General features: G+C 32.7%; 4 protein-coding genes across 6 annotated transcripts in view; 2 read left to right on the top strand and 2 right to left on the bottom strand.

Moving 5' to 3' along the window:
- Positions 1 to 5,018: 5,018 nt before the first annotated feature.
- On the bottom strand, positions 5,019 to 23,166 carry LOC105322044 (transcription factor CP2). The gene is made up of 16 exons (XM_011420566.4): positions 23,038 to 23,166; positions 21,972 to 22,153; positions 20,344 to 20,394; positions 19,951 to 20,027; positions 18,533 to 18,600; positions 14,824 to 14,929; positions 14,202 to 14,455; positions 13,916 to 13,984; positions 13,727 to 13,768; positions 13,245 to 13,357; positions 12,624 to 12,759; positions 12,182 to 12,278; positions 11,666 to 11,756; positions 11,307 to 11,356; positions 10,163 to 10,357; positions 5,019 to 5,633 (listed from the first exon to the last, which is right to left on the bottom strand). Exons 2-16 carry the CDS (start codon positions 22,145 to 22,147, stop codon positions 5,587 to 5,589), a joined length of 1,572 nt encoding a protein of 523 aa, XP_011418868.2. The 5' UTR covers positions 22,148 to 22,153; positions 23,038 to 23,166; the 3' UTR covers positions 5,019 to 5,586.
- Positions 23,167 to 23,310: 144 nt separating this feature from the next.
- On the top strand, positions 23,311 to 40,365 carry LOC105322035 (sorting nexin-10). Its single transcript, XM_011420559.4, has 6 exons — positions 23,311 to 23,447; positions 34,641 to 34,721; positions 35,757 to 35,857; positions 36,829 to 36,927; positions 39,249 to 39,407; positions 40,023 to 40,365. The coding sequence occupies exons 1-6, from the start codon at positions 23,418 to 23,420 to the stop codon at positions 40,345 to 40,347; spliced, it is 795 nt and encodes a 264-aa protein (XP_011418861.3). The 5' UTR covers positions 23,311 to 23,417; the 3' UTR covers positions 40,348 to 40,365.
- Positions 40,366 to 52,054: 11,689 nt separating this feature from the next.
- On the top strand, positions 52,055 to 59,096 carry LOC105322022 (quinone reductase). The gene is made up of 3 exons (XM_011420540.4): positions 52,055 to 52,284; positions 57,805 to 58,044; positions 58,686 to 59,096. The coding sequence occupies exons 1-3, from the start codon at positions 52,122 to 52,124 to the stop codon at positions 58,916 to 58,918; spliced, it is 636 nt and encodes a 211-aa protein (XP_011418842.2). The 5' UTR covers positions 52,055 to 52,121; the 3' UTR covers positions 58,919 to 59,096.
- Positions 59,097 to 61,076: 1,980 nt separating this feature from the next.
- Positions 61,077 to 63,778, bottom strand: part of LOC105322006 (protein unc-45 homolog B) — a 20,523-nt gene continuing 17,821 nt past the window's right edge. For all 3 annotated transcript variants that reach the window (XM_011420522.4, XM_066085307.1, XM_034479008.2), the window contains 3 exons: positions 62,589 to 62,706; positions 62,148 to 62,294; positions 61,077 to 61,965 (listed from right to left, as the gene is read on the bottom strand). In XM_011420522.4, coding sequence (XP_011418824.3) covers positions 61,708 to 61,965; positions 62,148 to 62,294; positions 62,589 to 62,706 — 523 coding nt within the window. In that variant the 3' untranslated portion in view covers positions 61,077 to 61,707. The remainder of the gene's footprint in view (positions 61,966 to 62,147; positions 62,295 to 62,588; positions 62,707 to 63,778) is intronic.

Genomic DNA, 63,778 nt, shown 5'->3' with positions numbered 1-63,778 from the left:
TGATTTCTCCTCGTGGGGAAAATGTAAATACATTTGGATCATTGCTAAAACTTTTCATAAAATTACAAACAAGAGGCTCATGGGCCACATTACTTAACTTGGAAACAATAGCTTTAATAAAATCAGCTTTATGGAGTCATAGAAACAATATACAAAATATCTGGGCAATGTAGTAGAATTGTTTCTGTATAAAATTATTTTTTTCTCCAGACATTCTTATGTTTCGCACTGAGTCCCTTTTGTAACAGAATAATTTCATATCTATATTACATATTAAGCATCGCAGTTCTCAAGAATATATAAAAACTTACAGACTTTTAACCCAAAAGTTGTCCAGGTGGCCACACTTTAAGGTCTTACACAAGGAATTAATTTCACAATATGTTACTATATAGCTTTAATCAAATAATCAAATTGATTCACTGTGCTCTCAGCTTATTATTTATTAATTGCTTCAAGAAAAATTTGAGATAAAAAAAAATAACGCAAATATGCGGCTTCTAAGAGAGATAATTGATAGTAAAAATACCTACCCCAATATACACATGGGTTTTACATGTTGACAAACAAACTCAACACCATTCAGGAAGTTGTATCATGCGTATCTAAATAATAGTTCAATTCAATTGAGTGTGACAATTCCACTACAGTAATAATTTTCCTAGCAAATGAGTCCAAAATCAATACTGTGTGCCATAAAAAAAAGAAAGAAAAGAAATTGTCTCTATATATATTGAACTACACTAAGTTCGGTTTGATTGGCTTTTTCCTTGCGCAAGACCTTTAACATTTGAGAATAAACAATATGTCAAGAAACTTGCATATACATGTAAGTAATACGATATATTATTACAGTTTAGTTTTTTTTTCAGAATAACTTTATTTTTTCTCCTATGTAAAATTGACACCCTGCATTGTAGTCCCACCCTACCCCCGGGGACCATGATTTGAACAAACTTTAATTTACAATATTTGAGGATGCTTACACACAAGTCAGAACCATTTTAACAAGGCCTTGAACTTTCAGTAGGACGTAACTATCTATTTCTTGTCAAAACAAGTTGAAAATGACGCTGATTTCAAGTGAAATATACACCGAGTGTGTAGTTTTAGTTCAGAAGCCAGACAAATCTTGTTGATTTCAAAGAGCAATGGCTGAGTGGCAAGCAATGAAATAGACAGGCCTACGTCACATTGCTATTTGACAAAACTACCCAAAGTCCAAGCTCTTGTTAAAATGGTTCTAAAGCTTTTCGAGAGGACGATTTTTAAAGATTTTTCTCTATATATTACTATGAAAAAATTCAACCCCCTATATATATTCTGGCCCCACTCTAACCCCGCGGATCATGACAACTTGAATCTGCTCTATCTGGGGATGCTTCCACACAAGTTACAGCTTTTCTGGCCAATTGGTATTTTAGAAGATTTTTGAAGAAAAACAACATATTTTCAATAAATCTTCATTATATCCATTCAAAAGAGGGCGTGATCCTTTATTTTAACTAACTTAAATTCCCTTCACCTAATCATGCTTTGAGCCAATATTGTTTGAAATTGGTCCAGTGGTTCTAGAGCAGTCGAATAATTAAAAAGTTTACAAACGGACAGACAGACGGACGCCATATAAGCTTTCAGCTCAGGTGAGCTATACATTAAAGCGTGTTAATGAATTCTAAAATAATACTGTTTACTAGTGTACGGTGACATGTTAAGGAATACATGTACACTGTACGTTACACACCCTGCTTTAAATTTTCTTCAGAGGTATTGCTTGTAATTAATTCTATAGCTGCTCTCTCCTCTCTCTCTCTCTCTCTCTCTCTCTCTCTCTCTCTCTCTCTCTCTCTCTCTCTCATTGATACTAAGGGCGTTAACTCCATATTAAAGTTGCACTATATAAATCACCAACTTACTGAATCATTTTCCTTTGGTTTGAAAAAACGATAAAAACAATTTTGTTTTTTGTTTCATACTTGTATTTTACATCAAAATCTTAACAGATGTGACATCAACAATATAAAAGAAATTGTTACTATTGCTTTCCTCTTTAAGGTTTACTAGCTTCTTCACAACAGAAAAACAAAATAGACCCAGCCGAATGGATGATGTGGAGAAAGGCTTCTGAATACGCTTGTCATCAAAACCGATGTACATTGATTTAATAAAAACACAGACATAATGCTATAGTTTTCAGAGGTGGTTATTACAAGCATTGCTCAAAAAAGGTGTTAATTTCATAAACAAAAAATAATAACTGTCATCCCATCAATGATATTAAGTACAATTAGTTAATTGAAGTGTCTTCTATTGTCTACTGGATAGGAATCACTTAGAAAAACAACAAACCAACCCAATTCAGTCGCGCATATCAAGCAACAAAATATTTCATGACTTGGCCAACTTGAATCCAAAAAAAATTACTTTAAATTATCAAACCATAATGATAAAGTAAAAGTTATGCAAGCTCTAGTATCAGCGATTGTTAATAAGCAGATTTTTCCTTCAGATAACTCTCATTCTAACATTTTTTTTAAATTTTCAAGAAGCACTAGGCTTGCAACTTGTCTCTTGAAAATGAAAAAAAATATCAAGGAACTGGAACTTCATGAAAAATATATCTACAATTGTTTCAGATTTTTAATTTTTAGCAAAATGCCCGAGTAGGCTAACTGAGGTCTATAGCTGTGTCTTATCTTTATCAACTCGACTACATCATTTTATCCCCTGTGTTGATAACTCTCCAGCTTTTCCCCAAGTTTTGAGAAGAAAAGAATTGTTTTGGTTTGGTTCGTTTATCAGGTGCTTGTAATCAGTGGGGAATCTAACGGTATGAAAGTACACATTTCACACAGAAAATTGGAAAAAGGAAATGTAAAATAAGTAAAAAATATATCTGTATAACAGATTTTGGTAATTGTAGAAACCCAGACAGACAAATATAGGGTGTTGATAGACGTGCTGTTTCAAATAAGAATGGACGTCTGTAAATATGTACATATTCTGAGTTCGAACAACAAAAATTGATTCATGTGATAATTTTTAACAGTTACAAAAATTGTTATTATGCACACCCATCCAACTAAACCTTTAATCCATTTCAAAGAAAAACAACTTGTTCTACAACTTTTAAATGTAAAATCAATTCAAAAAATAGAACAGATATTATGATCTAAGCAGTCATGTTTTGTTTGTGGGGCAATCAATATAAAAAAAAGACTAATATTAAGGTGGATCACTACACCTTGAAATAATTTCTCAAATCAGCAGAAAATTGCTTACTTCATTGTGATAGATAGCATGATGGATAAGAAGCAAAGAAGTCAAATAGGTGGAAAAATTATCTTTTCAAAAATTAATTCAGTATATAGGAACAAAAGCCCCAAGCGGATTCAAATTCATGATCTGCAAGTCACAAGCCTGATACTTTAACCACTGAGCGATGACAATTTTCAACCAAATTGACTGATATAAAGAATTCAATGAAACATCTTAATTGCCATCTTAAGACATAGTGTCTTGAAAAGTGTAAGTCTAAGTGTAGTGAGGTACCTTTGTTAATGTAAGCTTAGTATCCTATACAAAGTTCTGTCATTGACCTTTATCATAATAAAGATGTTTTCTAATACTGAAAAAAAATTCCAAAATTTTAAAATATTTTTATAATGGCTTTTTATACTTATCCCTTTCTTTTTTTTTTTACTTATTTCTAAACAAAACAATCAATCACTTCTTGCCAAAGTCCATATACCCTGAAATGGATGCATACATGTACATAGAAATTCCAAACAAATCAAGGAAAGAAGATTGGGGATGACAAAATCTACACATATATATATATATATGTATTTATCAATCAAAAAAAACAAACTATTATTTATAATATAATTTCTGACACTTTAAATGTGATGATGAATATGAAGTTGTAAAACTTTCTAAACAAGTTCTACGTGTATATTATGAACACAAAAACATTAATATATCCTATGTATTCCTATTTTATGATGTCAAAAAATGTCCTTGCGAGATTTCATGCAAGAGAGCAATATAACATTTCATAATTAAACTCTTTCACATCTGTTTACAATTACCGGTATATATTTTTAGAAGTGTCACTTACATATATATGTAAGCCAAAAATAATCTATCCATAGTTCTTTGTTACAGTTTTCAATGCAATTTAATATTCAATTTCAGGTGTAACCTTTGGATTTTTAAAAATTAAAAAAAATAATCAAATAAAAGCAGCTACCACAAGACAATACTAATATTTACAAATACATATACAAAAACATGATTGAAGAATAAAACCCCAATTTAAACTTCACATCAAAGTGCTGTAAACCAACTTTTATTTGTGACAACTTTATTTTACAGATTACGTTGCGACTTATTTTTGCGTTCAAGATGTGGCATACTCGAAAATAAAATTCCAGAGATATTTGAGGGCTGGTTTGCTGTGAGAAAATTCACAACAACTATGCTCCTGCAAACCTCACAAAAATTTCTCTTACTTGAATAAATGTTGGCTAACAGTATAACATACAATTTGATTGATATCAAATATTAAAATTTCATATTCATTGCATCACAAGTCACAAAAGAATAAAATGCTACAATAAATTGATCCAAGAAGCATGTATTAATGTTTTTGTATTTGTTTTAAAACAAACCTTTTTGATTTGAAACAAAAAAAAAATCAATTTAAAATAAAGCAGTTTGAATTTCATTTTTTTTTGCAACTGGCATGTACATGAAGTCACGATGACTCAATTTTAACCTTAGTTTATATATTTTTCCTAATACATGTAAAAAAACCACATTGAAACTGAATATTTACTGAAACACACTACATCCAATAAATATTCAATCTGTATGGAAATTTATAAAAAGGATATATGAATGACAACATGGAAAAAGTCATATTGTTAACGATGGGGCTTTTGTGTGATTTTGAATACATGTACATATATCTTTATCTAAAATGGTCCAAATGAAACAAGCCCCTGCTTTATACATGAGGTAAAATATTACATGAAACAGGGACCTATGTTATTTAACATCTAAACAAGATTATAAAGTCTATGCTAAAAATAGACACTACCTTTAACTATCAGAAATATTGAACAATTTAGTGATAATTTGGAGGCGTAAACAGGAGCATATTTTTGTCAAACAAATTTTGGAAAAGTCGAAAAAATGTTCTCCCTTTTTTTGAAAGAGTTTTAATAAAAATGTTTGGCAGTGTGCTTTGTGATCAAAAGATGTTCAAACCATAAATAAAAACTGATGTCTTGGTGATAAGAAACCAATTACGGTATGTCTATTGTTTCACACAAAGAAAGAGGGGTTGCTGGGTTTCTACAGTACAATAAACCACAACAATCAGCAACCCTATCAAACGTTCTAGGAAAACAATCCAGACTTTGGGCAACCAATGTGAGCTGTGTTAAAAAGAGGATATCTGCAAGGTGGCGGTGTGTATATATATACAAGAACATGAAACCCGCTTAATTTCAGAAGATGATTTCCTGCTTCTATATTGTCCCAGCAATGCTGTGAGATCATCGTCTAGTTGTGGCGAGGTCAGGATATAGACTTCAGTAACACTTTGTATTGGTCAGATGTTTCCGCTGAAAGCAAAAGTAGGTCACATGTAGTTCGGGTTCATCCCATTCATAAAATCGTTTCTCCTGTTTTATTTACAAACAAAATTCAAAGCAAGTTGTAATTATTATAACATTACCCCAATAGCATGCCATGCAAAATATCAATTGATATAAGTTTTGCTTCTCAGTACTTCTCTACTATAAAAATGAAACACCTTGCAATATCTCAGACATAGACATAACTCCAGATCAAAAACACACTGTAGGCATATTACATTTGGCTGTATATTCTTTTCTTTTTAGCACTTTTTGGTAGAGAGCATTTTCCGCTGAATAAAGTACATTGCTTCTAACCACGTATATATGTTCAGCAGTACAGGGTATCAGCTACTTAATATGTATATATGTCAGGGCTCCCACTGGACCAAAAATCCTCTTTTCGCCACTTTAGCGCGGCACGAAGAACGACTTATGTTTTACAATTATTTCTATCATATCACATATACATCTACATGTTTATGTAGGCCTATATGTTTTAGTTATTAATATTTTGAACTTTTTAAATATGCATGTATTGACTAATTTTTGGGTATGTATATATGCACTCTCCTCATTGACATGTCTCCATTTGCATCACAAAATGATTTCCAAAACGTATGGTATCAAAGCTTTTGAAAAGTTAAGATACTAACTTAAAATAAAAACCAAAACACTTTTATGGATTCATACACATACTAGATAAGAAGATGGAGTGAAAGCCACAAAGACATTATTTCTTCTGTTCAAGACTAATTTAGAATTAACAAGCTACAAGTTTACAATCCCTCATTTTGACAATCCAGATGTAAAAATAAAATATTCTGCTCGGTTTTATTTCAATAAGTTGCATACAATCTCTTACTACATAGCTTCAATAAAAAGTGGGTTTTTTTTATCAATGCGTATATTACAATAAATAAAATCCTTTCAAGAACTGCCCATATTTATCCCACTTTGATGTGACTTTAAGAATAAATAAATATTTTTGGGAGGCAAATATGTCGCTGTCTGTAAGTTAAGTGAATTGTGTTCCAAGGTCCTTAACAGAAATAAGAAAACTGTCATCACTTGCAGTACTCTGATTATTTCTATGGCAATCAGCTGCATTGCATAAAGTATTTCACAACTTCTAAACTTGGGAACAAATATTTTTTACGATTTTTGGCTTAAAATTTTAAACTTGTTATATATATTTTATTCTGTTCATAACTAAAGAAGTTTAGCAAGTTCAACAGTTTAATTAATTAGGCCCATTCTCAGATTACAATCTCACACCTTTAATGTGAAAATGATTAACTTCCAGTAAGACACTTACTGTTTAACAATTGACCACTGCAGTGAGAGCACCCTTCCAAGTGATACATAACAATTGATAGTCTGAAGCCATAAATAACCTGAGGCTAATCTATGGTCAGAGCTGTGTGCACTGAAGCAATACGAGATTTCCTGTTGCACGTGGTGATTGAATACATGGTTCGATTGTAAATTAAAATCACTGTATAAAGAGTATATTGTTGCATTACGTAAATTCAATTCTTGTAAAAGGGTTGTTAATCATCAAGTATTGATATGCAAAAAGCGCACATATAAGCTTTGTGAAGCTAAATGCAAAAGACAGTATTTATTGCATGAAGGTCAAAGACTAGAAATTCTTAAGAAAAATAATCCTAAGCAATTTTTTGCAAAATTCAAACGAAAATCTAATTTTAAATCTAATGTGCAACTAAGTGAGTTTTTTGACCATTTTAAATTAACTTCACAAAGCAATGTTACTATTGATAATGATATCTCCAATGATGCTGAAGATTGTATTTTTGAAGAACTAGATAAGGATATTGATGTTGAAGAAATTAAAGTAGTTATTAAGAAATTAAAAAAAGGTAAATCACATGGTGACGACTGTTTACTTAATGAATATTTCATTGAATTTGAAGAATATTTGTTGCCTATCCTACATAGACTTTTTAATTGTATACTTCAAACAGGTTTCTTTCCTGAATCATGGTCTTCTTCTATTATTGTGCCTATTTTTAAAAAGGGAGATAAATCTGATCCTAATAATTATAGAGAAATCAGCCTTGTTAGCAACATGTGTAAACTTTTTACTTCCGTATTGAACAACAGACTTATAACATGGTCAGATGAAAATGATGTCATTACTGATGCACAATTTGGTTTTAAATCTAAATGTGGTACAAGTGATGCAATCTTTGCTCTACATACTTTAATTACTTCATCGTTGGCTAGTAATAATAAAAAACTTTACTGTGCCTTTATTGATTTCAAAAAAGCATTTGACTCTGTTGATAGGTCTAAACTTTGGATGAAATTGTCAAAAATTGGTATCCAAGGAAAACTTCTACGTGTTATAAAAGGGTTGTATAAAAATGTTAAAGCATGTGTGACTTCTGATGGACACTTGAGTGATTTCTTTAACAGCAATCTTGGTTTAATGCAAGGTGAAGTACTTTTACCCATTTTATTTAATCTGTAAGTAAATGATTTTGAAATCAATTTTTTAAATTCTGAATGTGTACCATTTGAAATTTCATCACTGAATCTTTTCCTTCTTATGTATGCTGATGACATGGTGATTTTTTCAGAAACAATTGCTGGTCTTCAATCACTTTTGGATGAATTAACATATTATTGTAGCACATGGAAATTACACATTAATGTTGATAAGTCAAAGATTGTTGTTTTTAGAAAAGGTGGAAGGGTAAAAGAAAACGAAAAATGGTATATTTATGGTAAACCACTTGACATTGTAGATCAGTTTGCTTATCTTGGCATTATTTTTTACTACAATAATAAATTTTCTAAAGCTGAGAAACAACTTGCTGAGCAAGGCAGGAAGGCATTATTTGTATTGAAAAAAAATATTAGAAACATGTTTTTTAACCATAATACTTTGCTATCATTGTTTGATTGCTTTGTTGGCAGTGTCATTAACTATGCTTCTGAGGTATGGGGTTCACTCAAAGCACCTAATATTGAGAAACTTCATCTTGATTTTTGTAAACATATCTTGGGAGTTAAAAGGTCAACTTGTAATGTAGCAGTTTATTCTGAATTAGGACGCTGTCCTCTGATGTACCAAAGAATGTTCAGCATAGTTAAGTTCTGGAAAAAAATACTGTACCATAATAATTGTATTATTCAACATTGCTATTATACACTATATGACTGTGTCGAAAAACATAATGCAAAAAACTGGTTGTATCATGTTAAAGATTTTTTATGCAATCTGGGTATGTTTGAATTGTGGGAAAAACAAAAAATAACAGCTGCAGATCTCATTGTTGTTAAGCAACGTATTTTTGACCAAGCTACACAGTATATTTTTTCTCAACTAGATATTTCTAGTAAATGCTCTTTTTTCAAATACCTAATTGCAACCCATAATTTACAATTTTATTTAAGGAAGCCTATTCCAAACAAATATCAAAAGTGTATTTCCAGATTCAGGTTGTCTTCACATCAATTGTCGATAGAAACAGGTCGATTTTATAATATTGAAAGACACAATAGAAATTGTTTTTTATGTTCAAATTCTATTGAAGATGAATTTCATTTTATTTTAAAATGTCCCATATACGAAGGCTATCGCAAAAAATACATTAAGCCTTATTACTGGAAAAAACCTTCAATGTGTAAACTTCTGCAACTTTTTAATGTTGAAAATGTAAAGGAACTATGTAATCTGGGTAAATTTATTCACTTTGGTTTGAAATTAAGAAAAGATTTACTTAATGCAAATTAGATGTTGATATCATATGTACACTTCTGCCACATTCTCCTGTTAACCTACCTGTACGTGTATATTGTTTATATTTATTGTACTGATGAGCTGTATAGCTTAAAGTTAATAAAGAACTTGAACTTGAACTTGTATCATTAACACAGACTGACCGAGTAAACAAACAGGTGGGAAAAGGAAACAGATTAAACTTAAAGAGTCACCAAAAATTAATTTTTGCCACTTTTGTATTTCTTTTCGCCACTTTTGAAAAAAAATTCGCCATTCAGCTCGAACCCTGATATATGTATAAGCTACCTAATTACCATGTTTATACATGTATGTATAAGAAAAGGTGCATTCATACACTCATTCAAATCTACGCCAATTTTTCTGAAAACAATTTTCACTAAATCTTGTTCATGCCAAATACATGTACATGATTAATATGTTATCAGCATACTCAAAGACTTAATAATCTACAGCCCATATTAAAAGTAGGCTGAAATCTTGAGGTTCGACTCTTTTATTCCATGAAAAAGTCCGATATTTATATAAAGCCTCAATAATCTACAGCCTACAGTAAAATCTTGAGGTTTATTCTTCTCTTGTATTCAAAGTTCAAGAAAAAATTAAAGAGAAACCTAAAAAATCTATCACCTACAGTGCTATGTTGCCCCTTGCTACTGCCCCAATATTTCATATCCATGCTAATTTTAAGAGATATACACCCATCCTTAATAGAATCTTCATTCTACACTAAGTCTGCTCTTACATTTCATTGCCTCCACACAGAATCTGGATTGTTCTGACATGTTCTGTAGAACCTCGTCGTTGAGGAGGACGTATATTCCTGAGGGACCCTGACAGTACAGCTCGCCGATCTGCTCACCGCTCACATTGTACAGCTTGGCCAGCTTCTCTAGCAGCTCCTGGCTGGTTAGGTGTTCAAGGTAAAGGGCATGGTAGACTGAAACAATCAGAACAGGTGTTAACAGATTTGTCAGGTGTTCAAGGTATAGGGAGGGGTAAGCTGAGACAATCAGAACAGGTGTAAGAGACTTGTCAGGTGTTCAATGTATAGGAAGGGGTAGAAACTTAATATGTGAACATACTTCATCTTTAACATAAGTTGGTCCAACAATGCCAACTCATCCATATTTTCTAGAGCTATACAGTATCCTTTTTCTAAACTTGATTTTATAAATGAAAGCTGATATAAGCCCTTAAAAGTTTTAGGCAATATAGGATTGAACCATAATTTTTTGAAAGATACAGTCTCATAACTGCAGAAGTGTGTGCAAATTTCATAACGTGCATTACTCAATTTGTATGCACACACCGCTGCAGTTATGAGACTGTATCTTTAAAAAAATCAGGATTTAATGCTTTTAAACTTCTTGCCTTGTCTGCAAATATGATTTATACCTTAAAATTTCTATCTTATCTTAAGGGTAAGTTCATATTAATGGAAGAGCCATTGTAACAGCCACAAGTGTGAACTTTGATTCTTGCTTATGAAGTTGCAGTTTACAGTGCTCAACATTTGTGACGTCATAATAAAACTCGATCATCATTTTAACCTTTGAGTACCGGTAGGTACCCTGTGTGTATTAGTGTTATAACAGCCGTAGCTTTCAACACACTTTACAAGCAAAAAATATCTGAAACATAAATAAAATATTTTAAAATTTCAGTTTCTCAGTCTGAGAATTTCAAAATATAATGTATAAAGGCTTTAAAATAGTCCCTTTTTTATTACAAGATTTAAATGACTCAATTATCTATCTTTTTTTTAATCAAAAAATTTAGTTAATCTGTCACATTCATCAATACAAAAGAGCATGAGAAACAAACATTTTTTTTTATTCAAAGACAGAACTTGATTGTGGTTGCAAATTTCAATATCCAGTACCTACCTGAATCACTTTCCTGACACACGTAAATTATCAATCTTGGTCTAATTGCTCTGTTAATCAAAAATAAAAGTAATAATATTCACATCCTCTGCATTTCTCCTCCAAATTGATAGACATGACTTAAATCTAACCCATTTGAACAGAAAACGAGATAATATATCTGAATACATATCATAGATGTAAACAAAAAATAAGAAGTTGACTAACTATTGAACAAAAATTCACAAAATATTCATACCATACATATCAAAAAAATATAATTTACAGCTCTTCTTTTTGATTACTAATTGTCTTTTACTGTCAAAGCTCTCTCCTTCAGTTTTGCAAAATCAAAAGACAAATCAATAGCTCCTGCTTACTTGGACTGTAGAGCATTGTTCAGACGTATTCCATCTGCTAATCCGCAGATCTGGATGAGATCATCCCGAGTGAGACGGAGCAAATCTGCACCTACAAACACACAATATCTGTTAGTCAGGTCTCTGTTGATACTTTACTTCAAAAAGTCACATTTAGGACTCAACACACACAACTGTTTTCGGTCAGGTCTCAGTTGATATTTTATTCCAATTAGTCATACCTAGGACTCAACACACATAATAATTGTCAGTCTGTTCCCTGTTGTTACTTTACCACAATTACTCAATTTATGACTCATTCTTGTTACTAATTTATAATATTGTTCTATTATCCAATACAAATCCAACTAATTATTGACATTACAGTAGGATGTTTAGCTTGAAATAAAGTAAATGCTGTGCTGAAACATCAAGGTTCTGCACAGTAAGATATTGTGCTCTGTGCAAAGTAGATTTTGTGAAGAGTGAAAGCATATTGTTTCCTGTTTGACAGTAAACATTAAAATTGTCATATACCTGAAAAGTTTTGGAATATTTGTTTGTAGCTGCTAAATCTGTTCGCTTGTAACCAGGCTGTTACCTCTTGGGCACAGGCATCACAAGTCAAAGCTTTCTGTGTCAAAGAACAGTAAAAAAAGACTCATCAGAAACCGGCAATTAACATGGCTGCATTTCTTTGGCTATTAATTTCGTTATATATGGAAATTAACCTTATCTCACACATTCATGTTTAACTTGACTCAATGAAAAGAAACAAGAAGTACAAATGGTTTCAGAGAAAAGTTGAATGATAGTAAGATCTTGTTAAACAAAATTTGCTCAAGTTTTCAATATCTCATGAACTCATGTTAACATATTGAATAGAAAAATAAAATTTACAAATGATTAATTAGAAAAGTTGTAGGCAAGTAAAATCTTGTTGTTAAAGAAGAATTCACTCGAATTCCGGAAAACAAACCCCTTTCAAACTGACTGCAGTGTTCAAGTCATCACTTGATGAGGAGGACTTGAGTTTCTTGCTAGAACCTGACCCGCCATTACAGCTTGAAGAGTCGTCATCTTCATCTGCTTGAGGTTTCTTCTGGATGGGGGATCTGTTAATTAAAAAATCAATGAAATGTTAGGGATCTGTAACAAAGGGTCCCATGAGACACACTACACTGCCTGAGTAATGGCATTTAGCTCAGTTAAATGAAATATGTGGAATTACTACACAAGGGAGAGATAATTTCAATGCATAAAGTAATTATCTCATCATTTAACAATGAGAGAGATTAACTTCTGAAATCAAAGTGCATCCAGTATAAATCAACAACCTAAAGAAGAATACTGTAAAACAACTTTATTGACTACTTCATTTGAAATCGCAGATTTCTCAGTAGATTATGATCCATAATGAAGGCTTCTTTACATCAATATGTATTTTTTGTGCATTTAAATTGAATTTTTATGCATTTATATTTAAATGCTGTAGCAGTGAGTTTTAGCAACCAAGTGGTTAATATCAAAAATAACAACTACTTTCCAGACCTCAGTTTAAGTTGGTGTACAGTACTTCTGAAAATATATATGAAATTACCCAGCATGCATGTCACTGAAGCTCTGTGTAAGATTGGCAAAAGAGTTGTTTGGAGATTTAACACTAACACTAACACTAGGTGTGGCAATGTTAGCAACTTGATCCAAGGGAACCTATCAAAACACATGAAAAAAGTGTTCATACTTAACAATGAAACAAAAAAAAATAATTGAGTGATGAAATGGATTTAAATATACATGTATATTAATGAAATAGGAGTGGTGAAAATATTTCATTTTTATTTGTTGGACACCAATTTGTGTGGATTTCAATGTTGAAGCAGTCCAATAAATCAAAAAATTTAAAGTAAATCAAAATAAGAAACCCTTTTAACATGCATAACCAATTTATGAATTCAATACTCAAAACTGTATATTTTGTTCTGAATCCACAAAAAACTGATGCCAAAGAATATATATGAAACAACAGATACAGTATTCAAAATTTTTAACCACACAGAAAAATAGAGAAGTCAAGATCACCTCTGTCAAAACTGTACATTCATATGATGGCTGGTATTTTTCCTAATAAAAGAGAAAGTATTGAAAAATGCATTTGAATGACACATTTTACATTTATTGATCCAGACTATAAAAAAAATCTGACCCTATGATATTTACATATCATTTGATAATATCAATCAGTTTTGGTTTTGTTACGAAGCAATTTACTTTTTCAGCCTCTGTTCTCTTGTCCATTTTCTCCCTGTCTGTTTTATGCTTTCTATCAGCTCCTTTCGGCTGAAAACAACATAAAAAGGTTTGAAGAATTTTGCACAATAAAACAAAAAACTTGAAACTCAAGAGCAAATCAAGACAGCCTTTGAAAGCACAACAAAAAACCAAAAACTCAAGGGCAAAACAAGTAAATGTTTGAAGAACTTTACACAACACAATTAAATAGCTTAAACTCAAAGGCACACCAGACACAATTTTTGCTTCCTTTTTGTTTACGTACTTTAAAGACTTTAATCTGACATGAGCCACAGTGAATCAGCTTGTTATCCCTATCCTCGTACGTGTACGACTCCACCTGTAAACGGAACGGCACTCCCTTCTCTCCACCGTGTTTCTTGGCTGTGAACTCGGTACTGATACAGTTAACCCTGACGTATACACCCGTCTCCTTCGTCGGATCCCAAATAAACTCTGTTCCGTTCAAACAATCTCTGTCAATGTTGACATCAACTAATCCATACGACAATGGAACATCTAGAGGAAAGAATGAAAAAACATCCAGATCATTCAAAATTTACAACATTTATATCCCAGTATTACCAATTCAGATTAAAATTTGAGAATTCACCTTACAATGATTTTTTTTTTTTTAATGAATCAACATTCATCAACTAACTTGATTAATGAACAAGGATATGATAAGCAAAGAAAGAAATAGGTGAAAATCAACTAGTTAAATGTCTCCACTGATCTCAAGAATTAAAGTTTTGACTCTCAAATTTGCAGGTATCCATGTTTCTGCAGAAAAGTCACTTTCCTAAACAAAGCATATTCATGTCATAATTAAAGAGGATGTTTTCATCTTCCATTTTTAATAAACATCAAATATAGCTGATTTTTACCAATATCCAAGATTCTCTCCCCTGGTCTAGTATTGCGCCAGCTGTCAATCTGCTCCCTTTCCATGTACTGAAGCCGCCGTTCATGGAAACAAATCTTGACAATGCTCTGAAACACATATTCAGGATTTGCTTACCCATCATGCTTTCATAAGTAGCGTCATTTCCTCTTATATTTCTTCGATAAATCTCATTTTTTCACACATTTTGTACAAATGTTTGATTCTAAAAAATTCTTTAGACATTTTACAAAACAACATCAGTTAACTTGCTTCTGATATTATTTTAAACACTATCACCAACCCAGAAAAGTTAAGTGGTGCAGTTTGTTAAGATGTGAAAATGGCCAGTCTTTAAGTCAACATGAATTTAGTGTACATCATTTTCCAAAGTCAGATAGTGTGCTTGGGAGAAAGTCTGAGGCAAGTGAAGAGACAATATCAGTCACTTGTATACTACCGTAAAAATTTAATGGTACTTTTCTTTTCTACATAATTTGTGTGGAAATGTGATCAATCAGTAGCAAAAGTAGCACAATTTTTTGTGTGCTGTAAATTGCAGCTTTTTTCTATAAGAGGCAATGTACCGCCCATGTCATTCATCTGAATTTTTTCTGACTAGGAGCTACAGACTTGCAGCTAGGAAATTCACAAGGTGAAACTGATATCATGACAGTTTGGACTCTTATCTGATCTAACAGGTACCCAGTATCTAGAGGCATATGTTGAAAAATAACAATAGGACATTTGATGGAGTAATCATTTTCTATTTGAAAAATGCTGTCTGCAGTTTTTATATACGTAAAAACATGAATAAAACTAGAGCAAAGCTCGTTGCATATCAACGAGTTGGTCTTCTGTTAATGTCGAAAGTAAAGCTAGAAGTTCCTATATGAAGCAGAGTTTTTAAACCAATAAACATAAGTAACTAAAACAAAAAGAAAAAAAATCAAATTATTCTTGGTACGAGTTAACAAAATCCAAATGATACTATAAAGTACAAATTAACAAACACTTCATCGATTTCAATAATGACTTAGCAAATACAAATCCAAATGTGTTTAAGAAGAAGTTTAACAATTATTGAATTAGTTCAGGTACGAGTTATTTTTTTTTTTGGATAGCATATTGTTGAGAACGTTATTCTAAGCATTTTTTGTTCTATAATGCTTTTCAAAATATTTCTCCTTTTCTAGATAATAATGATGAAAGATTTGGACTGCTGGCCTCTTGAAAACCCTAATTACATAACATATAACTTAGGTATGGTACTGTATAGACAGCTGTACATGAATGAACATTTTTGCTTCTATCATTGATAATTTTTACAAGGGCATACACTGAACACTAAACAGATCATTATGATCTTTTGGATATAAATTAAGGGAATGTTTTATTTATTACATAGTGCTGCTTTTTCAATGAAATCTATAGAAAGATTTAATAAACATGTAAAATATTAAGCAAAGATCATATAAATTCCAACCGGAGCTCATTTCTTTGATATAAATTCTAATGTAAAATGAACTCTATATAAAGAGGCAGTATTTTTCAGAATCTACCAGAAAATAGAATTTAATTATTATTTAAATTTTTGTTTCAAATAAGGGTATGCCCTGTAATATTAGAATTTGTTTATGACCTCAATTCGGGAGAATTATCAACACGTCATGTGATTTTTAATTCAGGGGAACACAATACGTTTCATACAAAGTAGCATTTAGTATACTGTTTCATTTAATATCACATTTATATCATGATAAAATAACTTGACATAAATATTTTGTAATAATATATGCATCATTTTATGAATGTTTAAATCCGTTAATGTTTTCATAGTAAGCCTTAACAGTGCTGCGTGGGAGTACATGTACAAACACTTATCTACAATCCCAGAAAATTTCAAGCTTCTATCTTGATTAGTTTCGGAGTAGATGCGTGGACAAAATGTCCCTTAAAAATTTACAAAATGGTAATATCTGAAACCGAAAGTGACGTCATCATTTGAAAATTTAATAATATGTAGTGCCGATAATGCTCTTTTAGTTCTGAAAATTTCTTGCAAATCGGTTGAATAGTTTTAGAGAAATAATGCTAAAAAATTACAGGGAAAAAAATACCTGGTAACTAGATAGATCTCTTTACGAGTAACGAGTAGGTCTTCCGTGCAATTTCTGTTTTAAATGATACCATCAAAAATTGATACAATTACAGAAATACCCCCCCCCCCCACTTTCAGATAATGTATAAAAATTCCTTATTTCGTAATAAATGGGTGTGGCAATGAGTTTTTCAAACAGATATTGTTACAATCAACAACTTTGCTTCTATAATGCATAAAAAAATCTTGATCATTTTTAAGTTATTTGTAACAGACTTTATGAAGATTTTGGCCCCTACTTAAAGGGGCCAGCCCCTTTTATGGTATCAAATGAAACGTCTTTTTAATCTAAACACATTTTGTTTATTAAGTGTTTGAAGCTTGTTACCGTTCTTGAGATGTGGGCAAGATTGTTTTAGGGGCCGACCCTTCATCTCCTTATAGGGGCCATTTAACAAAACTTTGGTAGTTAAATATTATTACGAACATTATTCTGAGCATCTTCTCTTCTATAATGCTTTTCAAAATAAATCTCCTTTTTAAGATATTAATGATGAAAATATTGGAATTCTAGCCCCTTAAAATCCCTAATTATATAAAACAACAGAAATCTTTTATAATTATGCATAGATAAATAACTTAAAGGTGGGTAAACATTTTTTCTTCTACAATGCATTACAAAATATTTCTAATTAAAGAGACGTGGATAAAAGACTTTAGACCCTCCTGGGTCCCTATTATGAGGGGTCAGCCCCTTTTGATTGGTGTCAGTCGAAAGTTCTTATACATATAAACTTTGCATGTTCTACATATGTTAACAAAATATTTACAAGAAGAAAGATATTCATGATAAAATCTCAAATTTCGGTACTTTTCAAAATAAAACTGATTTAAGACCATTACACAATATTTCAGTCTTTTGTCTACAACCCCTGAACATTTCAAGATCATATCTTGAATGGTAAAAGAGGAGTTTTTCCGACAAAATACCCCCATAAAATCGATAAATCCAGGATATATCCCAAAACAGGAAGTGACGTCATCAACAAAAAAAATTTCAAACAAAGTTCAAATCAACCTATTAGATCTGAAAATTTGACGTAAATCGGTTGAGTCATTTCTGAGAAATCGCGTGCACAAAATCAGTAAGAAAAAGAATAATAAACCTAAGAAAACAAAAAGGTCTTCCGGTGGAAACGGACACTTAATTATAATATAGAAGAATGAAAAACAGTACAAAAACAGTAAGGTCTTCCTCTGAAAGATCTTAATAAAGAAAAAGAAACAGTAGAATAACAATATATGAATATTTTCATATCAATGTAAATGCAAATATGAATTCGTACAGTACTGTACATTTTATTACTCACGATGTCATTACAAAATTTATCAACAGGACAACTATCAAACAATAGTTCAAACAGATGAAAAAAAACCAACCCTCATAATAAACTGCTACAACAGTACAATGGATAAAAACAGTGGATTTTATATTTTACTGTTTAATTTTTTCAACTTTGAGTCTACGATTAGCCGATCCCGGGGATAGGCCGGGGCTCGCTCATCGGAGAAAAAAACTACCGGCCTATGCCCCAAAAAATACGGTACTCACTCTGAGATATTTTCCTTGAAAATCAGACAGATCGCCCAGTTTCTTCAGTTTGATCTCATAAGATTGTCCTGTAGGAAAAAAGAACAGTTTTTAACTGTTTATAAATGAGAAAACATCTTTTCATTATGAAAGCTATTTGTTGAAGGCAATAAATATTTGTCTTCATATTTGTATTCCTGGTTTGACGAAAATATGAAAATTTATATCATTTAAGGTTCTCCGATCCTCAGCCTCAAAGTATTTTTTCATCATAAAAATGTTATTCATCCTTAAAACTTTATCAATGAAATAAAAAAAAAGAAATTTTTGATGGTATCCATGCATTTTAAGAAGTTATTGAAATTTTGGACCAGATGGATACAATGAAATATATATACAAGTTGATATCAAATAAGAAAAAAACCGCTTGTACAGCTGCATTGGTAGCTCGAACCCCTTGACCTTTATATAGTAGGTCTCCAGGAACCCACAGAGCCAAGCAGTTTGTTGAATAGCTGTGTGTAATATTTACACTACTACATAACTGATAAAATTTGTCTATAAAAAAGGCAGATTTATGGTATGAATAAAAAATTCCGGATAACTAAGATTTATTGAAGATTGCTGAGGATTGAAGATAGTTAACAGCTGTATGGTCTAACATATACAAGGTATAAATTCACACTATGTTGATTTTGTAAGATGCAAATAACAAGGTTAAAAAGCTTAAAAACTCAAGCAATTTTTTAATCCCCAACTTATTTTTCATACTTCAAACACTGAAGGAGGGGGGGGGGGGGGGTTGAGGGTGAACAGTTTGAAAAATATTAAATCTACACTTCATAAGTATCTCAGGATGCTTGCATATTTCTATGGCAAGTTATATGTAAAGTTGTGACATTGTAGATTTGAGGACTTTTTTAAACATACAATCATCATTTCCTCTTTTTGGAATTTGTTATCTTTGAGAAATTCTTAAATTCAGAACTTTCATTACTTCCAATACTGAAATACATATCCTGAAAGTATACATCTCAATTTAAGGTGGAATAACACACCATCACAAAATGACTGACCTCTGATCATAATAACATTTCGTTTTATTAAAAGGATTATATCAATGACAATATGTAACTAACTCTATAGCAAAGTGGATAAAGTGTCAGGCTTCTTCCTGAGTTCAAATCCCAAAGGGGCTTTTGATGTTACTTACTGAATTGAATTTTAAGATATTCACTTTTTATCCCTAAACTGCAAATTTTTCACTTATTTGACATATGTACAGCTTATTTAACATTATATTTTTTATAATCAAATAATTTACTGTTAATTTGAGTTACTTTTTCCAGGTGTGTTATTCCACCTTAAAAAGTGCAGAATAGTTTACATGTACATGCATTTCTTATATGTATCTTTATTCATTTGGATTTAATACTGACCTTGATTTAAGTATGTCAAGGTCTCCTCATTTAACTTGACTGCAGGAGAGGTAGCTGCCCCAAGAATGTACTGAAAGCTAACAAAAAGTTTCAAGATAAAAAGTATTCAAGAAGAAAAGCAAGACAGCCTGCCATGGTCAACACCAAAATTGCCGAGTTATATATTTCCCCTTTTATCTGTATTAATTTCTCCTGAACCATTGAACCATTGCACTGCTTGAAAACAAAAACTTTTCTGTAAGATGGTACCTTTGATTAGAGATTACATAATATTATACAATAATAATAGCATACTATGTGACTGTAAATGTCTTGCTGTTTTTGTTTTTACTTACAGAAAAAGGTACCTTTATGAATGATATAGTTTACCTTTTCTTTAAGAACACATCTTACCCATTGTCCAAATTTTCTGATTTGAAAACAGGTAATGCCAGCAAAGCTTCACTGAAGGACAAAATATACTTGCAAATTTACATAGATTTAACACTTAAATTCTGTGTATGTTTCATAGAAGCATGAAATGATTCTTTCATTTTAACACAGCATAACATTCAGTATTTCTGAATAATTCATTTAATTTCTGTTTGAAAATTTTTATTGACAAAATAGTTTATGTTTTTGGAACAGAGGTACAATAAATATTCACAAAAATCTCAACAGACCTATAGCCTAAAATACTTATATAGTTCTTCTTTTCTGTAGGTGCACATTTTTGCAACTTGATTCAAAATAACAACAACAAAATGTTTGCTTTTAAATTTTTGAGTTCTGAGTTGATGACCAAAAGAGTTTGAATATAAACAAATCTTTCTGCATAATATTTTTTCATTAATCCCACAAAATTTAGCCATAAAAATCATCCCACAGAAAAAGTTATATGAAACTGTAGATTCCTAATTAAAAGCGAGGAATTCATATCTGAGTAAAATCGTGATAAGCAAGTCTTGAAAATTTTTGAAATCTCTCTTTAATTTTTTATACATGAACTTAAAATAAAAAATTAGCATTTATGATATCTTTGCAATACGATGCAAAACAGTTGAATCGCAGGGTTATGTAAAATAAGGAATCTACAGTACATGTAAGTCCAGAATGTAAATGGAATGGCAATCTAATATCTGAATATCTGTCTATCTTTTACATGCAACTGATATGCTACAAGAGAGTAACAAATAACTAAATAATTAACATTCCCTTTCATCAATAGCTAGCCATTTGCTTTCTTGAAAACCTTTTGCTTTAAAAATTTCATGTATAATCTGACAAACAATGTTCATAACTTCCATTGATACTAGATATCAATGGAGTATACCAAACATTATCTGTTTGCATATGATGCTGTAATTAAAGTTTGATTGTTAATCAATATAGTGTGGCATCATCATTGTTCGTGGGGGACCAATGTCCGTTGCTTTTGTGGGTAACTCTTGCCCACTAATTTTTATCCCAAGTATATATGTGCAAGCTTATGATTAAAATCTATTTATGAAATAGAACTTGCTACACACAAAATTACATCCCAACGAACCAAGAAAATATTGGCTACCCACGAATATTGACCCCCATGAATAAAAATGATTCCACAGTACATATTGGTTTTTGACTTGCTATTTTCTACAATTAACACCCTGCTATTCCAATTATTTTGAAGAATTTGATAAAAATACATGCGCACAATGAAACAAAAAGTACATGCTAGGTGGTCAAAGATATTCACTTTGAGACCTTGAGTTTTAATATTGGTTTGAATCGAATGAAGTTGGCACTAATTGTGCTAGCACAAAGGAATTCATACACATTTTTTGACCAGTAAAGCATAATATCCAAATTATCTATCAAATAAAATGATTTAAACAACCAACACCACTTCAGCTTGTATCACTTTAAATAACAATAAGTAGCTGATGTTCTACACATACCATATTTCATAACTAATTCTATCAAAATTTCAAAATCAAAACAAACTGACAAATAAGTAATACATGTACTGTAACGCTTGAAACAAAATGCCCTATACTTACCTCATGTTGTAGCTTGTTGTTCCGAGTTCAGAACCCAGCCCAGAGAGAGATCCATCGAAGTCTGCAGCTAGAGAATCATTGATGTCCCAGCTGGTTATGGTGGGTACATGATGAGACATTTTGGAGCGCTTATTTCCCTGGGTGACAACATCATTCAAAGACCACCCAAATGACATTGGTAGCTTCAATTTAAAAAAAAAACCATAAAAATTAATGGGAAAATTAATTATAGAGAAAAAAATTGCCAACTTGCATATATTTTATTACATACTTTCATGTAAATAAATATAAATTTTCAAAAATATTTCAATTTAGCATTTTTTGGCGGAGTGCTTTATTTAAACATAACTTTAAAACATTGAAGAAGAATGATCATTTTACGGATGTAAACAAATGCATGGTAGCCTTGACCTACTTTCAGGACATGAGTTAAAAGGTCAATGACCTCATGCAATGTAAAAGTGGTTGTTCATATGAAATTTGTTTGAGTAACATTTTTCCGATTATTTACTCTTAGAATTATTTACTCTTAGAATTAAGACATAATTTTATTCAAAGTAAGTAAATTAAGTCCCATATCAATCAAATTACTATTTCAATGTAAATAGATTTTAAAAATAGTTTTGAATAAGTCATTAGGAACTGACATTTTTAGACATTTAAGTGTGAAATAAATTTCTACTTAATTTTGAGTTATGTCATTGTGCATCACCATGATCAGTTAATCACTAGCCTAACTATTCATATTGTAATTGCTGGTTCAACTGCAATTTTAACATTTAGCCCTTGGGATTAGACGATGCTAATCGTTTTGTTGCATAGAGCTTACAAAACAAAATGACAATTAATCATTCAGAAGTGTTGACGTTATATTTTAAATGCAATGAATTTCAAGGTTTTTCTTGAAGCCATTGACCAAAATGGCTAATTCACTACCTCGAATCTCAAGCTTTTGCATTTATCTAAATCATGCAAATATCTCGAAAACTCAGCATAACAACTGCATAGAATGTAAATAAAAGAATTGAATAATCAAATATTAAATGAGTGTCGATTAAAATCTAACCTTTTTAGTCTCAATAGACAATAGTTTATGTTGTTTACAGAAAAAATCCGACCAGCTTGTCAATGCTGCCAGAAATAAGACTTTAACCAGTTTACGACTATTGAATATGTAGAGCAAAACGTTGTTGTTGGTTAAATATTGTTTAAAGAATATATTTTTCCATGTTTTAACATTTAGAATATATATATATAAAACTAAATAGAAGATCTCCTATAACTTATAAATTTGGAGGGAAACCCATGTCGTAAATGGTTTGCGTTACTTATAAAAATAATCGGGTTCGAGATTCCAGTCATGTGACAGACGGCTGATCTAGGAAGAGGAGAAACCGATAATACTGTACTACGGCTATGACTTTAATTAAATTTAAGTTAATTTGAATGGATAAATCAGCTGAGGATCCCGTTCATGTAAGTGAAATTGTCATTTTTTATATATATATTTTTAAATCCTGACAAAAGGTAAGCTTGCATGTTCTCAATGCGATACTTCTCATAGGCTCTCAAAATATCATATGATTCAGTTATTAATTGAGAGAAATTTTGAACTCCTTAAACTCCAACAAACATCAGAAAATATTCAAAAATACATGTTTATGGTATTGACATGAGGTAATTTAATTGTTTGTGTTGAATAGCTTTTAAAACTTTATGCTGACATTAAAGGTAAATTTAATCCGTCTAAAACAAAAGCTGTTTTTTTTCACAAAGAAACATCGGTACATAGAATTACCGAAATACCCGCGATTTAGAAGAATTTCCTAAGTTATTTTTTCAAGGGTGTCATCTGGACTATGTTTCAACCCACAGTCATCTTGGTTTACTTTTTTCTAATGATTTGAGTTGGTCTCAATATATTAAAAATACAGTAAACATACAAAAAATTAGAATTTGAAAAAATTAAATTTGAAAAAACTAAAGTTTACTCTAGGTAGAACTAATTTACCAAAAATGTATATCATGTTTATCAGACCAGTTCTGAATATGCTTCTGTAGTATGGGGCGGTTGTAATATGTTTGACATGGAGAACTTAGAAAAAGTTCAATTAAGTGCTGCAAGGATTGTAACTGGTTTACCCATTTCAGCATCTACAGAATCTCTCTACCCAGAAACTGGCTGGGAACCTCTTGTCAGTCGACGTAATAAGGCTTAATTAATAACCATGTTTAAAATTCATACAAATAAAGTACCTGATTCTTGAGCAACATTATTCCTCCTGTAACAAAAAATGTCTCAATATATCACACAAGAAATAGCAAAAATTATAGTGTTCCAATCAGCATATTAGAACTTTACAAAAAATAGCTTGTACCTGACACTGACCATTCGAAAATGGAATTCTCTCAAATTGGAAGTAAGGGAAGCAATGTCTCTCAACATATTCAGGAAAAACATTACTGAAAGTATTCCTCAACCTCCAAAATATTTTTCATTTGGTAAATGCACTATTAATAGAGCTCATTTCAAAATACCGTCGATTTTCCCACTTGGTGACAGCCAATATTTACGTCAGCCGCTCGCTAGACTCAGTCAGCAGTTAACTTTGCATCAAAAGCATGCCGCCGTCACAACAGTAGAAACAGTGCAATAGCACTAGAGATAGAACCTGCAATTCTGAAACAATTGTTTTGCTTTTTTATTCTAATATTAAGTATTATTAATATGGTATTCAAAATGACTTTATAAAAATGTAACTGAAACATATGCAAACACTTAAAGAGAGAGAGAGAGAGAGAGGGAAGAGAGGAGAGAGAACACGCATACGGTTGAAATGTGCAACTGCATTAAATATAGTGTACTGCAGATCGAAAAACAACTGATTCTCTTATATATACTTATATTTGAAATAATTGTTTTGTTTGGAATATGACTTTATTCAAATATATGGAGAGAGAGAAAAAACTTAGCTGGCTAAGTGAGATAGGGCCTCATCACGCCCCGCCAACACCAAATTTTCTGAAGTCAATATAATACTCAGTCTCAAATCTGAGTATTGATATTGATGAATTTTTAAAAAAAGGATTTGAGTTGGGAATGAGTTGTACATGTATGTAAGGAATGCTATAGCATCTTCGCTGATTGAAAAATGTTGACTGACTCTTGTCCAATCGGACCGTAGAAGGCGGAGTTAAGAATTTACCGCTCGTGGATTGAATGAGAGAAGAGAGATAGAAAGTGAATGCATGCATTGATACAATTCAAACATGTGAATAATACAGGGTGTTTCAGCAAACATGTCCCCACTTTACAGTTTTAGAATAAAAGTTATGCTTCATGTTTGAACTGAAAATTTGCAAAAACGTTTAGAGCAAATTCATACAATTTTATCAAATGAAAAGTTGAAATAAAGCTGAATCATTTATTTTTCAGACAGGCATTTTAAAACTAAGTCAACTTATAGACTGTACTCGATTTAACCTAATTTTAGGACGTGTTCCAAATTTCCGCCTTGTTTCTCGGTCACTAGTCTCATTCTATCTCTGACGTTCCTGATAACATTTTTACAAGAGTATTAGTAACAATACGAAAAATCTGTTTCCTTGAAAGATATTTCACATCTGGGCCCTTCTTTTTTCAAAACCTTTTTCACTAGGGTCGGCGATTTGCCATTCTCCAAGTATAGTTTTACAATATCAATATAGCGATCATTTTTATCATCAATTTTCAAATACCTGAATACATGACTTCTGATGATGTCATCAAAAATTAATCATGACACCATAGTATGTTGTATTTACACTGTAATACATTTTTCCGGAACAAACGCTTTCAGATGCAGTTATTGTAAAGATAATATGTCATGTTTGTGCAAAGATATAGACATCCAAAGTTGGGACATGTTTATTGAAACACCCTGAAAACTAAACAGTCCTTATTCATAATTGTTAAGATAGCGGCATTACTTTGATGCCGGCAAAGCAACCAGCGGCCAGCTCAAATGCAGTTGTACTGCGTGGGAGTTTCAGCGGCATTGTCTTTGATGCTGGCGAAGCGACAGGCGTCTGGATTTAGCAAGCTGCTGACGAAAACAAGAATGTCACCATGAGTGAGAAAATCGATGGTATTTTGAAACGAGCTCTATTTTACATATTAAGTTGAGACACAATTGTATTTTGAATTATGATCTGTATAGAAGAAACATTATTGAATCGCCCAGTTGTACTTGTGGTCAAAAGGAGGATGTTTATCACTTTTTCTTTGTATGCAAAAATTATGTAAATGCAAGAAACAATCTTTTTGAATCACTTTTTAATAGGCTTGAAGAAACTATTTTAATTAACTCACATTTGCTTCTTTGGGGTAGTGACAATTTGTCTTACAATACAAACTGCTTGATTTTTTTAGCAGTTCAAAAGATCATTATAGAGTCTGGCAAATTTAATAATGAAATTCCCTTTTGCTATTGCTTTTATACTGTATATTAACATTAGGCGAGAGAAATTTAATTTTTAGTTTTACGGATTTTGTTGTAAAAAATTTGGGTCGGAGGAGGGAAAATAAAAAAAAAAAAAAAAAAGTGGGCAAACTTTTATTAATCAAAATTACATATTATTTGCTTGAACTTATAATATTAAGTTTAATTTGTCCACTATCCACTGTGTACTTTGTGTTTGTTTCAAGATCATTGGTATAAACCTTAAAACTTGTGCAGGATAACATTTTCTTTGCTTTTCATAAAAACTTTTAAGCCAAACCATGCATGGCTGACCTCCATCTTAAATACTCCATGTTATAGAGACGCTTACACTTGATTTTAAAAGCTCCCTTTGTCAAACGTTTTGCAGATTTCAAATCAAATAAAGTAATTTTAAAACCAAGATCGGTCAAACTTGAAAATTCCGGAAAAATTTCCGAAGATACGAATTTTTTTTCATTATTTTTTTTTTTACAAAATCGGAAAAATTGGGTCGGCGGATCCGTAAAACTAAAAATTTAATTTCTCTCGCCTTATTTACTATATATATAGTAAATGCATGTTTATGAATATGATTATTAAAAAGTCAATAGCTATAAGTAACATGTAATATTACTATGACAATTGTATATATTGTATATATTATCATTAGGAGAGGAACATGTAAGTTGTAAGAACTTGTTTCCAATCCTTTTGTGTAATTTACACAATAAAATATGTTCAAATCAAATCAAAGGTAATTTACCACACTTAATTACCCTTAAATTACAATGTGTTATGATTTAATTGGTTTTTGAAAATTCGAAATTCAGCGTGGTCTTTTATATTTATATAAGTAAAAAAAAAAGGTAAAGGTAAACTATTTACGCTGTGACCGTTTTGGTGGTGGAAGCAAGCGCGGCATATGATTATTGAATTGATAGCTAGACTAAGTGTCTATATGCACAACCGCAGTGTATATAAACTACTCATCAGCTAGTTGCATCACCATTGTGTATTCACTCTCATTATATAGCTATTTGCAAGACCATCGTGAATTCACTTTCTAACAGTCAAGCATGAAATTTTCAACAGACTATTCTCACGATTTGATTTACCAAATGGATGCAAAAACATGAAAATATAATTGAATTTAAGATAAGATTTGTTACTTTGTTGATTTTCTTTGATCATATTCATTAAATTATTATTTATGATTTTTAGGCTCCAGTAAATGAGCAATATACCACTATGTACAAGTTTTTAAAAATTATTTAATGATCATTCAACGAGGATTTATAATCCCATCATTTATATTTTGCTGCATATCCAATATAATTTTTTGAATGATTATGATGTTTATATCATAAATCTAGAGAATATTTCATTTGTTTCATAACTGTAATGCCAGAGTTTAGTTTGACATGTTAGATTATTTAAAAGACTCCCATGAGAATTGGGATTAACATGAATCCTGGTGTATTACAATCCTCTAAAAATCAAGCAACATGATAATTAAAGCTAACATAATGTACAGATGTGTGAATTTACAGGATTGAGGAATTTCTAACTTTATAATTTTAATGGTAGTTAAATTAACAAGCCTTTTTCTTTATTGAGTATTCTGCCATTCATTATTTGTAGCATTTTCAAGTTATGATGGAGACTGGGCCAGTGGGGAATGCTCACTTTTTCCTCCCATTCATGGTTGGTTCAGAACTCCATTCATGGTCCACACAACTACATCATGCAAACTTTAGTGATATAACATGCACTCTAGATAGTATCAGTAGTGGTTTTGTAAATACATGCATTTCTGCAAAATTAAAAAGAAAAAAAAATGACAGCCAACAAGTTTAAGGATGCCACACTTTAATATTTTATGAAGCATGTAAGGATTCGAATGCTACCGCCAAAGTTATAGTAATTATATAAACCAATAAATTCCTTTCAGATCCATAGGGAACGATTTTGATTTATCTACTGCATATGTATAAACTAAGCTGAAAATGTCCTTCTCCTTAATCAACTTTTTTATAGCATGTTATAGCATGCATTTCTTTTAAATTTTCCTGAAAATAAGGAAATTTACTTAAATTTCAATGTTGAAATGTTGTTCTTGTTAAGTAATGAAACACATTTTTTTATATTCTCAGGGTTGTCTCTAAGACCCGGGAGGCGGGGAATTCCCCCGCCTAAAATGACGTAATTACCCAGCTATTATTGCATTTCAAACACAATCTAGCTATAAGCTAGACCTCCAGATCCCCTTCTACTTTTTTTATTTCTCCCTTCTACTTCAATTTTTAGAGACAACCCTGTATTCTATAGTGTGGTGAAAATATGTGAATACAGAGGGTTCCACTTAATCTGATAGCAGTTAATCGAATAATTCGGTGAATCTGATATAATATCAAAACACTGAACCATATCTTATATATCCCTTTATATTTTGTCCTGATAATCTGATAGGAAAAAATATCATTTTCAGTTAATCTGATAGGATTGTGAGGGTGTAATAATAATTTCACAACCTCTTACACCTATATTTTCCTTTTTTTTAATTGGTTGACACCCGTCTTGTGTACACAGTAACTCTTTACAGGGCATTAGTTACACTTCAACGCACACGGGTGGTTCCCTTCTTTGTAAGATGAAAGCTACCAACTTTGAAAGTTGTTCCTGATGACCGCACACAGGACTGACCTTACCTGTGTAAACATTGTTTGTTTATTTACCTATTGCATGTGTTAATTTTATGATGGGAAGCACCATTAAGAATTATTTAAACTTGTACTTTCTGAATCAAAAGTTACTGGCTTTGAAACATGTGACATCAAGGAATTAAATTTTGATTGCTTTCAATTTTACATCGGGATCAAAAACTAATACCAGTAATAAATGAAATTCAAATAATTTTTTATCATGCATATTTAATTATTAAAGAACATTTTATATAATAGAAAAGGAATTAGAATAAATTGTCCAGGTGAAAAGAGGGACTGTTCAGACAATTAGCCATTTCCCCTTATTACTTCCTGTCAAAATGGCGGCCACTTTGAAACCATCGTGATAAAGAGAAACATTTTCTTTTGTGCACTTACAAACAAAATAAAGACTAAAATGATGTTTCATTGCTAATGCAAGGTAAATAATTTCATTTCAAACTAATGATACAGATTATATCTTTTTATTGATAAATTATGTTTTGAAACAAGTTATATTTTATTTTATACCAAAATCAAAGTCCACAAAAACGCTAAATTTGTTAATCTAATAATCGATTAATCTGATAATTTTTCTCTGACAAATTGACTATCAGATTAAGCGGTATGTTCAAATTGGGGAAATCATTACCGGTATATAAATCATCGTTGGAAACCCAAGGCCAATCTTGCATACACTTACTTTTTTCGTATAGCTAAATGCGAGACTGACCATGCATGGATTTTCACTGATAGTTTTGAAAGTATCCTGAGTTATCGATAAATTGTACAGCTTTCATTTGCATACACATTATGATACAGCGATTATATTCTAAAGTAAAAAACTACACTGCATACCCATTGTTGATTTGAGGGGTTGAAGGCTGAGATATATCATATCATTGCAGAGTATAATTTTTCAAACCTAACAGTTATCTGCGCATGTAATTAATGTGAAACAATACAAGTAAGATAATTCAAAAGATTTTTTTAGCTCAACGTAGCTGAAAGCCCAAGTGAGCTATTATGATCACATTTTGTCTGTTGTCCATCTGTCTGTCCATTTGTCTGTCTGTCTGTCTGTCTGTAAACTTTTCACATTTTCAACAGTTTCTCGAGAACCAATGGGGCTATTTCAACCAAACTTAGCACAACACATCCTTAGCCTAAGGGGATTCAAAGTTGTAAAAATTAAGGACCAAGCCCTCTTACAAGGGGAGATTATTAGGAATTAATGAAAATTTTCAAAAATTTTCAAAAATTTTCAAAAATCTTCTTCTCAAGAACCATTTGGCCAGGAAAACTGAAACTTGTGTGGAAGCATCCCCAGGTAATGTAGATTCAAAGTTGTGAAAATCATGACCCCCGGGGGTAGGGTGGGGCCTCAATGGCGGTTCAACTTTTTACATAGGAATGTATAGATTAAATCTTTAAAAATCTTCTTCTCAGGAACTGATTGGCCAGAAAAGCCGAAACTTCTGTGGAAGCATCCTCAGGTAATGTAGATTCAAAGTTGTGAAAATCATGACCTCCAGGGGTAGGGTGGGGCCATAATGGGAGGTCGAATTTATGCATAGGAATATATAGAGTAAATTTTTAAAAATATTCTTCTCAAGAACTGATTGGCCAGAAAAGCTGAAACCTATGTGGAAGCATCCTCAGGTAGTGTACCGGTAGATTCAAAGTTGTGAAAATTATGACTTTTTGGGGGTAGATTGGGGGCCACAATGGGGAGGGTTGATTTTTAACATAGGAATATATAGAGAAAATCTTTAAAAATCTTCTTCTCAAAAACTATTTGGCCAGAAAAGCCATAACTTCTGTGGAAGCATCCTAAGGTAGTGTAGATTCAGAGTTTTAAAAATCATGATTCCTGGGGGTAGAGTGAGGCCACAATGAGGGTGGAATTTTTACATAGGAATATTAAGAGATCTTCTCAGAAACTAATCAGCCAGGTGATTATTTAATATTGTTTAGATTTTGGCTTCTGGATGATTCCTGGACGATTGGGCCTCACAAGAGGTTCAGAGTTTAATGTAGGTTTATATCTCTTATAAACAATTGTTTAGGATCTTTTTGAGAGCTGCAATGCTCAACATGTAATATTACTATAAAATCATCCTGTTAGAAAAGGGACTAATAATAATAAAAAAGAATATCCAGAGGAAAAAATTGATGTATAAAGGATCTGCATGTATTATACTACATTGTCCAGATAGTTTGTATTAGGCTCCAGTAAGCTATTTTTATCACGCCTCTTGTTGCTCAGGTAAGCGATGTGGCCCATGGGCCTCTTGTTTAATTTATAAATTAGGAAGTTCACCTCTCAAGAGAAGATTCTACACTTTTTACATAACTCACCACGTATAACACAACATGCGGGGTGTATGCTATGTTGTACACGGGGTGTAGGCTTCCGAAGCGAGTAAACGGTGTCGAAGGTATGATATTTGTCCAATTAATTAACTAAAGGACTTATTTTGCCAAAAAGAGTATGCTTACGGAAGAAAGCATGAATTACGGAATACATAGACACGTTTTACTCCACTGTACATGTTCTAGTTTTCTCAAACACCTCAACACAATTGCGACAGTCAGGGTGAGTTTGACCCTGACGTACGTTAATGATCAAATATCTAGACAAAGGTTCTGTTTATCATCACTGTTTTGTTACTAACAATTACATACCATCAGTGTTTGATTATTCATAAATTTTCTGTGAATAAAATGAGTCGAATACAGAAATATTTGCGAAAAAGTGATGTTGTACACGGGTGTATACAATGTGTTGTACAAGGGGTGTATACAATCGGTTTTTATAAAGAGTTAACGACATTCTAGAGTCTTGACATATCCTAAAAAGCAGTTCATATTCTTAAACAGATTACATATGTTGCTTTTATCATATTAATCATGTCTATCACTTCCATCATTGATATGATTGATCAATTAAAAATAGAAGGAGACGATATTATATATCACTATTTATAAACAAGCAATATATGGGTATGAATAAAGATTAAAACGTTCTATTTTACACCTTGTATTTTACTTTCTAATATTTATGTTTCAGAAAACGTGTATACAAATGTCTCAGAAAAAGAGAAGACTCTGGCTTAATAAACCAAAGCGCATATCTTTCAAAGCAACTATATATAAAAACAAATAATTATGAATTACTTACTGATTCACGGAACTTGCACTGCAATACACCCCCTTCTAGTAAAAAGCATCAGTGCACTCCGTCAAAAGTTCGAACTCCCAAAAGAAAGAAGGTTAGTTCATACACAAATAATGACCAAAATTCTCCAACAAACTTTCAGTCACCTTCTAATTTTCCTCACAATCAGTCCAAACACATTTCAGAAAGTGACTCTGAATTGTTCCGATGTTTCTTCGCAAAAATGCAAGAGAGTGAATATTGAACTGATTTTATAAAGTTCATAAAATGTGTTGTTGATTGATCTTTCCCATTAGACAATCTATCTTTTGTGCTTTTTATGGAAACTGTTCATTTTTTTGTACAACAAATACTTCAGAAATGAGGTATTCGGACACATCCAAACTAATTTAAAACATTTGATCAAAAGATTTATCAATATACATTATTATACGTTCATGTTAAATACTGAAATCTTGTTGGTTTAGACGCAGTTGGTAATCCGTTCTATTACCCTCAGCGTTAGCAACACACTTGGCAACGGGTAACACAACAAATTGTTACATGCGCGTAAATTATGCGCGTACAGTTTGCCATAGAATTTACTTCTTTTCTATCAATCGCAGCTTTTCAGGCCTTCCCGGAAAGCTCGGAAAAACACCTCGAATGTATTACCTCGGAGTCCATGACAACCCCCTTTTTATAAAACTTGATATAAATACAACACATTTTACAATCTGTTGAGATGTGTGCTATACTTCATTAAAGTCAACGATATACCCTAAAATATGAATATAAAAACACAGAAGCGACATACAAGGCTGTCTAGCCGATACTTGTTTTAATGGGAAGTCACTCCATTTTGTATAAAATTCTAACATCTGGTGATGTTAATACATTCGAGGTGTTTTTCCTTGCTTGCCGGAAAGGCCAATCGCGAGAAGTTGCGATTGCATTTCTATATAAAAGCAGCAAAATTTTCTTTAAAATACAGACATTCAATATAATAAAATAAATAGTGCCTATTTGGGAGGGTAACTGTGGAAATTGACATCCCTCGAAAACCATTGTCAACCTCCGCTTCGCGTCGGCTGACAATGGTTGTCTCGGGGGTTACACTCCCAAACAGGCACTATTTATATACTGTAGAAAGTATGTACCTACCGTGTGTTGTGCTAACCAAGCTCTATACATGATAATCTAGAATGATCCAAGACAATATAAAGAGCTACATTATCAAAATAGATAAGCATTAAACATTTTCCATTGATATTATGCACTAGTCTCTGCAAGAAAAACCGATTGTATACACCCCTTGTACAACACGTTGTATACACCCCGTGTACAACATCACTTTTCTGCAAATATTTCTGTATTCGATTGATTTTATTCACAGAAAATTTATGAATAATCAAACACTGATGGTATGTAATTGTTAGTAACAAAACAGTGATGATAAACGGTTCCGAACCTTTGTCCAGATATTTGATCATTAACGTACGTCAGGGTCAAACTCACCCTGACTGTCGCTATTGTGTTGAGGTGTTTGAGAAAACTAGAACATGTACAATGGAATAAAACGTGTCTATGTATTCCGTATTTCATGCTTTCTTCCGTAAGCATACTCTTTTTGGCAAAATAAGTCCTTTAGTTAATTAATTGGACAAATGTCGTACCTTCGACACCGTTTTCTCGCTTCGGAAGCCTACACCCCGTGTACAACATAGCATACACCCCGCATGTTGTGTTATACGTGGTGTAACTCGGTAGGAACACAAGAGAAGTTATGTATTAATTACAGTGCTAATGCCTATATACTAGCTTGTAAAATAAATTCTCATAAAATTACTTACAAAATCAATTCGCAATCATTTATTTAATATGTTAAAACACATGTGTTAACTAAACAATTCGAAGAGTTTGAGAAATATTTATACATTGTAAAGATGTTTTATGATACTTCACGTTTGATTTCATGGAAAAATCTTATTCTTTAATAGATCTCGAGACATCTTCATGTAAAGTGCCCTAAAAGAAACAACCTAAAACTATATACATGTACTGTACGAATGAAATATTTGGGATTATTTGAATGCAACTTAATTAATTATTTTTGTGATTTTATATTTAACCCAATCCACATGTTGTGTGTACGTTTTGAGCTATTTTATGAATACAAAAATTGTATGACTATAATTTTCAGTCAGTCATAACATGCCTAAAAATTCAACTAATATTTCTAATTTTTTCTTTATAAATGACTTGGTTAATGAAAAATTCATTTAGCCGTTCAGTCATTTAGAATTATGTAAATGCATGTCTGTAATTAGCTGCTTTCTTTCAGATTGATGTATGTGTGAGAAACCCTTTCACCCACAACACATGGGAAAAAGGAAGGTTTACCAGTTATGAAATTGCTATTCAGGTATTAATACTTTAATTTATGATAACTGCTATAAAATGATTAATATACATGATTGATATGCAGATATTAATGAATGAGGAAATATGCCTCAGTAATAAGAAAAAATAAAAAATCAGCACAATTGTAACAATAAATTTTGAATAATAAATATAATTTAAAGATGTTTACTACAAGTAAATAAGAACACAATCAACTCATTGACATTTACAATACAAGATCACAACCACAATAAACTGACAATATGAAATCACAATAAACTGACAATATGAAATCACAATAAACTGACAATATGAAATCACAATAAACTGACAATATGAAATCACAATGTACTGACTACTTCAATACATACAACAACCACAACTCACTGACATTAACAAGGACATACTACAAACTACAATGCAGTAACTTTGGCAATACAATAATTTTACACCTCCCTGACCTTAGAAAGGCAAGCCCACAACCACACCTCCCTGGCCTTGACAAGGCCAGGCCATAACTACATCTCTGTGACCTTGACAAGATAAAGTCCCAGCTACATCTCCATGACCTTGAAACAACAAGACAACACCCATACTTCCCTGACCTTGAAAAGGCAAGGCCACAGTCAAACCTTCCTGACCTACAAGGTATGCATAACAAAAATGACTCTCTAACACTGACAGTTAAGAATTGGAACCACGTGCACATCTCTTGCCTTAGACGACAGAAGATTATGAGTTTCTTTACTTGGACATTTATCATCAAAGTAAAGAGACTGCAGGCCAGAACAATACAATGCATTAACTAAGCATTCTTGGCATAGTAAACACTGCTGACTGGCCACGACAATGCAAAACAAATTATTGCACAACAACCTTCACTTTCTGTTTAATTTTGAGAGCAACATTATAATCAAAATGAAATATTTCGCCAGTATTTGTAATTACGTGTTATAGAAACTAATTACTATCCGGTAAAACTATGAAAGAATAATGACTGTACAATATAAAAATCACTTTCTGTCAATTTAAAAACAACATTGACTTTCTTTTGCAGACAACAGTGAAATCCTTTTGTCTGCAGTGTTCAATAACCAGGAGGCGCTTTAAAGAGTTTGAATGGCTACACAAATGTTTAAAGCATCACCACCCACTTGAGTAAGTGTAAATATATAAGAAGATCTTATATTTTACATGCACTTCTATACTAATGGTGATAACAAATATTAATCAGTGGTTCAAGGACAGGAAGAGATATTGTACAACTGCTAACTTTATCAGTAGATTACTCAGCACTTAGCAGCATGTGTATAGTTGTATTGTTTTTACTATAATCAATATGTACATTTATTTGGTAGATAATTATTCAAAAAAAGCTTTGAAGAGTGTAACAACATATTTGTATTAATCAGACTCGTAAGCATTGTTTTCCAAAGTCGAAAAATAGTTTGGGCATTTCAAACAATTTCATAAATAAATAGGAATTAATCAAGTCTTTGTTGATATGATACTCTGTAGTAGATGTACAACAGTTTACTCCATTTAATTGGCAAGTTTTCAATGTCCCTTAAATTGGCTCCTAAGAGTCCTGAGTTTACCACTGAATTATTTTGGAGTACTGCATGCATTTGATTGAATTTTTCTGATAATGGGAATATTTTTGTGAAGTTAAAAGGAGCGTTTTAAATAATTTAGATCAATAAAATCAGTATGTAAAACTTTACTGACGTCTCTTATTTATCTGCAAGTTGTGTGAATTGATTTTGGGAATCAATATCAATTTTTTGGGTCAGACAGAGGTCACTGCAAGATTGTTTGTTGAATTTCCTGATATAATGATTTATTACAGATAAACTTTTACATTAATTTTCTGTCAATGTATAATGTTCACATTTTGCTGTACAAGAACTGCATGAACCTCTGATTTTAATTAAGTTGAATGTAATTTGCATAAATCTTAATACAAAAATAAATTTTTTTTTACCAGACATTGTTTACATTAATATCTATGATGGTTTTAAAATCAGAAATAACTGGTACAACAATTTGTGCTGAAAACACTATTTAGAGGATGATTAGTTGAAGAAAATATAAAAGTTTTTAAAAAAACTATTATGGTTTTATTATAGGAATCCTCCAGCGCTTCCTCCCAAAAAGTTTTTTGGTGAACGTTTTGATCCATCTTTCATTGCTTTTCGAATGAAAGGTCTCGAGGAATACTTAAAACAGTAAGTGCCTTTGAATATTGTATAACCATACATAGAAACTTTTACCAAATTCTATTTTTGGTTCATTCATTATTATTTTTTAGAGGGGCTTGTATTAAATGAATGTTACATTGTGTATAAATTGTATATAATGTATTAATCATAACAGTGTTTGGGCTAGATAACATGGAAAAATTGTCCCTGTAAACAATTTCAAAATAATTGACCCTGTAAACAATTACTGTCCAAATGCAGAACCAACTTCTGTGCCCTCATTAATATTTGTTACAGTAGGTATCAATTTCGGAGGATTAAGAAAAACCCGTGGTATTGGTGTTTTTCAATGATTTGAAATTTTGTAGACAATGGTTTTCCAAATAGGTGTATTAATCTCTAACATTTCTAGGTTAAATTAACTTTCTTTTCATCCAGCCTTCGGCATATCGGAGTATCAAGTAGCATTATTTCCTGGCTATTAAGCTTGGGATCGCTCTTCAAAAAAGCTTAAAACCTACCTGAAAATGACGTCACATACTGTATAAATTGTGATAAACACTCATATTTTTTCTGGCGACATCAGGACATAAGCCCTTGTTGGTTATATGCATGGTTATTGCGGTGTTTAATAAATTTTCTAAGAGGAGGTCTTAGTTACAAGGTTTGTAAAGCCTTTGAAAACGAATTTAATCTACCAATGACGAAGTCTTGGTTTGAAAGGATTGATAATCCGTGCATTTAGTTTTACACATGGTTCATGTGGTTTTACAACACAAGTTGTACAATACAAGTTGTGTATTTGTTGATTAGCACGATTAGAACACACTCTATTCAGACTTTTGTCATGAATATATTTTATACCACAAGTTTTACAATACCTGCTGTGTATTGGTTGATAGTATGTTTATAGAACAGGTTGTGTTCAGAATTTTGCGGTGACTATATTTTACACTGCAAGTTGAACAATATACACGCTGTATATATATATTAAATAGTTCAGTACCATTAGAACACGCTGTGTTCAGAATTTTCTTGTGATTATATTGGTCTCAATATCGGGGATATAAATGAGACAAGAGAAGGAATTTCTCAACAAGAAAATAATTGGACCAGGTATTGATAATCCATTTAAGCTCTTAGAAAAACTTTTTGATTCTGTTGTACTTTCTGTACTTCTTTATTATTGTGAAATATGGGAAGTGGATCTCTCATTGAAAGATATTTCAGTTATCGAAAAATTTCACGTAAAATTTCCTAAAGATATACTTGGATTACATTGCAAAGCATCTAATGCTGGATGTTTTGCAGAATTAAACAGGTTACCACTTTGGTCTAAAATCTCATTCTCAAGCATTAAATATTGGAATTGATAACTTTTAGTTCTAATGCATGGATTGATTTTAAAACAAATTTCATATTCGGAAGCTCTGAGAGAGTCTCTATCGAATAAAAAACATTAAAAAAATTTAGGTAAAAAAAATTAAAACTAAGGTTTTTCATTTCCTTCCGGTGACGACTGGAAGTGACGGTGGACGTTCGAATATGGAAACAGCACTGCGACCATAAACCCTCTACCATCTCTAAAAATTTGAAAGTGCTATCTTAATTACTTTTGGAGAAAAATCGTGAACAAGCAAAAACATAAAATCTTTCATATCTCTGGACCGGAAGTGACAAAATCAAAATCGGCTGAAGCATTTTTGAGAAAATGTGACAGAAAAAAAAATAATAATAGGAAAGCAAAACAAAGCAACAGCAACAAGGTCTGGGCAAACTCTAAGAAAAAGGCTTTGTACATCATTTTAAAGTTGATATATTAAAGTAGAGAACAAATAGAATTTGCTATTCATTTTTTTTTTAGAATAAAATACCTCAAAACTTAGGCACAAGGACAGTTTTACTATATTTTTTCGATACGAGAATTGATACGGTTTGGAATGTAAAGGATTTGGTAACTGGCTCAAACTGTGTTAAATAATGTACATAGATATACTTGTGAGCTAATATAAAACTCACTACAGAACTTTGACATCCCCTAACAAAATTTCAAAATTTGTGCATGTTAAATAATGTTGAAAAGTGTATTTCACCATGTTAAATCAATAGCAAGGATGCATGCCTACTACATGCAGTATCCAAGATTGTATTGATGATGTTGAACAGCTACCGGTATATATTGTGTCATAAGCGATTTTCATTGAATTTTAGTGATTGTGATGTAATATTTTGAATTTGATGTTCGTAACAATCCTTTTAAATGCACGATATATCTGCACAAAGCAAATTAGCTGGTCAGTCGTCCTTAAATATACAGTTGTGTATATGTCCATTCATATCTATTAAAGGTTGTTACAACAAGACCTGTACCTGTCAGATGAGGCTTTACACCTGTTCCTTCAAAGTAATCTAAGTACAGCAGAAATCGACAAGTTCCTGAGTGGGAAGATACCCTCTGAAGCCATCGAACAACTCTGGAAGTGCAAGGGAGACAAATCTAAGTGCCCGTAAATATTTCTGATGTATTCTATCTAAGTGCCAGTAGACACCTGTTTTCTTACCTGTACATTCGATAAAAAGTAACTGTAAAAAAGTTTTAATGAACTACGGGTCCATGTGTATTTGACCATTCACCACTTTTGAATTCTTTTCTTGAACTTATTGTGAACTTGTGGAGATGTAAGGAGATGTGTTTGTGTTAGTTAAAAAATTCAGTACAGCAACCACATTAAATAAAACACAAGTCATACAGGATTCCTTTCTGTATTACAATTGATGGTCTAGTTGTCATATACAACCAAATCCCATTAGTTAAGATCACCCTAAATGTTATGACTTTTGTTGCAAAATATTGTAACCTTCATAAAATGACTACCAGGCAGTAGTAGTTAGATATCTCTCATGTGTCTTGATGAAAAAAGCAAGTATAAAGACCTCAGTCATAGTTCATGAGGGGCATTAACATGTACTAGTAAAGTCTTTCAAGAAAAAAACAAAACCATGTTTTTACAAGATTACAAGATTGTAATTATAAAGATACTAAGGAAATTGACAACAAATGATTTAACAGGTTCTGATTGAATTACTTATCAATACATCTCTGCATTTCTATGACTTTACAGGTGTTTTGGTGGTAGCAATCATTCCTGTCAGAGAGAGGATGAGGAAATTCCCTACATGAACGACGACAACGACTCCCTCAGTGAGAGCGAGTCTAAATCAAACGAGAGTGACATTGAGGCCTCGATGTCAGAGACCGAATACCCTTGTGTGACCTTGGTATTACCCAATTCAAGGATCTCCCCTATGGATAAACTTCGCAATAAGACACCCCTGCAGTTTTCTAATACAAACAACACGGAGAACTCGGATGATCTGAGTTCTATGAACATGGTGCAGATAGACTCGGTTGACTCGTCTCACAGCATTAATGGAGAAACTCAATGATAACCAATAGATTTAAATCTCACAAACATTTCTTTACTGTCTTTGATTTAAAACTGTTTCATCTTTTTAGCATTAAAATGATGGAACAATGTTACACAGTTATAAGCATCAGATATTAGTTTTATTCAAAATTCACATTTAATTGTTAACCTTCCCTATTTATGATTAATTTTTTGAAGTTGTAATTTCCATTAGAGTTTTCAAGACTTCTAAATGTGTACAGTATTTTCAAACACACGTTTTGGTGATGTATTCTAATATTACAACAAAGTTTCATTTAACCTCAAAATGTAGACATTTTTTTTTTATGAAAGAAAGGTTGTTATGCTATAAAAAATTTCTCAGCTAGAACATACACTGTATATTTATACATTATTGGCTTTGAATTTATTATACTACAGAATGATATTTTGTTTTCCAAATTTAGATTGTGCCAAAAGATATTGATCATACCGGTAATTATTATCAGATGAAATGTTATTGAATATCTAAAAATCATGTTTATCTTTTTTGATGGTTTAGAATTAATACATTATTTATTTAAAGCAATGCAATTTTTGACAAATTCCACATACTAGCTGCTCATACCATGTGACATTTTTTTAAAGTTATGTAGATAATACATTTTATTTTATTATACTTTCATGTTAAATACTGAAATCTGATTGGTTTATATGCAGTTGATAATCTGTTCTATTACCCTCAGCGTTAGCAACACACTTGGCAACGAATTGATACATGCGGGTAAATTATGCGCGTACGGTTCACATCATTTCTGTGTAAAAGCAGTAATAATTTCTCTAAAATTAAGACATTCAGTATAAAAAAAAAATAGTGCCTGTTTGGGAGGATAACAGTTGTATTTGACACCCCTCGAAAACCACTGTCAACCTCCGCTTCGCATCGGTTGACAATGGTTTCTCGGTGTGTCAATTTCAACTGCTACCCTCCCAAACAGGCACTATTTATATAATATACCCATCAATTTTCCTTTCTTGGTACTGTCTATTTTTGAGTGTGATCTGATTTTCTGGATCACCACACTGTGGTTTTCCGATTCCGTATCACCACTCTCTGAAACTGATGATGTAGTACACATTAAATAACATCTGTATTTAAGCGTGTTTTAAAAGAGTTCGTTTCAAAATAGCTTTGTTATACAAGTAAACGTCATACAGTTGATTTTAAAAAGGTAGTTTTGTAATTAAAACTTTTAAATGGACACTTTGTTTGATCTGATGATCTGCGCCTGGCAACATGACGTGATCCAACCCTCTGGAATATGGGAAAAGTGATTAAATGTAAAATTTTGTTAATTCTTGGTTTACATTACTTATTGAAAAATTTGTGAGGGTTGGATTTATTTCTCACAGCAAACCAGTTTTCAATTATTAAATCTAGTATATTATTTTTAGATACAGTACTGATCAGATTCAACCTAACACCAAACCAGACCCCAAAAGCTGACCCCACGTCTGCTTTGTGTCTGCTCGGAGTCTGCTACGGTTTTACTGGGGTTCAGCTCTTGGGGTTTACACACTGAAATGTGAAGCAGACCCATTATTCTCTTACAGCCTGTAAGCCTGCCCATTGTATATTCCAAATACACATGTAGAGACATTTGGTCATTTTTCAGTGCCGATTATGCATCTTCTGATGATATTGGGGCCTGCTTTATATGTCTGATCTAGCTGGGTCAGTCGGGGTCTGCTTGGGGTCAGCTCTGGGTTCACCATAGCAGACCCAAAGAAGACCCTGAGCAGTCCCAGAAAGCAGACCCCGGGTTTGGTTGAGGTCTACTTTCTGTTAGGTTGGGTCTGATTGATACTGTAATTTGCATTTTGATAACAAAAATTATTTGCTGTGAACCAGTTTATCTTCAGTTAATTGTGAAATAGAGTTGTTGCGAATGAAAGTTGGTTTACATTAACTTAATGTTTACTTTGTGAAAGAATTTACAGTGAAGCTAGGTTTTATGGTGCTTGTGCTCTAACTTTTGTCTTGACATTATTAATTTGTTCTTCCATGTGATTGAAATATTCCTCCAATGCATGTACTAGTATAACATTTGTTTTTATCATAATTGTTTTCCAAAAGAAATATTGAAATCTAAATAAACTCCATTTCATGATTTCAAAGTTTAATAGAGGCCTATGTAAATCTTTATCTGGAATTTTTTCTAAAATTATGCACGTTCATGTGAGGAGTTTTTCCATTGAGAGTTTGATTGGTTTTTCTGAAGGAGCAGTGTTTCTGTAGTTCAATATGATGCATATAAGTATGACATGCACTGCTTTACATACTTTTTCTCTTAAATACCGGTAGTCATTGTAAGAATAAAGATTTTTGAAGGACATTCAATCCATTGTCAACTTTTTTTCAATATAGAGAATGTATTATCATATATTTGTAAATAATTGGCTGAAAAAAGTACTTGGACATGAATTTTAGGTCACCTAAGACCCTAACTGCTCCTGAAATATATGGAATAGATAGGATTCATAAATATGCATTGAGGGTGGAATTAATATTGTAATGAGTGGTCTAAAATTAGAATTTTGACTGTAATTTAGCACATCCATCTCTCTCTCTCTCTCTCTCTCTCACACAAAGGTACCTCATAATCCAAAATATAACATACAAAATCAGCCGATATAGGTAGCCATTGATGATCAAAAACCTGTGGCTGATGTCAACAATGTATGTGTTTGAAGAGAATTAACAAGTAAATTACTCTATTGGTATAACGTAAAGAACTGTTAATGTAACCGTTAAGTGTAAAAACCCACTTAACGTGTTAATCCAAAACTTGTGTGAAATCTTCCTTACATAGATTCCCGGGGATCGGGTGTGGTCACAATAGGAAAATGAAATTTTATACAGAAATATTTACATTTTCCTGTGTCTTTGCCTGTGGTAACACTACGTATCGATTTTGTACTGTATAACCCATAACTTTAAATGACGTATAATTGGGGCGCCAGCGGGGTTTGCTTATTTATATTTGAATATTTAATGGTACAATGGCTTAAAATTATATAAATATAAGTAATAAGGAATCATTCTTTGAATATTATAGGTGATAGTGATCAAATCCAGTAGAGCCCGATGGGCTTTATGATAGATTTGATCACGCCCCGACCGAAATTATCACCTCATAATACTCAAAGAATGATTCAATCCTTATTCACATTTTCAACCGTCTTTGTCCGTGATAACATTATGAATCAATTTTGAAACTAAAGTCAAATAATTTCATTAAAGATGAGCGTCACAAAATGGGCAAGTCATATAGCATAACCGAAAAACGGTATTGGCTGCACCGCTTAGTAATACATAGAATGTGCTACATGGGGAAAAATACAGGTTTGTTAAAATGTTGTTTTAACGTGTACAAATTGGAAATAATATAAACATAAGTAATTAGGAATCTTCTTTGAATATTATGAGGTGATGATTTCGGTCAGAGCGTGATCAAATCTAACATAAAGACCTTCGGGCTTTATTGAATTAAGCCTCAGTCACAAGTGGCTGTACGTGTTTGGTGAACGGGTTTTGCCGGTCGTGGCTCCCGTGGCTGATCGTAGCATGAAAAATCGTGTTGAAGTGATTGAAAGTGCAACGTAAGACAAACGGAAATTTAACGTGCCAGTCGTAGGTCGCGTACAATTTTGTTTGGAGACGGGCTATCACTTGCAACGTGCGATGACCGTAGGAACCGTACCTGTGTCTTACGATAATCGTGCGTTTGCCTTGCGAACGACAGCAATAACATTCGCGTCGTAGGTCACTTGCACGTAAATCGTACCGACGTCTTTCTGTGCCTCACGATAGCTGCGCGGACAATTATTAGTTTTGACATTAAATTAAGAACTTCCTTTTCTTTAGACATGTACTGAAATAAATCTACCGTAAGCAAGTGAATATTGAAACGTCTAAAGAAGTCGAAGAAATTGAAGACTTTTATTCTGTAGTTGCTGCTTTCATGAATAGACTAGCTAACCTAGACGACACAAATAAAGAGTGTTTTGAACGCATAATTCATCTTTCGTATCTACTACCATAAAAGATAAAAAAAAAATTCTCTGAAATCTTGAAGAATTTCTGCGCAAAAATCTAATTCAGCGAATTAATTATCAAACAATAATTTTCCTGGCCATTGTAATATCTTTGAATGTGGTTGCATTTTTGTTAATTATTTCTCGAACTTTACAATATCTTTGGGGAAAAAACTTTGACAAAACTTTTAATTGAAAGTAAAAATCCACAACGAATTAAAGTGTACTTTGCTTTTACAAATGTTAAATTTTGGTGGTATCGAACCCACAACCTAAAAACACTAGTCTAGCTCTGTAATGTTACCTAATGCCTGGTGCTCTAACCACTGAGCCATTTCAGTCACAACAAACTTCATTGTTAAATGCTAAATGCAACTTCAACCACGAATTTACGGACTTGTAGTATTTATCTAAAACGTTCAATTGTTGGGATACAAAATGACATTTTTAAAGTATAGTGGATCATCTCTCCACGTTTTTGTTGATTGAAATCATTTTGATTTTCTTTAAACCTTAAATAGACTATGACAAAAATATGGAGCCCAGACCCACTCTATAAAAAAAAATGCTTTGAAGTTCTAAAAATAACACTATCTGGAGGTTTTGACGCGCATACGCCAGTTTAAATCAACCTATTCTAAATATTTAACATATTTAAAGGTTATAAATCGATGTTATGGTAAATATACATTGTTTTCAATAATTTAGAAAGAAATTATAAGATTTGTTCATACATGTATTTAAATTTTATAGTATTTTATCTATCCCTTTATAGGCAGTTTACACGCCTTATTCACCCATCTTCTTATCATGCTCACGAAAATTACTAGCATTATAGCTATCTGAGAGTTTAATTAAAAACTGTGTGTACAGTTTTTGCGCCAAGTCCTTCAACAACTTCCTCAAGTAGGATGTGTTGAAGTTTTGTGAAGATGGTTCTAGTTAAAAATATCTTTCTGTGCGTTAATATCATTTGTCTTCTCCTCACTCCGAAAATGCAGGCACGTAGCATCAGTCAGACCCCCCCCCCCCCTCCCCGCCCCTCCCACTTTTTTGCGCAACAAAGATTTTTCTTAAATTCACATACAAAAAATTGAATTAACATGAAGTTGCCCCCCCCCCCCCCTCCCCCACTTTTCTGGGACCATGTAAAAAATTGAATTGAAAATAAGGAAATAAACAGTGATATTGAAGTTCAAAGGTATAATTCAGTTTTCTCAAAAGATCGTATTTGTTTGTTTAGCTTTTGTTTTTCGAGGGGGGGATTAATAGCGAGCGCAGCTTGCCGGCGCGCAGCGCCGGCGAGCGAAGCGAGCTCTAAGAACCAGTGTGCGCGGGAAAAAGAACGAGCTATAAACCTACAGTTCATCAAACAAAATTTTTTGTCTACGTCCCATAATGCTCTCTAATGTTTTCACCCGTGGTGCTATGCCAAAAATGGACGACTTTTAACTCGTAATTTACAGTGACTTAAAGTTTGAAGAGTTTTGAGTACCGCATATGCTTTTGCGAGACTCAAAAGATTTGTTACATGCTTCCATACCTCCGTATTGAGTCGAGAAACGTAAACAAAGAAGAACAAAGTCATGGATGACGTCACAGTGCACTCGCGCTATATTTCCCGCGATAAATTTAGAGGTGGATCAAACATCTGTAATGCGTGTACTAGCTATTTCAGTATAGACTGCGATACCTGCCTCATTGACATATGATTATTATTTTTATTTTTTTTAATATACAGATTTTATGTATATATATTAGCAAGAGCCATACTTTACTGTCATATCGATCCATTTTTAAGCTAATTGTGCATGCATAAGTAGGGAGGATTTAACGAGGCCGGGTCTAATTTTTTCTGCCCTAGATTTTTGAATGAAATTTTTAACAAGAATTTCTACTGATATAATTATTATTTTAAGTTAAAAAAATAAGACATTTACCACACCGTTTGTTTAAGGGGTCATCTCAAAGTTTGTTAATTTTTAACATAGGACTCTATGGGATTTTGCTTGAAATGTACCAAATTTGCACATTTTTTAAACTTCTGCCCTATGGATTTCTTTTTCTGTTCTACAAATTAAAGTTATTGCTAAAAGGCATCAAATTTTCAAATAAAAAAAACTTTTACCTTCTGGTTTGTTCCAGGGGTCTTATCAAAGTTATTTTTTGTACGCCCACTTTCCCAGTTTGTCAGATAATGGCTATTTTTTATTTGACAAAGACGGAAATGGTGACCTTTATTGTATTATTAAAACATTAAGACATATTTCGGTATTAAATAAATATATAACATCACATATTAAGGGTAAATGATATAAAATGCATGGTTAATGTCTTGAAATAAATAAATTTAGCGATATTTAGGCGGGTTAAGAAAACGTGACAGAGGGTTAGGCTTGCTGAACCCTCTTCACGTTTTCGACCCGAGCCCAAATATAGCTTATACTTCGGGACATTTATGTTTATTCCACAATATAATATCAATTTTACACATCAAACGAGTTATTTTCAACAAATTTCGCTGAATATCTGCAGTTGAAACTATCACGCCATGGCGTCAACAAAGCAAAAAGATGACGTCACAATACAAATGTAACGCTGCGCGAAAGCGTGCGTACTCGTTCTGTACTCGGCCTCGTTAAATAAACAATAGGACATTTTGAACTAAATAAAATGAAAAAATAAACACTTTAACAAATTATGTAGATATTGCATATAGTCAGACCATTAAATTTAAAAGTGGGGAATTACACACCTACAAACAGGTACCGGACTCTCTCTCTCTCTCTCTCTCTCTCTCTCTCTCTCTCTCTCTCTCTCTCTCTCTCTCTCTCTCTCTCTCTCTTTCTCTCTCTCTCTCTTCTTCTTCTTCTCTCTCTCTCTCTGGGAAGGGGGTTGCGCTGTATGTATCATAACCATTAAAATTAGTACCTTTGGCATACTTATTGTAGAGCAATACTCTCTCAAAAATTCTTTGACGTTCGTTGATACCTAAATAAAACTATAAATTAACAATGATGCAAGGTATGTGTAATTCTTGCTGCGCTCGCCAGAACGGTAGCACAGTAAAACATATTAGAAGCTTTTAAAGGATTTTGATGAATGTTAAGACTGTCGATTCTCTTAACCTTATGGGAATTTTTTAAATAAACATTTTTATATCTATCTTGATAATGGGCGATTCGCACGCACCACGAGCAGTTGGATTACGCATGACGTAAGTATGACGTACGTGTACTGTTGACGGTTAGTCTCGTTCAACCGGACGCTCGGCTGTCTCCGTAAAACTCTCTGCTCGTCGGAGTTTTACGGAGATAGCCGAGCGTCTGGTTGAACGAGACTAGTTGACGGTGAGCACAGGCGACTTGCACTTAACGTACGTGTAACGCAAGGGACAAGTGAGATCCCCATACGTCATTCGTGCAAGTAAAATCGTACGGTTATTTTACGGGTTTCTTGAGTGAAGCGCAAGTGCAACGTACGTTTTCAGCTCTCGCAAGGACACCGTGGTGATTGTTGTGCATGTCCAACAGTCACTGTGCGTGCTTACGGGAAGCATACGTCCTTCCAAAATCACGATGCACTTGCGTGTCTCGCAAGATTTTTATTAAAAGTAGAAGCACGTGCGACCAGTTGTGACTAAGGCTTTAGACCACGCTCCGACCAAAATTAGCACGTCATAATACCCAGTGAATGACAATGACAATAAAATTTATTCTCATAACTGTATTTACAGTGTAGAGAAAATACTTATGTACAGTATGTACAAACTACAATATATATATAGAGGATATCTATATTGTGTGATTTTATATTTGCTTTATCCAACGAGTCGAAATGGTGTATATATTCGCGAGGCTTGCCGAGCGAATATAACCATTTCAACGAGTTGGATAAAGCAAATATAAAATCACACAATTATAGATGTTCTATTTATCTCATACAAATTGATTTATATTATGAAGCTTTTGAGACAGTCCCTTATGTGACCCAAATTGGTTTTTTTTCAAAGATTAAAAACGATGATGCAACGTTGTGTTTTGCGGCTATTGTGACCTTGCGCAATACAATTTAGTACGTCATTCCTGAGATAAATCTAACTGTTTTAATGTAAAGTTTCACTGAAATAAACCTTAAAATAATTTTTTAGCTCTAGATAATTTTTCTTAGAGCTTATTCACTTGATTAAATGGTAATTCCGATTAGAAGACTTGAATAATCAAGTTTGTTGACATACACAAAGTTGCGAATGCTCGTTCGAACGAGGAACAGTTGTTGATGCATGATGTTTAATAAAACAAACACTAGGCTAGCCTTATGATTCAAAATTGAAAATAGTGAATAAGTATGCTTACTGGTGGTGGAATAAAAGTCTCATGAAACATTATTTCGGTAAGTTCTTGTATATAAACACAACAGGCACGTAGCATCGTTTTTGAAAGTGGGGGGGCTAGACCCATCCAAAAAATCTTGACAAGCAAAAAAAAGAAAAAAAGAAAAAGAAAAGAAAATTTAAAGTTTCCAAAAATCTTCAAAATCCTAATCCGGGGGGGGGGGGGGGGGGGGGGGGGGGGGGGAACTCAACTATACTTCCAAAAAAAAAATTCTTCCCTTCCAAAATTTTTCCCCCTCCAAATCATGAAATTCCTAATCCGTGGGGGGGGGGGGCAATTTGACTACTCATTTCCGTATTCTATACTATACTAACTTCCAAAAAAAGTGGGGGGGCCAACTCCATTATAATTCATTTTTTTATATGTAAATTTTAAAAAATTGGTTGCTGCGAGAAAAAGTGGGGGGGCCAGGCCCCCCCTGGCCCCCCCTGATGCTACGTGCCTGCACAACCAGAGCGCTCTGTTTTCATCGCGTCTTCAGGATGAACTCCTTGATAGTTAACGTAATTTGTAGTTTTATAAACTTCACAAAGCAAATTGAAAGTTGGAAGTGGGCTAAATTTATCAAAAATCTTGACAAACAAGAAAAAAGGGACTTATGCTTACGGTTATGAATAACTTTGGAAAAGGGGGTAACCACCCCCCCCCCCCCCCACTCACAATAGCCCCCCGGTTCCGACGCCTATTCTACGCAGTTATGTGTTTTCCTTCATATTTGTAATTTAAATATTTGACAAAATCAATTTTATATTAATTTTTGTAGTAGATAAAGTTATGTTGAAAGTACTTAGTCTAGCAAATCTTCGAAAATAGGTCACCGAAGCGTTGAAGCGAGGGGTTGTGTCAAAAGAAGTTCCGACCGGAAGTATTTGATATAGCATCACCCGTGTGATATAGCAAAGGTTTATCACACGGGTAATATACACCATACGTATGAGATAAAATTGATGGGAATCATTGTTACAGGCATGATGAAAGGATAACAGATATAATTTAACCAAGAGAGTTAACTCTCTCAAATATAGTATCAAATAATTTACAAATATTGGTAAGTTGGTGTATGTTTGTGACATTTATCAGTGTTTCAAATTTTACAACATTTGGATTTGTTATGAAATAATTTGGTAAACATATAACCCTTAAATTGGATATATATACATCAGTGCATTTGAAAAGGTAGATATATGTACATTATGATTTATACTATAATTTTTTCAGGATTCCATTCAATCACAGGGGCATCGTATCCGCTCTCTATGATATATATAAAGAATACATTATTATTGTATTATTTATATATACACGTATGAGCGGATACTGTGATTCAATGTTGAGCAATTTCTTGTGTTTGCTTTTATTGATATAGTGATGGATTCAGTGCTTTGCTGACTTTCAAGTGCCAATAATATCTCTATAGGGTTATGAACATGAGATAAAAATGAAGAAAAGGTAATATTCTAACATTGTGTGTGTGTGTGTATATATATATATATATATATATATATATATATATATATATATATATATATATATATATATATATATATATCTTAAAAACTCAGTGTCTGAAATACAATAATATACAACACTTGATTGTTTACATGTAAACTCACCATTTTGGTCACCAATGGATCTACCATGAAGTATTATAATGTTACAATGTTTACAAATATCAATGAGTTTTTTCCATAGCAGTTAACAATGATATCTTTAGATTTCCTTTCTATGGAAAAACCATATTTTTCAATTGCTTCTAAGTCTATTTCATCTATTTTCTTTAAAATTAAGACATTCAGTATAACAAAATAAATAGTGCCTGTTTGGGAGGGTAACAGTATATAAATAGTGCCTGTTTGGGAGGGTAACAGTTGAAATTGACACCCCGAGAAAACCATTGTCAACCGACGCGAAGCGGAGGTTGACAATGGTTTTCGAGGGGACAGGCACTATTTATTTTGTTATACTGAATGTCTTAATTTTTAAGAAAATTTTACTGCTTTTATATAGGAATAACGTGAATTCTACAGCGAACCGTACGCGCATAATTTTCGCGCATGTAACATTTTTTAATGTTACCCGTTGCTAAGTGCGTTGCTAACGCTGAGGGTAATAGAAAATATTATTAACTGCGTCTTAACCAATCAGATTTCAGTATTTAACATGAAAGTATAACAATTGAAATTGACACCCCGAGAAAGGTGTCAATTTCAACTGTTACCCGCCCAAACAGGCACTATTTTTATAATATTTACATTTACTTTCTTTCCCCCTATCAAATTCCATTGCAGATTTATTGGAATGATATTTACGCGTAACACAGTCGAATCACCAAATCTGGTGCGTATGAATACAGTCTTCCTTTAGTGTTTCTCGAAGAACATGACTGATTCTCCTCGCGACTTCAAGCCAGATCACGGCCTGATATTATACTTACGCTGATAAATATTTCTTGGTGTAAAAATATATTAACAGTAAAATGAATTCAATTGATTAATTTCTTAGTATACCGCGACCGCAAACATTAATATAAATAATCCTCGCATAAGAAGTGTCCGAAGATGTGAGAGAGTTACATGTACAGTCGGCGGTTTCGTTTTCGTTGTTTACATTTCCGCTCGTAGATGATTCCTTATTCCTTGAATAAACAGAAAGAAATTATGCAAAACACTGTTGTCAAAAACCACAACAGTGTGTTGTTCCGATATTAATATTGTGACAACACCCTTTCCCCGGGGGTCACTGACGATTTCAACACGTTTGATTCAAAACTATGCAAGGATGATTTCACACAAGTTTGATATGAACAATACTTTAAATGGTTTCTGACAATAGTGTTTTGCTCTCTCTCTCTCTCCTCTCTCTCTCTCTCTCTCTCTCTCTCTCTCTCTCTCTCTCTCATTTTCGAAATATTCACTGAGTCGTAAGTTCAAGATTTATTAAACAGAAGATTTTGATTTTAATGATTTTATCGGGTACCTTAATCGTGTTAATTACATTTAGCCAACCAATATACTCTTACATGTGTAACATGAGTAGATTTTAACATTTTGAACAAATTTTGGACATAAGACTATATACATGTACTATAGTATCTATAGTGCTAATGTATTGTTGGATATCGACACTATATATTAACTCGATTATGATCAGTACTAAATTTTAGAACCGACAATTAAGATGATTAGTTTGCATGGTTCATTAAAATAACAATTATAAACACTCAAGTTCTAGAACTTGACGCTATGTTGAGTATTTTAAAAAAGCATCGAGTCGGAGCGAGCGCTAGCTAGATCGGGCCGAGTGCACGGGGGTGGCACTGTGCATGTATCGTCAATACCTCAGGGAGAGAGAAAACATGTCCAGCGGGGGAAAACTCAAGGTGCTTCTCATCCTGGGCAGTATCAGGGATGGACGCCAGGGGCTGAGGGTAGCGAAATTTATGAGGAGGAAACTGGAGGAGAGAAATTTTGATGTCAAATTCTTCGGTTAGTCTTTTATGGTAGAATAAGGTTATGTACATCTAGGTAAATCTAGGAATGGTTTCTGTCTTTTCGAATGTACACTTTACATTCTGCTCAAATTACCTTTCTCTTTGTGGCTGTGTTGGTCAGTTGGTATATTTGAAATACATTAATGTTGATAAAAAAAACGTGTCTACATGTATATATGTTGAATGTCCTCAAAATTGAACTTAATATTTGTAAACAAACCACAGTTACCGTTCTTATCGTGTGCATTCAATATTTGATCGTGTTAACAATCCCGGAAGTAAAAATGGAGTAAGAAAAAATTTAAATTTCCTATTAGGATAGGCGTAACCAAGCACCTGAAATATTGGAGTATAAATTCAGGGGAGTGTGCGGTCATGTTGTTCATCCGTGGATCAAAATGTAAATAATTTGTTTCTACGGTGGTCCGTTGGGGCCACATCGATCTTCGAACTTTTGCCTTTTGTTAGAAGTGCGGAGATGCGAAGGCGAAAGTGCAAAGTCGCGAAGGTATAGGAGCGACACCACTATCGAACCCGACGTAAATGATATGTTGAATTACTGCACGCGAGGGCGATATAACAGTTTTGGGAGGGCAATATAACTATTTCCTGTGAAATAATATGTTTAACGGTGCGATCGTTTGGGCGAGCGCAGCATGTGATCAAATAATGAATTATGATAAATCAATAAAAATAAAAGTAGCAAGGTAACGTAGATGAATTTGAATGCAAAATAAAATAAAACATACCTAAATTTTTTTTTTAGTAAATTTTCATTATTTATAATTTTTATAAGCAAAATTTTTCTCAGATACAATTTTGTTGAATAGTAAACTTTAAGATTTTAACATAATGTTCATTGCAGTTTACTTCCTCTTTTCTTGCAGCAGACAACTGAGAGAATAAAAAAAAATAATTATTTTTTTTAATTTTCGTTTGAAAAAATTGCTGATCATATGAGGAATTAATAGAATCATTCATTATTACGAGTGCGGGATAGTGAAATTCCACAGAGGGGACAAGATTCACGGTCTAGGACGAGGCTTTGCCGAGTCCTTGACCGTGAATCTTGGCCCCGAGGTGGAATTTCACTATCCCACACGAGTATATAATGAATGATTATTTTTCTCGCATTATATTACCTTAAAAAATGATGTTTGACAACTTTCTGTTATGACGTTCAAAAGATAACTTTCAGTTCATCCCTCCGCGTGCTTCAAATAGTGCAAGTCAAAATGAGAGCATACGACAGTTTTTTTAATTAAAAATATGATAAATTGTAATTAATTAAGCAAAACAATTACTTAATGGATAATCTCAATCCACCATTTTGCATTTCCCTACAGCAGACAACGTTTGTTTACGTTTTAAAACGGCGTAGTAATACACAGTGTAAGACAGAAAAATCTCACACTGCTGTCTCACACAGGACAAACCGATCTCACATCGGCGATAATGCGAGAAAATAGAATCATTCATTATTACGAGTGTGGGATAGTGAAATTCCACCGAGGGGACAAGATTCACTGTCTAGGACGAGGCTTTGCCGAGTCCTAGACCGTGAATCTTGGCCCCGAGGTGGAATTTCACTATCCCACACGAGTTTATAATGAATGATTATTTTTCTCGCATTATATTAGCTTAAAAAATGATGTTTGACAACTTTCTGTTGTGACGTTCAAAAGATTACTTTCGGTTTATCCCTCCGCGTGCTTCAAATAGTGCAAGTTAAATGAAAGCATACGACAGTTTTTTCAATTAAAATATGAAAAATTGTAATTAATTATGCAACACAATTACTTAATGGATAATCTCAATGCACTGTTTTGCATTTCCCTACAGCAGACAACGTTTGTTTACGTTTTAAAACGGCGTAGTAATACACAGTGTAAGACAGAAAAATCTCACACTGCTGTCTCACACCGGACAAACCGATCTCACACCGGTGATAATGCGAGAAAATGGAGGCCCCCCCCCCCTTTTTTATGGGAGCATGTAATAAATGGAAGTGAAAATAAAGATTAAATACGTTGTGTCAGCAGTATATTTACAATGCATGTATATAGATACAGGGAACTGCTGGTCCGATAAAAACAGGGCATTACTGGTATGAGTAACTGACGCCAAAAAAATCCGTTGAATCATGTGCAACTAGTCAGAATTTTCTATTCACCCAAGCCTTGCCGGCAAAGCTCGCTTCGCCCGCCTGCGCGCCGGCGAGCTGCGCTCGCTATAACTGTTTCCGGGAGGGCAATTTTCAGGGCATAGTAATAAAATTATCTCATTTGTGACATAACGAGAAAACATGCTCAGAAATGTTACATACATCTCTGTACCAGTCTCAAGTTTGTTTGGGTATTTTTAGTTCTATATTACAATACAAATACAAATATTTTACACAGGTGCTTGTGGACAGGATTGTGCACTACCCCCAACCCTAACCCCTTTTCCAATTTTTTTCTATAATTTTTTTTTTATATTCGCACTGGTTTCTTCTATATAGGGGAAACGAGTGTGAATATAAAATGCCACAGAGTTGTGATATTTTTGTTATTTTTTCGACTTGAGACATATATAAGGGGTTGTTAACGATAATATATATATATATAAAATTAAAATCATAGAAAAAATTGGAAAGGGGATGTGGAGGGTAGTGCACGATCCTGTCCACAAGCACCTGTGGATTTGAGTTGGTTACTCCCAAGACTTTGCTGTGATAACTTCTTGAACTGGTCAAGAATTGTTAACCCCCCTCCCTATCCTAAACTCATTAGTGCCCTATCTGTGCCAATCGTAATTAGATGCCAAACATATCATGCAGACATGGGGCTGTCACATCATGCATGGGGCTGTCAATTCAATTCTTTATTCACTCAAGACCAGTTCTCTGGTATTTGAGGTTCAAAATCAGTATATACAAATGTACACGAACACAGTCAAGGATCACATGTACAGTAGGAGTAATAATGACGAAAAAAGGTTAAAATCACAATACAATAGGTTGTTAAAGTTGGTTTCTGGAAGAACAGACTTTGAAAATTTTCTTAATAAATATTGACAAGTTTTTTAGTTTTTCTACATTAAAAGTATTCATGAGCTCGTTAAATTTTATAATATTTGGGTTTTCATAATATCTCTTGGGCAAAAACATTTTTCTATCGTTTACAAAATGTGTACATTCTAAAATATAATGAAATTTATCCCCAATACTATTAAAATCACACATTGAACATGTTCTTAAATTTTCTTCAATATTATGCTATCTACCTGTTTCAATGGGGAATCGATGATTACATGTTCGTAATTTTGTAAACGTGATCCGTAGATCTGTAAGTAAAATCAACAAGTAGTTTTCTAAATTGAGATTTGTTTTAAAAATTCTATAATTAATACATTTTGGTGAGTTATCTACTATACTTCTCCAATCTTGTACAAATTGATTTTGTAATACTTCTTTAACTATTGACTTAAGCCAGTTATAGCTACATATGGTTTGATTTCCCCATATATAAGACAACCCGCACGAGTCGAGTATATCATGTATACATTTTATCCATGGATGTATATAAGATCCATTTTTGTAACATCTATAAAAATAACAATAGATTACATTAGTGAGTTTACAATCGTGGGCTGTCAAAACTTTTGCCCAGTACATTATCATTTTAATTTTAACAAAGAGTGACAATGGATAACTTCCAGTTTCTCCATACACCATACAATTTGGAGTACTAGATTTAAGATTAAGAATAAATTTCAAAAATTTTAAATGTACCTTTTTCAATAATATCTAAATTTTCGTAACCCCACACTTCGCACGAGTAAAGTAAAATTGGGTTAATGACCTTGTCAAATAGGTCTAACTGGCAATTAATTGGTAGGCTAAAATAACGTATTTTACGTAAAACACCATATAATGCCTTTGACGTTTGTTCTACTAAATGCATTTTAGCATTATTAAATTTTTCACTTCTTGATAAAACAATACCCAAATAGCAAAATGATTTTACGTTTTCAATGGTTACTCCTTTATATAAAAATTCACGCTTTGACATTGCACCTTTTGAAAAAATGAGGATCTTTGTTTTGGCTATATTTCCATATATCACAATAATTTGCAAACACATCTAATGACTTTTGTAAATCAGACGCAGATTCAGATATCAAGACAGTGTCATCGGCATAAAAAAGTAGACATAGTTTCAACATAGCAAAAAAATCATCCTGTATTTGAAGAGAAGGACAAGTAAAACCCTCTATCTGGTTTCTTAATTAATAAATCTTCCAAATCGTTAATAAAAAGAGAAAATAAAAATGGTGACAAATTTTCTCCTTGTCTTACACCTATGTTACACATAAAATAATCTGATAAATGTTGACCAATTTTTACCTTTGATTTAATACCCTTGTACATGTTAATAATAAACTTTCGTCCATAGTCCATCTCGCCAAACTGTATCAAACGCTTGCTTAAAATCAATGAAAGCACAGAATAGTTTCCTCTTATTGTTTAGTGCATATTTACAAAGAAAATCAATAACAAATATATTATCCGATGTACAATAATAAAACCTGCCTTTGTAAATTGGCTTAATTATTCCTAATAGCCAATCGTCTGGGACTAGGCCACTATCAAAAAACAAATTGAAAAAGTTTACATATAAGGGTAAGAAGGTTTCCATAGTTGTCTTAATATATTCGTTGATAACATGGTCACCGCCAGGCGCTTTATTGTTTTTTAATTTTTTTACAGCATTCCTAATTTCTTCACAAGTTATAGACTGATTAAGAAGTGTATCATTATCTAAGTTTATGTTTATATCTATCTCTTGGTCTTCAATTGTGCCTTCGTTTTTTTTTCTTCATAAACTCATACATTAAATCAATATTTACACTAGTTTTGTCTTTCTTATTGACAAACTTTGGCTGTCACATCACGTTAATTTGTTTCTTTTAATTGACGGCATGCAGTTATTGCAGCAAAATCATTATATATAAACTGTAGACAACTTTGTGTAAAATATACTAGTATATCATATAGTACATGGCTTGCGTATAATTATTCTAGTTTTACATATATATACTTAGAAATTACATGTTTATTATACAACTGAGAAACGTTTACATTAATTTACAGTATAGATATAAATTATGTGAAACCTACCAAATTCCAGATTTTTTGTAATTGCATAAAAAGTGCAAACACTTGGTGATAATCTTTCTATGTTATTTCCTTTAGAATTCAAATGAATGTTTCACGTGACTTTTTTTTAAAACCATATTTCGTCACTCGAAAACGTTAAAAATATATCAGAATATTCGTTTGATTACATTTTTTGAAAAGTCGGGTTTAAATCTGTATACGCTCTTAGTGGAATCAGAGAGGGATCCTGATTGAATTGATTAATATATTAGGCTATTCTATATTTGTAAACATAGGACTAATATGTAAAACAATATTGTGTTTTTCAATTATAATGCATGTATACATATGATATTGAAATTCTGTTCACAGATCCCGTGGAAATGAAGTTCCCATTAATAACCCAGCCAGTACATTTTTATGGTCCCGAAAGGAAAGGAGCCCCGGCAATTTTGGTCGAAAACGAAAAGTTTGTAAAAGATGCGGACGCTTACGTCATAGTGTCGGCGGAGTACAATCACAATGTGCCCCCGGCCCTGACCAATCTCCTGGACGCCTTCCCTTGCAGCGCCTACTCCTACAAGCCTAGTGGCCTCGTCTGTTATTCCATGGGTCAGTATGTAACAATATCCGTGTCAAAATCTTCAAATAATTTTTGCACACAGACACCTGGCGTTTCATATTTTTCTTAATCAAAAATATATTCCCCTACCTAATTATATAGGTAATTATATTATTTTCTTATTATGAGAAAAATAAATAACGTGTTATAAGGTGCCTGTGATTTTTGCAGTCATCCGAACTAGTTCCACGAAGTGGATTAAAAGTTTTAATAATTTGACTAAATAGATAAAGGAGAAGAGCGTACAATGCCTGTCGAATCCTCCGCATCTAGGATATTTAAACGACTTATGTACATCTCATATACAGGAATCTTACATTTGAAGGTGTGCACCAGAACATGTATAATATATAACTGCATTATCTGACCATTAACAAACATACATAAAACTTTATACTTTTCTTCATATTTTTATTTCTATGATTATTTTCTTAACATTAAAACGTGGTCTCAAACAATCTCTGACTATGCTAGCGCTATTGTTTATTAAACGTTATTTTGAATGGGCAAGATCATTTTGTATTTTTTGTCGTTTTTTGAAGAGTTTTGAATATGATATGGTTTTTTAGTGAAAATAAACTGAACTGAGCTATCCTGGTTTTACAACATACGCTACTGCATTTATTTACAGGTCAATTCGGGGGAATGCGGGCAGCCATGGCTTTGCGCGCCATCACGGGAGAGCTAGGGTGTCTCAGTGTCTCCAATATTTTCGGAATCCCCACCGTGCAGAACGCGTTCGATGAAGAAGGGAACCCTAAAAACGACCACATGGAGTCGGGGGCTAAGAAAATGCTGGACCAATTAGAATGGATGGCTACAGCCATGAAGAATCACCGAGAGAAAGTGGGCGTGCCCAGTTAGCAGTCACGTGACTTAGTTTCTCTCACCAATAAATTATCCATGACATAGATCTGAATTCACATGCCGTATAATAGTTTTATTGGTATTTACTATTTAAATTATAGGTTAGATTTCAGAAAAGTGTAATTCAAGATTACATGCGTTTTGTAGTTGCAATAAAGTTATAGTCATTATATAATTTCTTCTTCTTCTTCCAGTATTGGTAATAGTGATAATTATAATAATAGTAATGAGTTTATTCCCAAATTTGGGTCCAGAGGGCATACAAGATTACCTTATCAGAAAGAAATGTCTAAAAGAGAGATTCTACATACAAAATAGTCCATACACATAAATGAACTTGTAACAGCCGGGCAAGTGTGCATCAGTATGTCATAACATATTAACAATGTACATATAATATGTAGTCATAAAAGTAGTTAATACAAATATAAAGATAATATCATGATCTATATAAGAATTTCACTAGTACAATTAGATTTCAAATTATTCTGTCTTTTTTTTGAAAGTATGAATTAGAAATTCACTTAACTTTGTAAGTATTGTTTTGTCTTCATTGGACATTAACCAGATAAATTTGTCTTTCTTTGTTAAAAGTATAAAAAAATTGTTAATTATTGAGATATAATGGAAAAATTAAAATCTTTTTTACATAATGGACATTCAGTAAGAAAGTGATATTCATCTTCTACACAATTTTGGTGACAGGAAATTCTATAGGAATTCTTTGACCAGTATTATTTTTTTACAAATTAAAATCTATCTCTGACAACTCATAAGTCGTGTGCACTTAAATTCTGAATCTACAAAGTGTTTTAATATATCATGAGATTGAATAAAGATATATGTTTCCATTGTAAAATTTTCTTTATTTAAAAAATAAGTATCAAGTTTTTCCAGAGTTTAGGCCCTCTTCACGTTTTAATGTCCAGTAATTTAAGAAGTGTTTTCTTAAATGTTTTTAACTTGTTGTTTAAAACACGTGGTTTGTACTTTTTACATACATATAGTGAAATGTTAATTTTCTTACTAAAATAGACTACGCTTTTGTACCAAGAGTTAACATTGGAAAGACTAAGATTAATAGGTTTTTTTATATGCATTGTGTAGCTGGGAAGATTCTTCACATAATTCTTATCTATGCCAGTACAATAAGATGCTTTGAATCAATGAAAAATATAAAGGATATCGCCCCGCTTCAGAGATAATTGCAATACTTGTGGGGTTTTTCCCAGCTCCTAAGAGATATTTACAAAATCTGATGTTTAAGTTTTCCAAGTTTTAAAGGTATCATATAAATGTTTGTCTTTTTCCTGTATGCGTGATGTAAGGGTTCCCCAAATTTCACAGCCATATAATCCAATAGGTTATATCATATGATCAAAGAGATGTAGAAATGTTTTGATAGGGGGTTGGGTAGAGTTTAGGTCTTTAAATAGTTTGAAAGAGGCCTTGAGAGCTTTTAAATATTATATGGATCAGATCTTGCTTCTTTGAATGAGCCACATGAGGACATGATTATGCCTAAGTATTTATATTTGTTAACACATTCTAAATGTGAATTCTCTAGGGTGAATTTATCATTAATAAGGTGACCACATTTGTTGAAAATAACAACTTTAGTCTTGCTTGTATTAGTTTCTAAGCACCAGTCTTTGCAGTATTAATTAAATATATTTTGTTTGTTTTGCAGTCCTTTATGGTCATCTGATAATAATACAAGGTCACCAGCATATAGTAGTGAATTAATGTTTTTTCCAGAAAGGTTGACTGATCTTATACTTTCTTCATCAAGCAATTTTGAAAAATCATTAAAAAATATCTTTAAAATGTTTGGGCTTATGACATCTCCTTGTCAAACTATTTCTGGTCTATATGGGGGAGTTAACTTGTTAATAATATGTAGGTGTTTAACTGAGTCATTGTGCTGAGCATTATATTCCGTAGGGTAACCAGAATAACATGAATAAGAGCCTGACAGACTTTATTTTTGTATAGACTTAAGAAAAGGTTTTAAGTTAATTATATAATATATATTAAGATTGATTTGATACATGTATGGTATTACAGAATTCTTTCAGTTTATAGCATTAATGAATGGTACTGCCTTCATCTTAATTCTAAGTATTGTTGGAACAAATAAAAAAAATAATTTACACGTGTTTAATCACACTTTATTTTGTAAAACTGTAAAGTACATGCTATACCAATAATAAATTATAAAGAAAAGTTGTGAATCCTAAAATTCTATCTCCAAACAGAAAATAACAATCACACATAAATAAATAATGGAAAACGAAACATTAATCCAATATATGCAAATTGTAGTAAAATGGGCTAGATTGCATACACATGAAATGATGTATGAATTGCTTTGCATATACAAATATATCATGAAATGAAGCAGTATTACTAATACATGTATTGATTATGTCAGAGTGGCATTGCCAACAACACATTTTCTATTTAACTGAACCTACAACTGTTTGGGACCTTTAATGACATTTGTTCCTGTCGACAGAGAGCCATATCATTGGTACATGTTAACTAAGATAATGACAGTCAACCTTGTCTCATAAGAAATGAAAACTAGTCGATCTTAAGTCGTCTCATTCGATAAGTAGTACATGTACTTGTAGTAAAGCAGGGATCATCCAATCAACAGTACAGTCACAGTGGTTTTGCTGACTCGGGACTTTATTCCTTCACTTTCTATTGCACACTGACTGGTGTTTAAAGATTTTGGCACTGCAATGTATTTTTAAAAAATTGATGCTAGATCTTGGGGCTCATTCCTTGGGTTTGATGAGCTCGTATTTGACGCAGATCTCAAGACAGGAAGCGGCACACTTTTTGACCACTTCCTTTTGGGGGTCCTCTAGGATTGACAGGGCCATTAAGACTTCCAGCATTTGTCCCTCGATCACTTTCTCCGCCATTTCCTTGTCCACGGACAACATGTTCCTCAGCACATAGCAGCCCCTGTGCTGGATTTCTACATTTTCGCTAACTACTGTGCTCAGTAAAATCTCTTGCCAAGGTTTTACCTGTCAAAAATATGCACATTTTTAAAAACTCATAAATGTACATGGCCCATCAAAATGGAAAAATATTTTTTTTTTGTACAAGCAGGCAAAAATCAATCTTCAAAATTCTTACAATATTTTGACATGAAAATTTTGAAGAAAAAAATGAAACAGAGTGTCATGATTCATAGTACATGTATTACCTCTAAGACTTTCCTGCATATCTTCTCACTGTGTGTCAACATGGCCAGGGCACCTGTTGCGGCCCTCACAACCAATTCATCCTCATCTCCACAGTACAAAACTATCAGCTTTAGACGATCATTCTCAGCCTCAAATGTTTTTGCTACCTTAAAACAGCAAGCAAAACCAAGATGACAAACAGCGGAAGGCTATTCTGCATGTTTGAGTGTTCCTTTAAATTCCAAACACATTTGAATTTTTTTTTTTTAATTTTCTTGAATAGTTTGAAGGTTGATAAAACAATAAAGTTTTCAAAAAGAAGGTATTAGAGATAAAATATTTTGATCAGGAATTAGATTATTACTGCAGGGTTTATTAAGTCTGACAGTGAAAGTAGATTGGCAACAAAAGTTCAGCTAGGTACAGTATGAATTTACATGTACTACATTACACAGACTGACCTGTTCGTTCATCACCATGTTACACATACACTCTGTGCCGGCCCTCCTTAACATCTCGTGATCCTCAGTCATGTAGTGCTCTATAGATGCCAGGCCTTTCTCTGCCACAATCTTCTTCCTGTAAACACATGCATACAACATACAGTAGTCATCACCTATCAATTCTATAACAAACTATAGTCTACCCCAAGATATTTCTTAAGCACATTTGGATGATTTTTAATAAAAATAAACATATCTATAAAGGAAGCAGGCATGGGCACGATTACTTGAAAAAGTAATCGATTAATAATCGATTACATAGTGGAATTTGTGTAATCGATTATTAATCGATTACACTAATTTTTGTCCTGTAATCGATTGTAATCGATTACTTTAAATCAAGTAATCGATTAATAATCGATTACTTCTATTATTTTTGACTAAAATGTAAACGATACCTCTTCTGAATAAAGTGTATTAACTCTTCAAGTTGATTTTGATTTAGAGTTATATTGGGATTTTCATTAAAAATCAAATAAAAATTTGAAACTTCAATTTCAATCTTATTAAGATAACATTTTATAATTTCTACTGCTTATTCAAATTCAAACAATATGGAGAGATCAGTCTGTTAAAGTTAAGTAAACAAGGTTTATTTTGTATGGTTTAGGTAGAATCTTGACCTTGCACGTTTAGCCATCATAATTATTCTGTTATTGGTTTCTTGAAAATTAGAATTTGATTGAAATTTAATGATAAAATTATTATTGGTAATATGCAAAAATAATTGAGGGAACCTTGCTTCTTGATTTGGATTAATTGTTTTTAGAGCTTGTAATTGTAAATCCTTATTGATATCTAAACATTAGGATGGTCACACCTCATTAACTGCAATGTGGATTCCTTAACTGACCATGACAAACACCCTCAGTGACACTTACACACCCCTTTGTCTCTTTCACTGGCAAAAAAGACACAAAAATACATGTATACCCCCTCTCTCTCAATAATTGTCAATCATTAAGCAGCTCAACTGAGAAATACATCTCTCTCTCTCTCTCTCTCTCTCCTCTCTCTCTCTCTCTCTCTCTCTCTCTCTCTCTCTCTCTCTCTCTCTCTCTCTCTCTCTCTCTCTCTCAGTAATGGTCAATCGATAGGTAGCTCTAGAGATTTTTCTAAGACACATTAGGAAAACATTTGCAAGGCGG

Source organism: Magallana gigas, chromosome 5 (genome assembly GCF_963853765.1).
Source record: "Magallana gigas chromosome 5, xbMagGiga1.1, whole genome shotgun sequence".
In the NCBI taxonomy this organism is placed as follows: Eukaryota; Metazoa; Mollusca; class Bivalvia; order Ostreida; family Ostreidae; genus Magallana; species Magallana gigas.
This window is presented reverse-complemented; position numbering and strand designations above follow the sequence as displayed.

Bases quoted from the DNA above. Each gene is read 5' to 3' on its own strand.
- LOC105322044 (XM_011420566.4), bottom strand. From the start codon at position 22,147: ATGTCATTTGGGTGGTCTTTGAATGATGTTGTCACCCAGGGAAATAAG. The intron at 14,456-14,823 runs GTAAAAATCAGC...TCTTTCCTCTAG, and splicing joins GGAGAGAATCTTGGATATTG to ATGTTCCATTGTCGTATGGA. The intron at 10,358-11,306 runs GTAGGTACTGGA...TGATTGTTTCAG, and splicing joins GTGTCAGGAAAGTGATTCAG to TCTACCATGCCCTTTACCTT.
- LOC105322035 (XM_011420559.4), top strand. From the start codon at position 23,418: ATGGATAAATCAGCTGAGGATCCCGTTCAT. The intron at 34,722-35,756 runs GTATTAATACTT...TTTCTTTTGCAG, and splicing joins GTTATGAAATTGCTATTCAG to ACAACAGTGAAATCCTTTTG. The intron at 36,928-39,248 runs GTAAGTGCCTTT...TATCTATTAAAG, and splicing joins CTCGAGGAATACTTAAAACA to GTTGTTACAACAAGACCTGT.
- LOC105322022 (XM_011420540.4), top strand. From the start codon at position 52,122: ATGTATCGTCAATACCTCAGGGAGAGAGAAAACATGTCCAGCGGGGGA. The intron at 52,285-57,804 runs GTTAGTCTTTTA...TTCTGTTCACAG, and splicing joins TTTTGATGTCAAATTCTTCG to ATCCCGTGGAAATGAAGTTC. The intron at 58,045-58,685 runs GTCAGTATGTAA...ATTTATTTACAG, and splicing joins CCTCGTCTGTTATTCCATGG to GTCAATTCGGGGGAATGCGG.